Consider the following 72,089-nt stretch of genomic DNA (forward strand, 5'->3'; position numbering starts at 1 on the left):
CAAGTTAGAAAACAATGCACGAAGGAACGATGCATCATACTGAGGAGAACACTATAACTGATTCTACTGGTGAGACAGAGGGTAAAACTAAATTTAAGTAATGGAAATGATTGTTAAAATGACATAAAAATGTAGATAACCTGTAACTGGAAAATAATAGTATCCAATAATTGCAACATAAAAGTTTCCAGGACTTTAGTGAGTATAAGGTGATGCAAGATTAGTCCACAAACTTTGTTTTCTCCCACCAACTAACAAGCTCAATTAACAATATTCTGCGCTGACAACTAAATGTATATCGAAAGCTCATAACTCAATGATGACATGAATGGCATAGAATGCAAGACTGGTGTATCCCTAAACGGCTAACATACATCAAGATTCACCACAAATGACATTCTGTATACAAATGCTGAAAATTAAGATCAGAATATGATCAGGCATTCTAAAAAGAAAGGAAGACTGGGAGACACCATAAGGTACAGATACCTCACTTTATATACATCCAGAATTATGTGGCTATCCAGATAAATACAGATCCCCCATTAAAAATCATCAAAATAAACATTTATAGTGCCTACAGTCAAACAATCAACAAAATTTCTCAACACTTGAGTTATTTTTACATTTGTGTATTTTTTTTACATTACAAGCAGATGCACAATTGGTCTTGTAGACCTTACCATGGCGGTTGAGGCGATCATAGATTATGCCTCTGAAAACATGGGCCAATGAAGGAACATTTGCAAATGAATTGCTAGAGTTCACCCCATGATTGCATTACTTATACATTACATACACACAATCAAAAATGCCCTTTTTTGGAAAATATTTTTAAGTGACCTTCACAAAGTGCAGTATATCTAATTAGCTGCAGAAGCTTTTTATAATGAAATGTTTTACAAGGCCACGTAGCACAATACACAATGCAATTCACTCACTTTTATTTTTAGTTTAAATAACTGCTTTGCACTTTCCCTTTTTGCAAAAGGCAAACTCCTTCAGTGGCATTACATACTACAGTTCATTTACTAAATTATCATTGGCGACTTAGTTATTTACAAAAATCAAATAAATCACAATTACTGTCTTGAAAGTACCCAGAGTCATTGGCATTTTGATTTTCGGTGTTGGCGTAGATGTAGGCTCGATTAACTAAATTAATGCTAATCTTGAAAGTTATTCATTCATTTTGATGCAGGGATCCAGATGATCTTGAACATTGGCAAGAAAGAAAGATCAGAGCTTGAGTGGGAAAATTTCTCTATTTTTAACATTAATGTCAAACCTTTTGGTAGGTTGAATTTGAATTCATGTCCCAGAGTCTCTATAGTATATGCATTTTTAAATCTTCCCAGATCAAGCAGGTTTCCATTCCTGGGGTAAATATTGTTTAATTTTCCAATAATGCAATAGTAACTTTAAAAGTACCATATTTGTCACAAGGTGTTTTGGGGCATGATGGGAACAAGAACAAGTTTTCTCTTTCTATAACATGCAAGGTAGAAGCAACAAGGCCTTCTGTTCTCTACAGAACTAAAGAAATTTCTTTCTTTATTGATTGGATTTAAAGCCAAGTTAAATGCAAAGTATCGTCTCCATTGCCCAACCTTTTCATTCATCAATAGATGCTTAGATAGTTATCTTCCTGATGGTTCAGATATTAGTATAAATAGGAGCTAGACTGAGCACCACACTCATGTGATTTCCAACAGATATTGCCATAGGCTGTTCATTACATTTAACATTTTACAATGTATTTAAGATTTTGCGGGGCAATGTGCATAGGCTGTTCAATTTTGAAAAGTAAGCATCCACAACAAAATACATTTTTAACTAAATAAACGGTTAATATTCAATATAATTGGTAATGTTGACATTTTAAAACAGAATGAATACTTTGACCTTATGCGATGTGATTTTATTTTTCAAAAATATTGGGCAGATTGGATAATAAATTATACTTCTTACTCTTACCTCATGCTCTAGTTCTATGAAGACATATAATGTCTGGAAGAGTCAAGAGGAGAATGATCAGCGTAGTTATTTCTTCCTCACCAATGGACTGTAGTATAAAGAGATCAGTGACCAACTTTCAGGCTCCAAGACTTCATATTTCTGAAGTACGCAATTTATTTTTTCACAAAATCAACCAGTTTGGTTTAAATTATTTGGTTGGGAATTCCTCTATGTCTTCTCCATAAAACAGGCAGATTGTGATACATTCAAAATAGTGTTACTTGATTGCACCACTATGACCTATCTCATTAATGACTCTCCGTTTTAATTTCCTTTTCTAATTAAAGATAGCTTATAGTACAATCTAAATATCATTGTGTGGTGAACAGAAGTTTGTTGACATTGCATCTCTGAAAACATGTTATTCTGTATGTATTGGATTTCCTTTCCAAATATTGAAAGGTATGAAATTGTATATGGATAGGATCTTGCTCTTCTGCAAAGCATTGGAGAACATGCAAAATATCATGTTTGGAAAAATCTTTAAATTGCATTACTAGTGAACTCTGACTCAAGAGTAACAGATGGGAGTTAAATTTATATTTCCTTTAACAATGTAATTCAGTGGTCTATTGCTAAGGACTCTGAGTTCTTTGAATAATCTAGTGTTGAACATTCTACAGAACTGTGGCAATTACTGAGGAACAAAGAAATAGAAAAGACTTCTCACCATCTGGGTAAGGCAACACTGACTTAATACACAGCTCATCAACACAATAGACATGTATTTACATTTCAGAGACAACACTGGCTATTCCCCATTAATATTGTTTCCTAGGGATCAAGCTCACACCTCACTAATATTTTGAAAAATGTAAATAAAAATGATTATCTGTACAGAAAGTATTTTACAAATAACTTGTCAATAACTGATTCATATTTCTGTTACTGTGGTTACATACAGATGTGGTATTGTCACACCCTTCCTCCACCACAGATTGCCTTATTCACCAACGCCTAGCAATGAGTAGGAAAAGGATGTATTTGAAAGTTCAATGCTGTATTTTACTGTTTTGTTTGGACTTAAGTTTAGTGTCAGGTTAGGAGCAGTCACAGTCAGAAAAAATTTAACTGTATAACAAATAAACTTCTTCGCACGAGAGATAAGTTTAATGCCTTTTGGATATAGTGATGGTATTCTTATGGAGGTGATTATTTCTTCCCATTTCCTTTCTATCTGGTAGTCAATAAAACTGATGACTTGGGATTTTAGGATGTAATGTGTTATTAGAATTACTTTCAAAGGGCTCAGCATCCCAGTGCTCAGACAGTGAGTGTTAGGGATCTGAATTTATGTGCATCAATGAAAAAAATGTCAATGCTATAAATGAATGGCTATCCTTGCCCTGAATTTAATGTTGCTATTGAGCATTTTGGGGACAGGTACCACATTGAATAAATAGCAGCTAAAATACCATCTATCCTGCCTTCAGCATTGTGTCTCAAACTCACTTCACATCAAATACACCAGTCATTCTTATTAACCTCTTTGTGACACCTTTTGGTACATGATAAGTTCCCTGTAGTTATCAGAACAAAAAGAGAAGTCGAGCTATTTTTGTGTTTAGGAGAAAGAAAGAAAAGTGTTCCATTTCATTACTTTCATCCTCTCTTTGAAGGGGAATATCTTTTAAGATAAGTTTTAGTTGCTGATAAGAAAGTCCAGAAAGTCTAAGAGCAACTGATATTTGATCTTGGCAGATTTTGCTAAATTTTCACTAATGTAGTAAAACACTTTTCAGTTTGCCACTAGATACTGGTGTTAGTTCATTTAATAAATACCAGGCAATGTCTTTAAATCATGTTGGAGATATCTAATAGCATATAAATAAAAGAGCATTTAATTTGAAAAGCATTATACCAAGAAAATATTGCTTGCAATATGAGTATTTAATGACTGAAATTGTTTTTCCCACTATTTTAGCGTATACATTAATCTATGTATTTTAAATGGATTAATGCCACCACTAGGATAGCAGAGAGTGCCATAAAAATGTGCTAAGTACTTTTCCACTCATATCATTGTTTAAGAATTAATCTATTTACTCATTTTATAAAGAGTGAATTTAACCTAAATGACAGTAAAGACTGAAAATGGCATTTTTTGCATTTTACTGATTTAAATTAACTAAGAATGTTATGATTTTAGGGGCACTGGTGTTGCAGCTTATGCATGTGCCTCACTATGGCATGTCGGTGTTTAACTTTACAAGTTTGACATGGACAAGATCTTGTAACTTGCCTATCATTATTAATAATCTATTACACCAAGAATGATTTTTCCTTGGAGATGGTTGGATGGAAGTGAGACGTTGATGTTGACTGTGGGTTTGCAGGTTGCTTACAAGCCATATCTCATTCTTGCAGACTCTCCCACAGTGGGGTTTTCAGTTGCCACCTGGTAGAGTTGACTGCAGACTGTTGTTGTGTACAGCTATATTCTCTTCCGTGCCTCTTGCTGTTATCTCCCAGTTGCTTCACTTGTTGATCAAATGGTTCTGACATAATTTTGGCTAGATGGTCATTGGGAGGTGGGTATGCATAGTGAGGGGCATAGGAATTAGGTAGTGATCCACTGTTAGGCTGTGAATAACAGTTACACTTTAGCCAGGGATCAACATAAAGGAATGGGAAAATAAAAAAAAAGTGATAATATCAAGTCAAGATATTTTAGTGGGAAAAATAGTTAGAAAATAATGTGAAATTATAATTTATGTCATCTGCATTTTTGTGATACATAGATAAATTCTGAGAACTTTTATTTCAATGGAAGCAATGAATTTAAATAAGACATTAGAGGCAAATTTTTTTCATGCTATTTTACACTGAACTGATAAGTTTCTTTTGTTCATGGTGTGACTTATAGGTTTTTTATTTTGATGGTATTGCAGTTAAGCTCTGGTGTAATATTAGTTACCTTTGAACATGTAGTCATGGATCTATTAAAAATTATGAACAGTAATGGTGCTATTGATCAGACTGGTCTTTGACAAAAAAACATAAATAATGTGGCAGCTTAACAGACAGGTGATCTCAATGCCAAACCAGTTTTTATTTGTAAAGTGATTAACTACCAACCATCAAAATAATTGTTTCATGTGATTACTTTCAGATTGAAAATCGCTATGTATCAGGAAAAAAAAACTCTGATAATTGCAGTAGCCAACTAACCAAGATGACAGAAGGATCTTTTCTTGTCCAAGCCCTGGCCTGAGCCAGCTTGTTTCCAACCTCCCTGCCATAAATGACCCTGAGGTGACCTTCTCACAATATATCCTCTTCATCACCAAAACCACAAACTGTTGGCTCTGTATTATGTATATTCTGCATTCTCCTCTGCTGCTGAACCAGAGCTGTGCTTTCGTTTTTCTCTCTAGACTCAACTATACCAATGCAATGGATTGACATCTTACCCTCCATGTTTCGTAAACAGCTCATTCGTAACTGGTGTCTCTATTCTAACTTGCACCAAATCTGGGCCATCTATTGGCAACATACTTGCTAATATTCATTGGTGCTCTCTTCACTGAGCTTCATGACAAAGAAGGGCAGTGGAGGTGCCTTAAGGACATCCTCAAAGCATTTCTAAAAAGTACACGACATCCACACCAATTCATGGGAATCTTATGTTCAAGACTGCCCAAATTGGAGAAGAAATGTCCAAAGAGGAGCCAACCATTTCAATAGGGTAGCTGGTGGCCAGGTGCAAACAGGAGAAGGAGGATGTGAAAACCCAAACGTCTCACCAACACATCTCTTCAAAAAATGATCTGGCCCATGTGTAGCCATGCATGTAAACCCAGCATTGGATTGCCTAGTCACCTCAGGACCCACAAAACCTGAGTTGAAGAAATTTACTCTTAGCCTAGAGGGAATGCTTAAGAGAGAATAAGACTTTGTTTCTCAATCCACCAACATTTTAAGTTCATCTTTTGCATTTAAATCCCTCCAACCCCTGTTCCTCTTTAACTCTGTAATCTTGTATGAGAACAGGGCCAGGCCCCATAACTGAGCTCTTGTGCATTTCTAGCATCCTTTGTCCTACCAATGGTAACCAGGCTTTCAGCTTTCTGGGCCTTCCAATTCCTTCACTAAAAAGATCTGCCTCTCTAATTTTCTGTCCTACTTTGAAAACACTCCTTAAAACAACATCTTTGGCTAAGTTTATGAATAGCTCTTCTAATATCTTTATTCATTGGTTCAGTCAGATTATTTTGCTGCTTAATTCGAGAAATGGAAATTTCACTATGTCAAAGGCGTGACATAAATGCAAGCTATTAAGTTCAAGCCAAGTTGTACGATGTGATGCTTGTCACAATGTTTTTATTGATGAGATTGATAAGTAATGGGCATTATAGGCAAAGACTGGTGAAGTATCTAGTAATTTCCAGCTGCAGGTAACAGTTGCTGTTTCAGTCATTAAAAGTCCTATTAAAATTGTCTATTTGTGTGAAGCGAATTGAATTGAATGCGCAGGTGAAGGCAACAGAGAGTGTTATCAGCACTATTGAAATACGACGTCGCAAATACTTTGGAAACAATTGTTGTGTAAAATGTGGCCACAAGTTAAAGACTAAGCTGCCGGCTGGCCCTATCTTTATTATAAAATCTCACTTGCTGTCAAATTCTAAACAAGAAGCAGCGTTGTGTGCATTCAGGAAGAACATCTCCCTACTCTGATGGCAGAAAGGATGCGGGCACAAAAAATTCCAAGGAACCTTTCTGACTCTGAGGAATCTTCAGTTCCTGGATATCCAACTCAGAAAAGAGACGCTGTAATACGGCCAGCGTCTCGGTTACAAAGCAAAGAGACACTTATATATGTTGCACCACACATTTGCACTGTGCCTCCTTAAAGATAAACATTGCCATCAAGAAATTTAGAAACGTGCACCACTGTTTTTGCAAGTTGGCAAGAATGCCTCATTTTTGAAAAAAAAGGAAACTTTGGTTGAGAAGTTGGAAATTGTATTCGGCCTGGTGATATTAATTCGAGTGCCTGCAACCTTCAAATGTGAAGAGGTGGCTCCTAGTAAACAGGAGGTGCCTGTATTCATCCCTCTTCGCTTTGTAAATTCATCACTGAGTTAAACGAATCCACAGAAAATGAGCAAGCGCCCTGGCTCCTTGTTTGAAACACGTGGATGAAATTGGCATCAGCATTTTTTTGTGCGAATTGCAGAAGCCGTTTTGGGGTGTGACCTGAGTTTTGCGGTGTTGCTCCCCCTCTGCCAATACAACAAGCGCCGTGCACTGTGGCCGCGCTGGCTCGCAAACTAGTGCCGATTACTGACAGAGACGTTCCCGATCATTGGGCAACTCTGATTCAGCACAGTGCTGAACTTTTTCAAAACCTTAAGTTTCATTGTCAGAACGATGTTACCTTTCTTTTAACCATACGAATGGTTATTATGAGCTGGGCACATAACGTAAAGTCTAATGTGAAAATCTACAAGTGACACAACCCGTAAGATCTTCCAGTCAGTAAGATAATCCCCTAGCAATATAAGGGAAACTACTTCGGCTAACATCATTTGATGTGGTGTTAATATGCCTGTCCCTGACCCAAGCGGCCTGTGTTCAAATGTATCATAACAGGTTTATTTTTATTAAAAAATCTACAGATTAAAACCCATGGCTCGTCAGAATCTTAAAGATTCTATCTAGTACCAGCTTGTGTTTCTTTTTCCAAGAGAGAGAAAAAAAACGCAGGAAACGCGGTGCGAGGAAACTAGGTTTAGTTCTGGACTATGATATTTGAAAACGGTTGGAAACTCTGGACTGCAAGTTACACCCTTCCGTCTGTGCTGATCGTTCTAGAGGTGGCTAAAGTCCTAAACTGCATCGGCGCCATTTGTTATTACTACGTGTTTCTAAAATTGTAAAACGGCGTTTTGGGTCTTTCGGGAAGAGGTTTCAAGATCCTGGAATGCCAGAGAGCTGCCGCGGAACTCGAATGACATAATTCCAGCTCAGCAGGTCTGACAGCATCTGTGGAGAGAAAGTAGTGTTCATGCGTCGAATCTAATCAGAACTGTGAAGAACGTGATTGGACTGGAAAAGTTTTCAACTCTGCTTTTTCTCTCCACAGATGCTGCCAGACCTTCTGAGTTCCTCGAGCAATTTCTGTTTTTGTTTCAGATCCTCAGCATTCGCAGTTATTTGTTTTATTTTAGTCCAATTGTGCTAAGCCCTGCTGTTCAGTTTAGTCCTCCTGTTGTCATTGTTGGAGTAGGCGGAAACTGGGACGGCTCTCGCCATCTCCAGCAATTTCCGCCACAGTTTATTTGTACAAAGTGACCTGTTTTAACGCAGTTGTTAAGAACCGCACTGCCGGTGCCTTTAAAAAAAGTAACTTGGAAAAATAAGTAAGTTTCTTTTAACGGTTCGTTTTTTTTAGACATTAAACAAATACCCGGCGGGGCTGCTTCCAGGGTTGTCTTTTTAAGAAGCGCAGCTATGGGACCTTGTTTATTTTCTTTTAGATGCGCGGTTTGCAAAACTCAGCCTTTATTAGTTTTGAGCAGTTGGGGCATTGCATCTGTAAGTGCTGACTATCAACTGTTTACCAAAAGTTATACCTAGGCTATAAGGGATTGTTTTCGTTTCAGTTTGAAGCCGGACTGATGAGATATTAATTGGAAGATCTGGTTAATTTCAGTTTCCCTTGTGCAAGCGCAGTGTCTGGAAGTCCTCCTATTCATTACAGGAAATTGACTGGACAGTTCCCTTTTATGCACGTGACTTTAAAGCGCCTTGTCAAACCTAGCAACATCTAAATAGACTTAAAATGGTGTGTACGGTGTGTTTGTGTTTGCTTTCCAAACAAGCACGTCCTCTTTCTCCTGTTCCTGTCGAACCAATTGAGTCAGTTTGGTAGACTGTCCAGTCCCAGGGACGCTGCGTGCTGCTTGGCTCGGAGCCGGAGATTCTCGATGCTCGTCGTTTTGCTGTTGAGGTTGGGCAGGGCGCTCGAAGCCTGCAGGATCGGGCTCGACCACACTTGCTGCGCGTGCGATAGCGACTGGTAGTAGGACTGGCAGTGAAGGGAGCTGATGGGGGCTACATTCATATTCATGCCCAGGTATGGCATGGCTGCCGGGCTCCCCATGTCGAAGGAGGAGTAATGGACGAGGTTGTTGGTAGCTGCCATGTGCTGACGGAACTGCTCTTGCAGCCGGAACAGGCTGAGAGGAGAGGACGAGTAGGAGTGTGTTTGCACCATGTTACTCCCGCTGCTAGAGGCAGGCGTCCCGGTAGTGTTAATCGGCGAATCTGTTAGATGCATTGGGAGCGGGGATGTGTGGGGTGGGGGGGGGGGGGGGTGTTGGAAAAAAGAAAGGTGTATGTTTAGTCAGAATCTAGTTTTCCTTTTAAGTCGAAATCATGGAGGGCTTATGATTTTCTGATATAATTTAAACGATTACATTAAACAAACGCATGGCACATGGACTGCAGGGATGGTAAGAACTGCAGATGCTGGAGTCTGAGATAACACAGTGTAAAGCTGGAGGAACACAGTGGGCCAGGCAGCATCAGAGGAGCAGGAAAGTTGACGTTTCGGCTCGGAGCCCTTCTTCAGAAATGGGGGAGGGGGAAGGGAGCTCAGAAATTAGCTCATATGGACTGCAGCGGTTCAAGAGGGCAGCTCACTACTAACTTCTCAAAGACAACTAGAAACAGGCAAAAAATGCTGAAGATAATAAAATGTGAGGCTGGATGAACACAGCAGGCCAAGCAGCATCTCAGGAGCACAAAAGCTGACGTTTCGGGCCTAGACCCTTCATCAGAGAGGGGGATGGGGAGAGGGAACTGGAATAAATAGGGAGAGAGGGGGAGGCGGACCGAAGATGGAGAGTAAAGAAGATAGGTGGAGAGGGTGTAGGTGGGGAGGTAGGGAGGGGATAGGTCAGTCCAGGGAAGACGGACAGGTCAAGGAGGTGGGATGAGGTTAGTAGGTAGCTGGGGGTGCGGCTTGGGGTGGGAGGAAGGGATGGGTGAGAGGAAGAACCGGTTAGGGAGGCAGAGACAGGTTGGACTGGTTTTGGGATGCAGTGGGTGGGGGGGAAGAGCTGGGCTGGTTGTGTGGTGCAGTGGGGGGAGGGGACGATCTGGGCTGGTTTAGGGATGCAGTAGGGGAAGGGGAGATTTTGAAACTGGTGAAGTCCACATTGATACCATATGGCTGCAGGGTTCCCAGGCGGAATATGAGTTGCTGTTCCTGCAACCTTCGGGTGGCATCATTGTGGCACTGCAGGAGGCCCATGATGGACATGTCATCTAGAGAATGGGAGGGGGAGTGGAAATGGTTTGCGACTGGGAGGTGCAGTTGTTTGTTGCGAACTGAGCGGAGGTGTTCTGCAAAGCGGTCTCCAAGCCTCCGCTTGGTTTCCCCAATGTAGAGGAAGCCGCACCGGGTACAGTGGATGCAGTATACCACATTGGCAGATGTGCAGGTGAACCTCTGCTTAATGTGGAATGTCATCTTGGGGCCTGGGATAGGGGTGAGGGAGGAGGTGTGGGGACAAGTGTAGCATTTCCTGCGGTTGCAGGGGAAGTAGCCAGCAACTCGGGAGTGAACAAAAAAAACCTCAACTGCTTTGCATGATCGCATTCAAATCTGTGAAATATAAACTATACTGTTTGATGTGTCCATCAATTTCCCAACAAGCGTTGCCACATTTGCCAACTTGTTGACAGTATGACCAGATGTTCCAAGACAGACTTCCCTTCCTTCCTATCGGCAATTGAACTGAAAAAAGAACTCGTACATGCTTCACACCCAAATATTCTCTACAAGGCAGCGCAGGCAATTGCATGGACTGTCTCTTTTGGGGATCCCATTGGCCATATCCTGTAGGGGGTGGCCCAGTGAAGCATCCAATTACCCCCGTTCCCCTGGTTATAGGGTCCCCCTCATTGTTTCTTCATCCAGAGACTTTTAGGTTCTCCTCCCCGTTCAACTAAACTTCGTTCTGATTTTAAGAATGAACGGTCCTTCTCCGCCGCTTTGGAGTTGCCCTCTGTTTCCTCCTTACAATGAAGTCAGATCCTCCTCCCGGGTCACCCGAGTGGATTCGATCCTCATTCCCCAGCTCTGAACGGACTGCATGGTGCCATGGAGACCCGTAACGGCCTCTGGGGTTGGGAGGGAGTCTGTTATCCCATTGCATTTGTCAATTTACCGCTGAAGAACCACGTGGGTGTGTGGATTAGGGGAGCAATGTGGGTGCGTGGATTCGGGGAACAATGTGGGTGTGTGGGACTGGGGAACAATGTGGGTGTGTGGGATTGGGGAACAGTGTGGGTGTGTGGGTTTGGGGAACAATGTGGATGTGTGGGATTGGGGAACAATGTGAGTGTGTGGTACTGGAGAACAATGTGGGTGTGTGGGCCTAGGGAACAGTGTGGGTGTGTGGGATTGGGGAACAGTGTGGGTGTGTGGATTCGGGGAACAATGTGGGTGTGTGGGATTGGGGAACAGTGTGGGTGTGTGGATTCGGGGAACAATGTGGGTGTGTGGGATTGGGGAACAATGTGGGTGTGTGGATTCGGGGAACAATGTGGGTGTGTGGGACTGGGGAACAAAGTGGGTGTGTGGGACTGGGGAACAATGTGGGTGCGGGGGTTCGGAGGACAATGTGGGTGCGGGGTTCGGGAGACAGTGTGGGTGTGTGGGATCGGGGGACAATGTGGGTGTGTGGGGTCGGGGAACAGTGTGGGTGTGTGGGGTCGGAGAACGATGTGGGTGTGTGGGGTCGGGGGATGATGTGGGTGTGTGGGGTTGGGGAACGAAGTGGGTTTGTGGGGTTGGCGAATTAGGATCGAAAGAGTGGAGGCAGTGGTATTCAGGGCAGCTCATTAGCGTCGGTAGGTACACTGTTGTCAGGGCGGATTGTCACTGAGTCTAAATCAAAGTTTGTACAAGTGAAAGGGGCTTTAACTCGTTCCATTCTCAGCTCCGCGGTGATATGCAATTAATTCAAACACTACTCTGCTAAATCCACCTGGTAACCACAAAAATCACATCAGCTTGTAGTCAAACAATGAACTCATCATTCCTGACAGTCCCTGCTTTCATTCGTCTCCATTTGAAACCTGACGAGCTGTCAGAAAGCTAATCATTGGAAATATGAGCTTTGTCTGATCAAAACCAATGTGACACCGACGCCAGGAGATTGAGTGGAAAATCCCCATCCAAACTTCTTCCCCACGCCCGCCTGTTTCATTAGGAGGGGAATTTTGAACCATTAAAGTGCCGAGCTTTTCAAATCAGAGACAGCAAGGGACCAACAGAGACTGCCGAGCAGAGACTGCATGGGACCTATTGACTGGAACAAGGTTAAAGCGAGTCAGACAGTCCAGGACGTCAGTTATCAAAGAAAAATGTTTTCCCTTGTTACTAAGGCACATGCTCAGTCATCAATCCAAACATTAGTTTCAACCTGGTTTGCATATTCAGTTTCTTTTGTTATGTTTGGTTCCCCCCACCCATGTGTATGAACTTGTTTATCTCGTTTATTCTCTCCCTTCAGTATTCTATTAATTTAAACCAGGCACCAAAGCCTTTGATCTTTCCTGTATATATCATCGAATCATAAGACACAAAACGAGACTTCGGCCTATTGAGGCCGTGCTAACTTTCTGTATAGCAGTCTAACGAGTCTCGTTCCCCTGCTCTATCACGTGAGCCATCACTTTAAGTGGTTAACAAAGTGTGTAGCTGGATGAACACAACAGGCCAAGCAGCATTTTAGGAGCACAAAAGCTGATGTTTCGGGCCCAGACTCTTTCGTCAGCTTTTGTGCTCCTGAGATGCTGCTTGGCCTGCTGTGTTCATCCAGCTTCACACTTTGTTATCTTGGATTCTCCAGCATCTGCAGTTCCCATTATCTCTAACTTTGAAGTGGTTGATGATTTCCGCTTTTTGCAGACTGCTAGTCAATAAGTTTCAAGTCATTGTCACTGGAAGCGCTCTTCCCTACGCTGCTTTTCCTTAAAACCCCAAATCTCCGACCCCTTGTTCTGGTAGGATCAACGAATGGAACCAGCTTTTCCCTATCCGCCTTATACCTGTCATGATCCTGAACACCTTTATCAAATACGCATCAATCTACTCCGACTAGATCGATCCCAGCACCTGGAATCTTAGCTTGATGTCAAGAATTGTAGCTTCACTGGGTTTATATTAAATGTTTACGCAACAGGCAGGCCAGCATGCGGCTGGGTAAGTATGCCTGTTTCACAAGGGGAAATATGTCTTTTGCACGCGAATCTGAATTTGCTGGATAGATTGAGCAATGTTTAAAAAAAAGAAAGGGTTGCCATTCTGCAATGGCGAACAGCAGCATCTCCAGGCTGTTGCCTTGAGAACTCCTTAGTAAAGTTTTGCCACATCTGAGCAACTCCTCTCACATTTAAGATGACTGATTTCACCTGTGAGGAGGTTTTATGTTTCTACCGCCACAAAGCCTCATAGACCATTTTGAGCGATTTGGGAGGGAGCTGGAGCACTGTGAATATTTTGGGCCCCTTGTCTAGGGAAAGATATACTGTTATTGGAAACGGTCCAAAGAAGGTTGCATAATGCTGATACTGGATATGGAGGCCCAGTCTTATAAGGATGGGTTGGGCCTAAACCCATTGGAATTTAGAAGAGTGACAGGCAACCTTATTACAACATACAGAATTTGTACAGGACTTGACAGGGTAGCTAAGGACAGGTTGTTCCCCTCTTGTGGGAGAGCATAAAACCAGAAGGCAGAATCTCAGAGCATGAGGTGGCATATTTAAAACAGAGATGAGGATTTTCTTTTTCTCCAAGATAGGTGAATCTGTGGAATTATTTGTTGTGGACAGATTTTCTATCAGGGTTATCGGGGAAATGCAGGGAAGTGGAGACATGGAATACCATGTCAGTCGTGAACTCTTGAACGGTGGAGCAGACTGATTTACTTCTGCTCCTAGCTTTTACGGTCTGACAGGGGAGTGTTCAGAGGGCCGGTGTAGACTCGATGGGCCCCTGATCCGGACTCAGTTCGATTTTTGAGTTACAAATGACCGCAGCATCTGGAATCCGGATGTTTTTAATCATAGACAAAAGTTGAATCTGGAACTCTTACAGCCCTAAAGAGCCAGCAGCCTTAGGAATACAACGTGGATGATCCACCGTTAGACGACGCTGTGTTTGGAATCAAATGATGAAACTCCTGCACACCGCATTAGAGCAACTTTGAATGAGGTGGCTCTCGAAATTTGATACGCGTGCTTTGCAATTCCACATTATTTTCAAACAAATTAACTGGAACTGGGCAGTATTCCCGAGAATTTCTCTGAAAGCTATTTCTTCTCTGGGTCGGAGTAGGAGGCAGAGATCCTACCAAATGACAAACATTGCAAATACGCTTGAAACACAAAAGGTAACAGCTTTCAGTCTCCTCCTAATCGCTCAGCTTTCAAACAGAAAGCTCATCTTTACCTGATTTCGGGCTTGCCCGTTTGCAGGTTGTTGGTTTGCTGTCTGGGCTGCAGCTCTTATCTTGTTTAAACTCCTCTGCCGGTGATTTAAACTCTCGCTCCCTGTCTGTATGCTCCTCTGCTGATGATTCACTGTCTGACTGCTCGGCCGAGGTGACATTTAACTCGATGTTGATCGGCTCGCCGCCAGCACTCCGTGACTCGCTGACTTCTGAGCAGCCCTGAGTTTCTGTGACTGATTTCTCGGCTTTCGTCTCCTCCTGGCTCATTTCGGCTTCTTTTTGTTTCTGGAGCTGCTCTTTCTGCAGGCTGCGCTGCTTCTTTCGAAATTTTGCGCGGCGGTTTTTAAACCAGACCTGGAAACATTCAAGGAAGACATGGCAAAACCGTCACCATGGCGACAGCATTGTAGAGAGGGCGCTCGTTCAAAGGCTGCGGACCATACCGAAACAGACCCTTCGCTCCAACTTGTCCATACCAAGTTCCCCAGACTAAACTAGTCCTACTTGCCTGCGTTTGGCCCATATCCCTCTAAACGTTTCCTATTTAGGTACCTATCCAAATGTCTTTAAAATGTTGTAAATGTACCTGCCTTTACCACTTCCCCTGACAGTTCATTCCATGCAGGCACCACACTCTGTGTGGAAAAAGTTGCTCCTCAGGTCCCTTTTCAAGTCTTTCTGTTCTCACCTCAAAAATATATACCCCTTGTTTTGAGCCCACCCCATCCTAGGGAAAAGACCTTTGCTCTTCAACTTAGCTATGTCCCCCATGTCCCAAACCATCTTTATAACTCAAACCCTTTAGTCCTGATGCCATCCTGGTAAATATTTACTGAACCCTCTCCAATTTAATAATATCTTTCCTATTACAGGGTGACTAGGACTGTATTCCAAACATGTCCCCACCAATGCCCCGTCCAACCTTATCGACTATTCTGCTCAATGGTCAAGTCTGCTCGGTACCTTCTTAACCACCCTGTCTACCTGCAATGCAACTTTCAAAGAACAATGTCCCTGAACCCCTAGGTCTCTCTATTTGACAGCACTACCCAGAGGATAATATAGAAGCTCATAAGAATGTCAATAAGTTAGTGAGATGGGTGGACAGGTAGTAGATTAAATTTAATGCAGAGAAGCCTGAAATGATTCATTCTGGTAAGAAATGCACAGAGGGGATTTAATTTTTAAGAACTATTTTTAATTCTAATCATGGTGCAGGAACTGAGAAACCTGTAGGAGGAGGGGTATAGAGGTGTAAAAATCCTTGAAGGCTAGATTGAGAGAGTTGTTAACTAAGACAGATGTCAGAGGCAGGTTCTTTACCCAGACAGTGGTAAGGGCGTGGAACGGCCTGCCTGCCAATGTAGTTATCTCAGCCACATTAGGGGCATTTAAATAGTCCTTGGATAAGCATATGGATAATGATGGGATAGTGTAGGGGAGGGGCTTAGATTAGTTCACAGGTCGGCGCAATATCGAGGGCTGAAGGGCCTGTTCTGTACTGCATTGTTCTATGTTCTATGTTAAGCTGACAGCTGGTTAAATAGAGGCATAGAGTAAAAGGAAAGTCACCATAGTCTTCATATTTTCTAATAAAACTGTTCATAGATCTTACAACATACCTCTGGAGTAGGATTTGAAACCAGGTCTCCTGGCTCAGAGGTAGGGACACTATCACTGCATCATTAGAACCCAAGTTATGTTAAGCCATAAGGCTGTTTTCTCATTAGGCAGAGACCACTTTTGGTGGTTTGTAGTGAGAAACACCACACCTCAGGCTAATGAGAGATAAAAAGCAGAACCCTTCCTGGTAGCTTATCACAAACCAGCCATTCAGCCAATTGAGCTAACCAACCCCATTCGAACAGAGCATACAAAACCAATATGCTATATTAAACTTGTGGAACACAATGGCTTGGCTTCAGCAATGATATTGCATCCACATCAGGGAGCTACAATTAGGACAGATGACACGGCATCAAGGCGGTGCATAAAAGATGCAAAGGAATGGCTCCAGTTACCAGCAATTTCAGTTTGTGGACAATTTGGAAACTGTCTTTTATGACTCATTCATGGGAGCTGCATCTTGCTGGTTAGACCAACATGTTTTGCCCATTCCTTACTTTCCTGTAATAGGTAGTGATGAACTGCCTTTTTGAAATGCTGAAACTCTTGGGGATACCACAGTTTGGTGTTCCAGGTTTTTAACACAGTGATAGCCTAGGAATGACAATATAGTTTCAAGTCAGGATTGTGTGTGGCTTGAAGAGGAATTTACAGGTTCTCATGCATCTGCTCCCCTTGACCTTCTAATTTGGGGCTATTCTTCAAAAGGAAGGAATGAGAGGAGAATACATGGAGGTTTTCAAAATTGAGAGGGTCCTGGACTGAGTAGCTAGGGAGTCACCAATCCCATTGGTGGTGCAGGGTTGCTTTTTGGTCTGGAGACCTATTACCAGTACCATTCCACAGGGATCAGTGCTGGGTCCACATTTGTCCATCATTTATATAAATGATGTAGATGAGAGTACAGAAGGCATGGTTAGTAAGTTTTTGGATGACACCAGAATTGGTGGTAAGTGAACAGTGAAGAAGGTTGTCCAAAATTACAAAGTGATCTTGATCAATTGGGTCAATGGGCTAAGGAATGGTAGATGGAGTTTAATTTTGATAAATGAAATGTGCTGCATTTTGGTAAAATAAAGAAAGGCAGGACTAATGCAATTAAAAGTCAGGCCTTAGGTAATGTTGTAGAACAGAGAAACCTAGGGGTTCAGGTACATAATTCTCTGAAATTCATAGCACATGTTGACAGGGTGATTGAGAAGGCGTACAGCACACTTGCCTTCATTGCTCAGACCTTTCAGTATAGCAGTTGCGATGATATATTGAGGTTGTATGGTATGTCGATGAGGTCTCTTCTGGAATATTGTGTGCAGTTTTTGATCATGCTGTTACAGCAAGAAAATTATTAAGCTGGAGAGAGTTCAGGAAAGATTTACCAGGATGTTGCTGGGAATGGAGATTTTGAGTTTTAAGAATAGGCTGGGACATTATCCAGTTGACCATAGGAGGTTGACAATGCCCTTATTGACGTTATAAAATCATGAGGGCATAGATATGGTGAATGGCAGGTGTCTTTTCCCTAGGGTGGGCAATTTCAAAACTGGGGCACATTTTTAAGGTGAGAGGAGAAATATATAAAAAAGAGATGAGGGGTTCATGTGTGGAATGAACTTCCAGAGGAAGAGGTGACTGTGGAAACAGTTACAACATTTCAAACAAATGAATTAGAAATGTTTGGAGAGAAATGGGCCAAGTACAGGCAGGTGGGAATAGTTTAGTTTAGGCTTGTGGTTGGCATGGACATATTGGACTGCAGGATTTGTTTCCATGCCGTATGACTCCTTGACTTTATAAAAGCCTGAGGGCACAGATTTCAGGTAACCGTCAAAAGAAGCAATGGCAATGGGAGGAAAATTGTCATCTCATGGTGACTGGTTGAAAGCTGAGAGCATGTTGAAGGCAAGGACAATGGTAGAACTCAAAAGGAAATTGGAAAACATTCTGAAAACAAACAGGAAAGAGCAGAGGAGTAGTGCCTGGGAGACTTGGGTGAATTTCAATTTCTGAGGTCAGCACAGGCATAATGGCCTCCTGCTAGGATGTAAGCAGAATTTGTGTAACAATTCAACTTTGCCTAATGGTAGAAAAGTCCCTGGATGAGGAACAACACCATACAAGTGAAATGAAATTCATGAAATTTGAACATATGTCAATGAAAATTTTAATTACATTGGTTTCACTACCAAACACAAGAAGCATAGCTGCCAAATAAAGACCAACATCTAGGGGTTAATTGTGGGTAAAAAAAAGAACATATTAAATGATTTAAAACTATAAAGATTATAGGTAATGAATTGGATAACTGTACTAACTGACCAGTTACTAATACACCAGGTCATTTTGATAAATGGCTGATAAAGAAAGTTAAGGGAAAGATGTCTTGTACCTGCACTCTAGCTTCAGGCAAGTTGGTACACATGGCCAACCTCTCCCTCATCACTACATCAGGATAGTGTGTTTTCTGGAATGTCTTCTCCAGAGCCTCCAACTGTTGTGCAGTGAATGCTGTCCGACTCCGGCGTTGCTTACGGTGCTGGGACCCATACCTTGCCTCGAGGATAATATCTTGAAATGCACAGCCGTTGGAAAATAAAAACACATCTAGTTTAATTATTGGGAAAGGTACAGCATTCATAATCATTCTTTATTTCTTTATTTTTCTAATATTTTACCCTTAAAAATTTCTAAAGATTCTGTATTTAGGTATCTTTGTACCTAAGATCGCACTATAAGTGGCAACCTGTAAACTTTTCAATGTACTTATTTGAGTAGGTGACAATAAAGCTAATTATAATTGTAATTCTAATTCACCTGTCAAAAAAATCTATTCACATTCATGTGACGTTTAATTATGTTGCCCAACTGGCTCATCAGTTGCAATTACTTCCCATGGATGCACAGAAGTTGCTCTGCAGTTGACTTGTCCTCAACTTTCCCTTCTCATCTTGTTGGGTTCTTTTATCATTTGGTACCACCTTTTAGAGTCATACAGTCTATAGAGGTCTACAGCAGAGAAAAAGGTCCTTTGGCCCATTGAGTCTTTGCCAGTCAAAATTACCCACGTAACTACTCTAATGCTATTTTCCAGCGTATAGATTTGGTGTCATTGCATTGCTATTTTTCAAAGATTTATTTGGAAATATTTATTTATTTTATTTATTTTCCGCTGTGAACTCAATACTGTTGACGTTTTAAGACCAATGGCAGAAGATGCTTTTGTGGAACTCTTGAATCGTGACAGCAATACGTTAAATAATAATGTCTCAGAATAAATTATATTTGTGTCCAAGGAAATTTTATTATACCTGGTGATTATGCTTTGTTTATAATTCAGTCATGGTATGTGGCATCACTAGCTAGGTCAGTAATTATTGAACAAGGGAGTTGCCAGCACAGTTTTGCATGTGTTATTGAAATTAAATAGATCATTCGGTAAGGCAAAGGTACTTGTCAATTCCTTTCTCTACCAGCTATTCCGTGACTCCTCCACATTCACCTGTAATGATGTGTGAAAAGGTACATTTTTTATATGTAATCTATCTCTGCATTTCCCCACCCCTCTGTGCCATATCGGACCTCAGTTAACTCCTGCTTTCTTGGTGTCATTTGAATCACATACCATCAACCGTCTTTCCTTCCTTGACCTTTACAAACTGACATTGTAAATTGTCCTCTCTCCTCAGGCATTTTGTTCTCCCTTTGAAATACATTTGCCTCGTTGTACACTTTGACATATTTATCCTCACTAACTAACAAATTAATCCCCAACTGTCTGTCACCTCTAAAGCAATTCACTTTGCTATCACCTTCTGGATGCACACAAACTGCTTCTACAACTTTCCATTTCGATTCTCCCAAGTAATTTCCACCCCTTGCAGAAATCTGAATTGACTCTAATATAATTTAGAAATTTAAAATTCTGTGACTTTGATGCATTATTGCATTTCTTCTTCATTTTTAACCTCTCTTCAGTTTTCAGCAAGATCAGCCACATCATCTTCTGCTAATGCACCTTCTTTGCTCTCTACAACATTGTTTTTACCTATCTAGCCAGTATGACTCCATAAATGGCATGTCTTATTGGTCCCATCTCTGGAGTTATACTGGGATTAATACATGATATTTCCTTTCTGCTCTAAGTGGCAGTTCTTTGGCAATATCAAACACAACATTAGCTTTCACATCTAAGCTGCTGACATCCAATTGTTCTTTAACTGACTGGCAGTCCAACATCTGAGTCATCCAGTCCTCATCTTCAGCTTTGAAACAATCACCATTGTCTTGTCATCAACTCCAATCCTTTGTCCATGTCAGTCTGCCCAGACCATTTGCAACCTCACTGCCCTCTTCAATCCAGAGCAGAGCCTATGGTCCTGTACAATTTCCAACACAAAACAACCACATTTTTTCACCTTCATTAACATAGTCTGTCCCCATTCATACCTCAGCCCATTTGCCAACAAAAATTTCCTACTTGCCTTTCTCCTCACGAACTTGAGATGTTGAAAGGAAAATTACAAGGGCTATTTAATGTGCACCTGATCTTTTACTTCCCATTTGATGGCGCTTCAGGAAATTAAAATCTGCCTTACTGTTCACTGTCATAACTCAACTCAAATAGCAATTCATAAGTTTATTGTAGATAAATAAGACAATTTAGATTATTTAGTTCAACCAACCAAAGGGATCCTAGTCCCCCTATTGCATCATTGGCTTGTGTTTTGATTGATTAACTTCATGGAATACTGATCTTACTTTTTTCTTTATGAATGTATACAATTGAATAGGTAAGAGCAGATGGGTCCAGCAAATCTGTTTCAACAGTCATGGCCCATCTAAAAATCATGATGCCAAATGTGCCAACAGCCATGAAACTTCCTAGGAGGTGCAAATGAAACAGGTCAAAATTCCTACGCCAATACAGAGCAAACAAAATCTGAGAAATTCCTCGGACTCCTGAAGTCAATCTTAAAAGGTACCAGGAAACCAGAATGACTATGAGGCCAGATTCCACTTACGGTCTTTATGCAGTGAGGTCAACCACAGCCAGGAACATTCACAGTCCCTTTTAGAATACTGCAGCAAGTTCAGACTACATTAATTTACAATTTGTTCCAAACTGTGATGACACTTGGCAAGTGAAAAGCCTCCTATCGTCGTTCCTGGTTCTATGATATGCATTTAACTTGATTTTCCCTACACTTTCTAATTCAAATAATCAAGCTACATGGCGTCTGTTTGGAGTGAAATAATTCAAATTTCCTTAATTTCCATGCTTAGGTGATAGGATAAAGAGAGTTTTTTTTCCCTCAAAGGTTAGTGGATCTATGGACTTCTTAATGACTGTTGAAGTTGGGTTATTAAGTATACTCAAAGCTGGGACGGACAGATTTTTGATCAGTAAAGGAATCATAGATTATTATTATAAGGCAGGAAGATGGAGTTGAGGATTATCAGATCAGACATTGAATGGCAGAGTGGACTCATTGAACTGAATGGCCTAAAGTGCTCCGATGCATTATAGTCTGAAAATGCAGGGTCTTTTTATTTACTCATGTTATCTAACATTCTTTATCCCAGTGACTCCTTCTTGGCCTGTTGGCTTCTTTGGTCAGTCTTAGTCTTATTATACTTCTGTGAAATGCATTTGGGACATCGTCCTACTTTAATGTTGCTGTTGTTTGAAGCAGATGTTAATCTCATGATGTTCCTCTGAGCCTGTTACAGGCCATCAATGACATTTATCATATGAGGGAACCAAAACTGGGCACCAGCATAGATATCTTTTACACAAGGACGCTGCAGGCTTTTCGTTAAATATTTAAGCACTCTAACCATACATCCATACAAACTGTTTGGTTCCTGGCACTGTTATGAGTCTTTAGAAATTCATGGACTACAACATACAGACATTTTTCTGCCCTTGACAGACTTCAAATCAGAATTCTATCAGGCACACATATGATGCTGTGAATCTTATCCTTCTGAGGAACAATACTTTTATAAGTATTTAATAACATTTTCCAGACATGTGCCCGTTTCCCTATCACATCTATATCTAATTCTAATAACTTTGCCAACATTCTAAAACATTTTAAATACATGTATCATTTACAAACTTGTGGACAGTTCACCCAATGTCTGTGTTAAATTATTAATAATGATTATGAATATCAATATCAATATCCTAACACCAATCCATGTTGCTTTCCATACAGAACCACTGCCATTAAAACTTCGTGCCTTCAAGGATGCAATAAGTCCCTTATTTGACCCAGGTCCCCTTGTCAATCCCAGACTCTCTACTTCAGAGTAGCTTATTGTGTAGCACCTCATAGAAAGCTTGTTGGAAATCCAAGCGTATGGTATCAGCCAGACCTCCTCTTAATCCAATAACCTCCCAAAAGTAATCAAGTAAGTCAGAATCCCCAAGCCAGAAGCCATGTTGAAAATGTCCAAAGTTCTCTTGGCTTTTCAGGTGAGGATAAAATTCAACCTCAATGAAGGTACAAAATATGTAATTGTAAATCTGCTGTCCAACAGTCCAGTCAGTTTTGAGACCATGTTTCCTATTTAAGACTACATCTCTATGTATTTCAAGGATTTTCAACTTTAGAGTCAATTGTACATTGTGTTATAGGAGAATCATCTACTGAGGACTGGTGCAAAATCATAATTTATAAACTCAAGCCCACCCTGGAATTCCACCTTGGTTTGCCCTAACAAATGCTTCAATATTTTAAGCATTCCTTAATGGTATATGTGCAAAGTACTGTTAATTTTCTTAATTGCTGCTTTGTATTCATTGGGTCTGTTGAGCCTACACCTTTTAGAATTGTTCACATGCATTTCAACACTGCATATTCATCCGTGTTGGATTTAATCTGCCAATTTTGAAAACCTGTTAATGCCCACAGTTTGTCCAACTCAATCTGTAATTTCTGACTGCCTTCCCTGACTGTACTTCTACTTCTTGTTTGCAATCATATACAAGTTTCTGAATGTAGTAAGTGCAATAACAAAAAGAGAAAGTAAAAGCTCAGTTCTACCAGACAATGAAAACTGACATTAGTATCTTACCAGCCAGCCTCTCAGCCAGAGTCAGTGCATGGACAGATGGTCTATAGTCAGGAGCATGCTGGGCCTGTTGTGCTGCCTGCTGGTGGAGATTATACATTGCACTCAAAGAGTTCATGGCATGAAGAGAGTAACCATTGACCCCATAGTGCTGCATGGCTGTCAGTCTCTGGGAGAAATAACAAACATACAAAGACAGCAATAAATGGCTAGGATTTTAGTTCAGTTCATTAAATACCATTATGATCTATATAATGTTATTTCTTGGTTTTTATGCTATAACATTCAAGGAGAAGAAATGGTACCGCATGTGACTTCATCTTCTGTGAATAACTTTAGGGTTGATATCACACTGTAGAATATTAATAAAAATAGCAGATAAAGGAATTTCATACAAATGTATTAACACATTCTTATTAAGTTCCCTTACCTACTATTTTAATAGTTAGAAATCCATTAATATCAGTCAATACATCTTCAATTTGAATAACCTTATATCATCGTTCATTGCATTTTTGAAGAACTACCTTTTGCTGACAATTAAAATTCAAAGAGTTCAGTATTTGCTGATGACTATTAGACTGGAAATGCAATCAAAATTTGATAAGTGAGTGAACTTGTGTTTCAAATGACCCATGTCAAGTGCCATTCTTACTGTGTGACTTTAACAATGTGTGAAAATATTTTACTCAGGTCCCTTAACCAAATTTCAGATAAAAAGCTGAGAATTAAATTTCTCTGTATCACAGGAAGTAGGATTAAAACCTGGTGCAAATGAAGAAATTGCATTTCCACTTGAGTCAGTGTTTTGTTCCTTAATCGTTATGTGATAAGTAGGTCTGGTTTGTATAAAGCAACACCTGTAATGGGAATTAAAGGTCAGTTCTTTCCCTCTCATCTATAAGAAGTAAAGCAAGTGTCATTTAAATGTGGATACCACAATCTACAAAACAATTTCAGTTCAAACAGGCTATAACATTATATTTACAAAGTATGAAACAGTTGAACACAGCTTATTTTTCAGAGCGAATATGGAATTATACTTTCATACATCGTTGTTAATTGCACAATTTGTTCTTTTCAAATACATTTGTGTCCATCGAGATATGTATTGTTGGGATCAATCCTGGAACATTTCCATTTTTCTATGGCAAATACCAACATAAAATGTAGCCAGCAAAGTAATAAAGCAAACTACTCAATTTTGGCTCTAATAACATGCAATGATGCCCACTCTTTTCTCAAATAATGTTACATTTTATTTCTTACAAGGTCCACTTTGAAAACATCCTTGTGTTGAGGCTCTAAATTGATTTATATTGAATTGTGGCTAAGTATGACCAGATACGTCATGTCCACTTGAACTTGATTTGAGAATACCACAAAGTAATTTTGATTATAAAGCTTATAATTATTAGAGAGAGGAGAGTTTTAATTCATTAGTCTGCCTAATGTTATTTCAAGATCCAGAGACAATGTTCTAACTTACAGTACCAACCTGTAATTACCAAATTTGATATGAATCGATAATTCTGTGATAGCTAGTTTTTTAAAATAATTTTCATTAATGACATATAATCTACTTCATGCTAAATTTCAGACAAAGGATGCACTTATGCACTAATTCCCAAACTATTCAAACTTTTACTAGCTCCTCAATGTGATGTTTCAAATTAAGATCTTTACAGGCCAGGGAGTAACGACCTTTATGTCTTTTCAGGCCATCCTGGATAGGTTTTGCAGAGTCTTGAGGTCACCTATACAATCCCATTACAGTTTACGATAATAATAGTAAATGAGCACCAGTAACAGCCTTTTCAAATTAAAAACAAGACAACACAGAGAACTGTACATGTAAGCAGAAACAGGATTGGGTCAATGGAAGTTGAGCTAAACTGCCGGAGTTTCGAGGCTGTATATGGTCCAATGGTTGCAATTGGTATACCCTTGCTCTTTTAATTTTGGCCACAAACCTAATTTTGAAAAAAAAATCTCAGAACTACTTGTGTTTATAATCAATTCCAGCGAAGATGAAATCTGTCTCATTGATATCTATTGATAACAACTGCAACCTCTACTGACCCTGAGAGCAGAGTATGGTGTCTTCTTTCTTACAAGAGATCATCTCCTCATTACAATTCTTTTAAGTTCTACAATAGAGATGTGGTTGACTGGTTATGTCATGTTATGTAATTACATTGAAATCAAATGCTCGAATGGCAGTTCTAACTTTTTCCAAACTATTATGCAATTTGTCCTACCGGTAACATTGATTACTTGCTTTGATTAGCCACATTTTGCCTGTTACATGTTTGCAATATTTCTTGATGATAAACCATTGTTTCTTATTAGCATTCTTTTCTGTCTATTGCATTACACAGTATTTTGCCAAAGCCAGTGACACCACAAACATGCTCCTGGGAGTGTTTCTGAGTCATTAAAGAAGAGAAAAAGTCCAATGTTAGGGGATCTGCTTTTCTATTTGCATCTCTTCAAATTGGCCAGGGCCCTTTGGGCAGCTAAATATGATCACAGACATTAGAGATATTGCAAAGCACATCACCTCCCAGGCAGGTTTCCAATCCAGAAGCCTACATTTGTTTAGATTAATCAGGGCTTGCAATTTAAACATGTCAAACGTATATCCAAGTCTTGAGTTGCCCAACCATCTATAAAAGGACCATGGAAGGTTGTTCAAGAAAAGGCCATCGAACTGTTTTATTGTGGAAGCAGAAAGAACAGGGGAAGTCCTCTTTTATCTGCAACAACTGCAGACTCTGAGCTTTCCATCCTCTTGAATCTTCTTCTGATCTCAACTTGGCCAATTGAATAAATCCCAAAAGCTGGGTTGTATTGGAGTGCTTAGTTGTTACTTAAATTACGCCTCAGTTATGATGAGACAAGGATAAGCAGTGACAATTCTTGGTCCTTGCCTTTCTGGTGTGATGGTACACCATAATTTAGGCCCATAGAGTAACTAACAAGAGCAGCTTCTTTATCATTGCTATACAATAAAGAATATCATGCATGGGGGTGCCCAGCAAGACTGGGTATACAGGCACAATGATTTAAGATGGCATAGCAGGTCGAGAAGGCTGCTGAAAAGAAGCATATGGGATGTCTGTATCTATAAATAGACACAAAAATATAAATACAAGGAATTTGTGCTAAACCTTTATAGAACAATATTTTGGCTCAGCTGGAGCATTGCAGCTAATTCTGGGCTTCATGGGCAACATTAAAAAATAAAGACTTACATTTATTTAACACCTTTCATAATCTTAGAACATCACAAGCATTTTATAACAAGTGACAAAGTGTTTGAAGCTTGGAGGAAGTGTCAGCCTATTTGTGCACTGTATTATCCAACAAACAATAAAGTGATAATGACCAGATCATCATTTTGATGATAACAAAATGTGAGGCTGGATGAACACAGCAGGCCCAGCAGCATCTCAGGAGCACAAAAGCTGACGTTTCGGGCCTAGACCCTTCATCAGAGAGGGGGATGGGGAGAGGGAACTGGAATAAATAGGGGGAGAGGGGGAGGCGGACCGTAGATGGAGAGAAAAGAAGATAGGTGGAGAGGTGAGTATAGGTGGGGAGGTAGGGAGGGGATAGGTCAGTCCAGGGAAGACAGACAGGTCAAGGAGGTGGGATGAGGTTAGTAGGTAGGAGATGGAGGTGCGGCTTGGGGTGGGAGGAAGGGATGGGTGAGAGGAAGAACGGGGTAGGGAAGCAGAGACAGGCTGGACTGGTTTTGGGATGCAGTGGGTGGAGGGGAAGAGCTGGGCTGGTTGTGTGGTGCAGTGGGGGGAGGGGACGAACTGGGCTGGTTTTGGGATGCAGTGGCGGGACGGGAGATTTTGAAGCTGGTGAAGTTCACATTGGTACCATTGGGCTGCAGGGTTCCCAAGCGGAATATGAGTTGCTGTTCCTGCAACCTTCGGGTGGCATCATTGTGGCACTGCAGGAGGCCCATGATGGACATGTCGTCTAAAGAATGGGAGGGGGAGTGAAAATGGTTTGCGACTGGGAGGTGCAGTTGTTTATTGCGAACCGAGTGGACATGTTCTGCAAAGCAGTCCCCAAGCCTCCTCTTTGTTTCCCCAATCTTGATGATATTGGTTGAGGGATACGATTGACTCAGTAAGAGTTATTAATTAGTATGAGTTCCTCTAACGTTCTTTGAAATAGCATTAAAGAGTAGGCTGGGGATTGTTTTAATGCATCAACCAACAGACAGCATCTCCATCAGTGCAGCAGTCCTTCAGTACTGCAGTAGAACGTCAACCTGGTTCATTGTGCTCAGGCCTCTGGAGTAGAACTTGAACCTTTCGACTCAGCCAAGGATGCTACACTGTGTGCTACTGAGAGTGTGCAGAAGAGATTTGATAGTATGGTACCAGAAAACATGGAGATCTGAATTGTTCTGCTTAGGACAGAAAAGGATATTGGAAATTTGAGAAATATGTTTAAAATCATGAAGGAATTTGATACAAGAAAAAAAGATAAAAATGAAAGATCAGTTCCCAGAAGATGCAGATTGAAGGCAATTGACAAAAGAGCAAAAGGAAAATCATAAGCATTAAGTCGTTGCGATCTAGAATGAGTTGCCTAAAACAGTGGTGAAAACAAATTCAGTAGTGACTTTCGAACAGGAACTGAAATAAATACATGAATGATTATGGCAAAGGAGTAGAGATGTGGAGCTGATTATATAGCTCTATCAAACAGCTTGTACAGGCCTTCTTCTGTATGAATGTTTTTATAATTGATTTTGTAGAATGTTTTAATAAATGTTTCTGGTATAAATTTCCAATACAAATTTCTCCCTACATGTATAATTTATTGACAAACATAGGAACATATCTGAGTAAGACCTAGCAGTATTAATTTTGTCCAGCTATTGATTTCCACTGACTCAGTCAAGTACAAAACCATGCTAAAAGGTATTAGGGTGGACAAGTCCCCAAATGGGATCTATCCCAGGTTACTGAGGGAAGTGAGAGAGGAAATAGCTGGGGCCTTAACAGATATCTTTGCAGCATCCTTGAGCACGGGTGATGTCCTGGAGGACTGGACAATTGCTAATGTTGTCCCCTTGTTTAAGAAGGGTAGCAAGGATAATCCAGGTAATTATAGACTTGTGAGACTGACGTCAGTGGTGGGGAAGCTGCTGGAGAAGATACTGAGGGGTAGGATCTATTTTCATTTGGAAGAAAATGGGCTTATCAGTGATAGGCAACATGGTTTTGTGCAAGGAAGGTTATGTCTTACCAACTTAATAGAATTTTTTGAGGCAGTGACAAAGTTGATAGATGAGGGAAGGACTGTGGATGTCATCTACATGGACTTCAGTAAGGCGTTTGATAAGGCTCCCCATTGTAGGCTGATGGAGAAAGTGAAGTTGCATGGGGTCCAGGGTGTAATAGCTAGATGGATAGAGAACTGGCTGGGCAACAGGAGACAGAGCGTTGTAGTGGAAGGGAGTTTCTCAAAATGGAGAACTGTGACCAGTTCCATGGGCATCCGTGTTGGAACCACTGTTGTTTGTGATTATGCATAAATGATCTGGAGGAAGGTACAGATGGTCTGATTAGCAAGTTTGCAGATGACACTAAGATTGGTGGAGTAGCAGATAGTGAAGGGGGCTGTCGCAGAATGCAGCAGAATATAGATAGATTGGAGAGTTGGGCAGAGAAACAGCAGATGGAGTTCAATCCAGGCAAATGCGAGGTGATGCATTTTGGAAAATCCAACTCAAGAGTGAACTATACGGTAAATGGAAAAGCCCTGGGGAAAATTGATACACAGAGAGATCTGGGTGTTCAGGTCCATTGTGCTCTGAAGGTGGCAATGCAGATGGATAGAGTGGTCAAGAAGGCATATGGCATGCTTTCATTCATTGGATGGGGTATTGAGTACAAGAGTTGGCAGGTCATGTTACAGTTGTATGGGACTTTGGTTCGACCACATTTGGAATACTGCATACAATTCTAGTTGCCATATTACCAAAAGGATGTGGATGCTTTGGAGACGGTGCAGAGGAGGTTCACCAGGATGTGCCTGGTATGAAGGGCGCTGGCTATGAAGAGAGGTTGAGTAGATTAGGATTATTTACATTAGAAAGTCGGAGATTGAGGGGGGATCTGATTGAGGTCTACAAAATCATGACAGACATAGACAGTGTGGATATGTCTGAGTGGGGGACTCAATTTCTAGGGATCATGATTTGAAGGTGAGAGGAGGAAAGTTTAAGGGAGATATGCGTGGAAAGTTCTTTACGCAGAGGGTGGTGGGTGCCTGGAATGTGTTGCCAGCGGAGGTGGTAGAGGTGGGCACAATCGCGTCATTTAAGATGTATCTAGACAGATACAGGGGGGGATCAGACGGATACAGATCCTTGGCAAATAGGCAATAGGTTAAGATAGAGGATCTGGATCAGCGTAGGCTTGGAGAGCCGAAGGGCCTGTTCCTGTGCTGTAATTTTCTTCGTTCTTGTTTCTTTGTTGTAAAATGGCAGCCTACATTCCATATAGGAATATAACCATTATGGAACTAAAAAAGTCAAATAGAAAAAAAGGCACAAAATGACATATGACACTAACTGCTTCCTGGCAGCAGGAGAATATAAATTTCCCAAGAAGTATGTTTTTCTACCAGCCTACACATTTCCTGAAAATCATCATAGTCAGGTGTTTCATACTGCATTGCATCACCATAGTTTGAAGGCGGCTTAGGCCTCAATGCTGGATTTACAAGTTTAGTAGCAGTCTAAAGCAGAAGTATCCCATCAATGCTCAAATTCTTACAGAATCATAGAATGGATATTTGGTTTGTGAATGCATGAATCAGTCTCTAGGGAGCTCATTTCTAATTGATTTTTCCAGTGAAAGCCAGTGATGCTCCACAAATTTCTACTCATAACTTACAGCTGTAATTTCCTAAATTTGCTCTTTGACCTTGCTTTCAACCATTCCCAGTACGCTAATTTGTGAGCTGTCTATAGAAGAGGGCACATACACTTTCAACTTATAAAAAAAGTGTCCTCAGGACACAACTGATCATTTCAGTTATGGAGAAGAGTTTTGAGCCAGTTCAAGTGGAATGTTCTAACCATTTTGGTATTGTAGAGAAATCTTACTGCAAATCTTACAATGTACTTGGATTTCAGCTCAAGTGTCACTATTATGTACATTTGCTTCATATTAATGTCAAACTTAAAGTTGAAAAACAATCTGAATCCAGAGTCAAGTCTTGCCCAAATACTGAAGATAAGTGGAGTGTAATGCCCCAGCAATCTGCTTCATTTTGAAGTCAGTCTGAATATTGAAATCTTATTACTGCATCCTTGATTCAGGCCTCGAAGCTAGGTATACAAGTCTAGCACTGATATGAAGTAACATTCTACATCAATGCAAATTAGAAGGTTTGGATACTATAGTGTCAGTGACTCAGATATGCTTTGGTTTATTCTTTTGATTGAGAACATTTCTTGTGAGTTTTTTCACTTTTGGAAGCAACTTGATGTATAACATTTTTACCCTCTCAAAATTGTGGGTGAGATTTCTTCTGAGAATATTTTATGAATTATTTTTTATTGATGAGGCAAAATGAGAGAGTCCAAGGAACAATAAAATAATAGCACGACAAATCACACTTACATTCTGCGCTATAAAATGGTGAGATTCAGTTTTGGTTCTATCTGTTCCTGTAAACTGATTGTAGGATTTCAGCTGTGTTGACTAGCCAGCAAAACGCCCAGGAGCTCTCTCGTGCAGCTACTTGGGCCAATTAGAATACATGGTAGGCACTGAGCCTAGAGCAGATTTTCACCTTTGATTCCACATGTTGTCACATAAAAGAAACTTAGAAAGAGGAAGAAAGAAATTGAAAAAGTCAAACCATTATAGAAAATGACAACATTTCTGGTGCATTGCTAGGTGTCAGAGTGACAAAATACCTTCAGACTAATTTAGTTTACCCTGCCAGCATGCACAAAGTATGCAATACACAAATAGGACAACAAAATCTTTAATGGAACATAAAAATGGTTTTGTCAAACAAATATATTACAAAGTCAAACTAATACCACATACTAGTTGGGACAATAGAGCTCTCCTACTAAAATTGATTGGCTGCCTGCAACTTACAATAAATCTGGTGACGTGTTGGGAAATAAATCTCCTTGAAGAGAGTGATGCCATGCTGGACGTTAGAAAGCTTTGCTATAACTGTAGCTTCAGGCTTTAAGAATACTTGTTACAATGGCACTGATAATAATCAGTTCTTGCCCATGTTTTAAGATCCTTTTAAAAATACATAAATCAATTATAGAAAAGAACCTATACAGCATTTTTTAAATTACAAATGCATTTGTCAAGTGGAAGCTCTGTTTTTCAGGCTGTCAAATTCTGCTTACAGTGCTTAAAATAATCTTTATATTTCATTAAGCAGCCAAATAAGTTGCACTTGCCAGTGGCTGTATTGATGGGTTTCAGTTGAGGCCAGCAGGAAACATGACTCTCCTGTTGCTGTTCAGTTGCTCTAGCATAATATCCAATAGCACTCTGTGAGACAGGAGATCAGAAGGGATTTAATTGACTCACGCAGAAATAGTGCAGCATCGATCTTACGTGTAAGAAGTTGAGTTTGGAACTTTATTCTTTATATTATTGCTGCTCTCTTTAAATTGATTGTTTTTAGTTAGACACACTATAAGTTCCAATAATTTTATTTTTAACTATTCTTTATTGCAGTTTTGACATAACTAAATGAAAAGATGGAAAAGAATTGGCGTTAATCCTTAACATTTTAGCATTGATGGATTGAATAGTAAGTAGCATTATGTTACAGTCACAAGATAATAGATTACCAGTTTTAGTGCTAAATAGTATTAAATTATGGACAGTTTCTGATACGGATTCCTGACAGCTGGGAACTGCTGTGCACTCATTTTATTTAAGATTATTATAGTCATCCCATCAGTGCGAATTGGATTTAAACCCATGTATTACTGATGAAAAAGCAATTTTCTAACCGATCACAATTTAAGAACTCAGTTGAAAAGGCTCACACTAAGGCATAGGGCTGGATTTTACCAGAAATTGCTCTGCGTTTTGGTGAGTTTCACAGAGAATTTCTCTTAGTGAGTCCTAAGGTCTTTTCTCATGCAGTCTTCCCCAATGTGCTCTATTACCTATGCATCGCATCCTATGGCACCTGGCCTGTCATGTTTTCTCACTTGCCAAAGGCGGACTATTGGCCATTTCCAGGATTCCTGGGTTTCCGGGCACTCTGATACGGTTTCTGAATCCGTATCAGAAACTGTACATAATTTAATATTATTTGGCACTAAAACTGGTAATCTATTATCTTGTGACTGTAACATATGCTGGGGCAATACTATTCAATCCATCAATGCTAAAATGTTAAGGGTTAACGCCAATTCTTTTTCATCTTTTCATTTAGTTACGTCAAAACTGCAATAATGAATAGTTAAATATAAAATTATTGGAAATTATAGTGTGTCTAACTAAAAACAATCAAGTTAAAGCTCAGAGATAATGGGAACTGCAGATGCTGGAGAATCCAAGACAACAAAATGTGAGGCTGGATGAACACAGCAGGCCAAGCAGCATCTCAGGAGCACAAAAGCTTCAGAGATAATGGGAACTGCAAGTTAAAGCTCAGCTGTGCACCCAGTGAAGCACCATCAGTCAGCAGCTCTTTTGTACAGTTCCGGTCAATTGTCCCAGGCATGTTGGGCAGAGAGAAATTGGTACAGGACCTGGCCAATGGTGACCTTGAGATCGCGTTTTTGTGGCAACTGCCTATGGATCATGTCTTGAACAAAGACACATAATTGCTGGAAAAGCTCAGCAGGCCTGGCAGCATTTGTGAAGAAAAAAAATCAGAGTTACGTTGTGGGTCAAGTGACCCTTCCTCAGAACTGGTCCAACAAAATGTGGATGACTGCTGTCCAGGATAAGGGCCACAGGAGCTAGTGTTGTTCTGGAGTTGCAGGAAATTGTCACCATCTACTATCTATCCAGCAGATGGAAGAACGAGAATGTAAGATCAAGGACGCAAAAAAACTGACATTGAGGATGTTGGTACATGCCTATGCATGCAAATAGGCCTGTTATTGCTCACTAATGAGAATTTCATTTTGCTGTTCAACACTTGGTTGGAAATCAGATTTTTATCTCGCTATCTAGATGCTCCTTACTGCTCACCTCATGCAATTCTCGCAACTTTCTTACCATTGCCCACATCATTCTGGGGCTGGGAGTATTCCACCCATAAAGGTTCTTGATTTTGTAAACAGTAACAAAATAAAATGCACTTACCCTTTATAAAGCACTGGTGAGGCTGCTATTAAAGCATTTTGTCCAATTCTCCTAGTTACTTTCTGAAGGAAGTCAAAGCCTTACAGCAATTGCAGGGGGAATTATTAGAATGGTACTGGGGCGAAAGACTTCAGCCGCCAGGAGAACAGAAAAACTTGGGTCACTCTCATTGGAACACAGCAGGCTAAGTGGAGGTTTGATGAAGAATTTTAAAAGATTAAGTAAGAAAAATCTGTTTCCAATAGCAGAGGGTTGGGAATAAGAATATGTTGATTGATGTTAATGGGCAAAGAAGATGGCATGAGAGAAACAATATTATGCTATTATATGGAATACACTTCTTGAAGGGATAATGGTAGCCAATGCAATAATAACTTTCAAAAGAGAATTAGATTGAAGAATAAACATTTACATGTTGATACAAAATGATGAGGGGTGTGGGACTAATCAAATCACCTTTTCCGCTTCTTTTTTCCAGTGGCAACGAGATGTGCTTGTCCAAACAATCCTTGTAAAACAACCCATTAGTGTCATGTGTATGGGAATCTTTGGACATCTATATGTGGAATAATATAACCACATGCATATTAAAAACTAGAACTGGATCCAATATTGGTATTATCCCCATGACGTATGGCATAATCTGAACTATTTGATGAACAAAATTGAATAATTCTGGCCAATGAATTATAAGTAACTAATGTCTGCCCATCTCTGCATAAATACTTGTCTATCTAATGTGCTGTACATGGAGCATCAAAACTAAGTAGGGTCTTTAAGCTATTATCATTTGTAGTTAAATAATAAGATGTGGAGCTAATTAGGAAGCAGTGTAATACTATTGGTTGAAGAGTTTCAAGGCTAAGATACTGAAAAATGTAATTCTGAAGCATTACAACATCACCACTGGACAAGGGATAGAATCATTGCATGACAAATTTATCTCATCAGCTTTCATTATAAATGTGGGCATAGAAATAAAAATGAGTTAAAGAAAAGTCTGATAAAAATGAACTGACAGATGAATAAGGTGTTAAACAGCAAATGCATGAAGTTGGAAGATTTTTAATATATTGTCGCTAATGAACAATTTCTAAATTAATGTTTTGCCTTTATTTCCTATAACTGAAAAAGAAGTCACTTTTGCTTTTCAAAATATGATTTTTTTGACTGCTTCATCAAATAAAACATGAATTTTTGATAGCAATACCATTGACAACAAATGACCCCATGTCCTTCTCAATCCCAACTCTTTCAAATATGGTCAAATAGAACATCTTCTATTTCTTTCAATTTAATAGAAGCTCAATGGGGAAATAACTTCCAACTAATTTCTATCTTGGAGTGTTTTAGCTCGTTTCTCATGTCTAGTTACCACAAAAAGTGGTGAGTCTCTTTTTTGAATATCTGCAGACAATCTGGTGGAAGTATCCCAACAATGACAGTTCAATTTATTGCTTTTTGAGGAATTTCGGGGATCAGTCCATCTCCCATATATTTCCAAATTTCAATAGATTAAAAGATTTTCTTCTTCTAATCTTCTTACCATTCCAGTAGACAAAACCGTTCCATGATTTTTGATATTACTATAGATTGCACCATATTAGGCATGCCAACAAATGAGATGATCTTATTCACTTGGCCCTAAAAGTTATGCTTTTGCATATATTTAGCATACAGATTAATGTTCCTATTTCTGTGTCAGCAAGTTATGCTCACATTAGTTGTCAGGCTTAATTTTTCAACCCACAAAGTGATGACTGACTGAAAAGTACCTTTAATCGACTGCAAGGAATCAAGCAGGTCATATGGCCTACATTGTAAAGACAGGACACATTTAAGAAATGCCCACACTGAAAATACTTTATGTGATGAATGACGAAAGATGGTGACCACCCACAGCCACACATGCAAGGATTTTTCAATGCTTTTAAGGTCAATATATATCCTGGCATTTAAGAGTTTGTAGCATTCATCAGACAAAAATAGTATTTAAAGAAGTAAAAACTGTTTCCTTGAGATTCACTTTTGAACCCAACACACTAATTATAATTATTGTTGGTGAATTTCAGTCATATGAAGAAGTCTAGTATCCAATTTAGCCAATTTCATCGAAAATATATTCACAGGAATGCGTACCTAAGAACAAGCAACAAGTGACAATATAACTTAGGGACCGAGGTAGGTTACATATAAAATGATGGACACATGGGAATGATTGTGTCTGCAATCTAATTGATAATGTCTATATGGTTTATCATTAAAGTAACAAATAACAGCAAGGATTCTAAGGCTGTGATGTAATTATGAAGCCGAAGTGCCATTAGAAGAGAATAATGAGTGTTTAGGATTGATTACATGATAATAATCAGATGAAGATGTTTAACTTGTGTCATTTGCAGATTGAGTAATTGAAAACTGTTAGAAATATGAGAGCTTTGGGACAACTGCACACTTTCATTTATGGCAATGTTCATACTGTTGGTTATGTGAACTGTTTCATTTATTTATTTTTTATTTATTTTTCAATGGAAAGGGGTCAGGGTCATGTTAGTTGGTGTTCATGTGCCGACCTAAATTATTTATGAGGGCATCCACACAGAACAATTATTGACTGTAATGTAATCAATATGACTTGATTGGATGGGTTTAATCATGGATCTGTATGTGTCATAGACATTAGTTTAATTTAGGAACAAAACAGAAATTGCTGGTAAATCTCAGCAAGTCTGGTAGCATCTGTGAAGCGAAATCAGAGTTAACCTTTCAGGCACAGTGACCCTTCCTCAGAACTGAGTTTAATTTAAGAGTTTAGATGATATAATGAATTAGAATGGCACTCTGATAGCTTACAATTCCACTTTGTACTTTGAGACTAAATTACAGGAATATGAATTTTTGACTTCTTAAACATTGTAAAATATATATTATTTGCATACTTTCAGTTGCTGATCAGTTTTACTTTACTAAGATTTCCTAAGTACATTACTTGGACAGTTTTGATTATATTAATGGCTCATTACTAATGGAGAAAATAAGACATTGTCCCATTTTAGTGTTATATAAGAATTTTCACCTCTGGTTGACATCATTCGTTTCTAACAGCACACACATTGTTTTAATTTTGAGGTAAGTCTTTATTCAAGTTTGCTCTATTTTTATACTTTCATTACAAAGTCAACTGAAAGCATGTTCCACACCTTGAGGCATGTTGGCATTCATGCAAGAAGATTCTTCATTGTATTATCATTAATTCAATTACTTTAAAAGCACTACATTCTCTTCAGGCAGTATGCACAGTTATACAAAGGCTAAGAATGTGCAAAGGTACAGGGAGGTGGTACAATAGGAGTGATGTCCACTGGATTAGTAATCCAGAGCCCTGGCATAATGTTCTCGGTAAAAGGTTCCAATCCCACCTTGGAAAATGGTGAAAACTAAATTCATTGAAGTCTGGAATTCACAGCTAAATGAATGGTGAATATATAACTACTGTGGATTGTTGTAAAATCCTATCTGGTTCACTAATGTCCTTTGGGGAAGTAAATCTGCCATCCTCACTTGACTCCGGGCCCACAGCAATGTGCTTGACTCGTAAGTGCCCTCTAAAATTAACTAATGAGCCACTCAGATCAAAGACAATAAATGTTGGGCCTGTCAGTGACTCCACAACATTTAAATGAATATTAAAAAAAGGCAGTTCACAGTCAATGCATCTTTATTTCTAGCATAAAACATAGAACATAGAACAGTACAGCACAGTACAGGCCCTTCAGCTGGCAATGTTGTGCCAAACCTTTACCCTAAACCGAACGTCTATCTAGCCTCCACCCCTACCTTATACTATCATCCATATGCCTATCTAATGGCCGCTTAAATGCACCTAGTAAGGCTGACTCCACTACCCTCTCTGGCAATGCATTCCACACCCTTACCACTCTCTGAGTAAAGAGCCTACCTCTGACATCTCCTCTATATGTACCTCCACTCACTTTAAAACAATGTCCCCTCGTAATAGCTACCTCCACCCAAGGAAAAAGGCTCTGGCTGTCTACTCTATCTGTACCTTTGATCATTTTGTGTACCTCTATCAAATCACCTCTCATCCTTCCAAATTCCATTATAGCATGCTCCATGATATCATAAAAGGCAAGAATAAGCAGCTCCTCAAATTACATCAGCTGATATAGCTGACATAAGTACCATTCTCTAACTATTAGAGATGACCAGCTGTAAAAGCACTTCATTGGCAGTGAAGCTGCTTATAATGTCCTGAAGTCATGAAAGGCACTATGTGAATGGAAATCATTCTATTTTTCAAGCTGGTTGAGGATTAATATACTTACTTAATGAAACATGGCATGTGAAAGATATTATATATCCTTTAAGTTAAATGGCTAGGCTGTGACAGACAGGGCTACAACCCAATCAACTGTGTAGAGATCTTAGCTTTACAGCATATTGATCCCAGTGCCATTGGTGTAGGCATAACTAAGGTGACAAGATATTTGAGTTTAACCAAAAATCTGGTTTTGATCTGTCCTGCTGCTTGTAGTAACTATATTCTAACACTTTCTAATCTTGGCTGAATGACTTAGAGAAGAATTTGAAAACTATTTGTTTTTATTACTAATTAGAATGTTTACCTCGGATGTAATGTTGTTTGAATATAGACATTTGCAAGTCATGACAGAAACAGCTGATACTTTGTTGTACAATTTAATTGAACACATTTAATTGGAATGGAATTGGAGGAAACAATAGGCTGAGATGATCAAGTACTCTCGTCAGATTTCTCAGGCTGTTTCTGGGGATGATCCATTTCCCTTCACATGTTCTTATGCTGCGTTATTTGGTCAGTTCTATCTTTTCAAATCATTAACTTCTCATAAAGGCCTGTGACAACCACTATGAATACCATATATTTTATTGGAGACTTTTTTTCAATATTGGGTAATAAGCTTCTGACAAAAGTGTTCCTGATTTTAGATGAGAGCAAAGGTTGGGTCAGATTTGGCACTGAAGGCACTTTATGGATACACATTGCAGTGCATGGTACAGATCCTTTTACAAATAGGTTTTAAATAGAAATCCAAGATGTTAGAGTGGATGGTTCTTCAATTCATCTCTTTCCACACACCATGCAATACATGGGGTGAAATTTAACTCTCACAGATCTTTTCAGCAATATTCAAAATTGCACCTTTAGTAATAACCTATTCCTAACGGCTTTAATTTGCAGCATATTCATCATCTTAAACAGATGGAAGGATACTGACAATAGCTCAGAAATTCAGCCCACCTATTATTAACTGATAACCTGATTTGTGTGTGTGTGTTTCTATAAAGGTATGCATCTATATTATTGCAATAACAATCATATATAGTGAGTATGTGTGTATCAGACTTATTCTCCTGCTTGCCTCAGGAAGAGAGAAGTGTTTTATTGTTTTTAGCATCCTTTTCCTTTATTGGATTACGAGTGCACACATGTAATCTCTGTTTGGCAGCTATTGGCTGAACTTCTACCCATTTGAAATGTTATTATTTTACCTTGTGTAATCCAAGTGAACTTCAGAGATTGGCCTAGATGCTTTCACAGCTACTTACTCAAACTATTCATTCCTCTTTTCATTTGTGCCTTTGCAGTCTAGTTGTAAAACTACATATAGGATAAAATTCTGATAAATTGGAAGCCACCCAAAAAGATACATTTCCTAACAGGAGTCTGCAAAGAGTAAAATATAAAGCGTCGGACAAACTCAGTAGGCCTGTGGTATCTGTGAAGAAAGACAAAGTTAATCCTGTGAGTACAATTACCCTTCAGAACACAGGGTCTTGGGGTAGAATTTGCCTCTCATTGATCTATCTTTTTGCCATCAGCAAAGTTTACTGTAGGAGGCAACTTGATCCTTAACAGATTTAATTTACAGCTTGTTCATCATCTTAAATAGATGGAATGATACTGACAATAATGGTGGTTCTGAGTATCAGCTAAACAATTACTTGCCTCAAGGCAATACATATACACACATAACATTTATATATGCCTGAATTGTTGCAATAACAGGCAACCATAATTGATAAGTTTGTCAATATCAGACTTTCCTCCTTTCTTTTATTCTTTTGATAAGGGTCATTGAACTTGAAATGTTAACTTTGTCTCTCCATCGCTTCAGACACTGCCAGACCTGTTGAGTTTGTCCAGTATTTTCTGTTTTATTTCAGATAGCCAGCCTCAGCAGTATTTTGCTCTCATGTGATTCTCAAAAGGACCTTACTTTACTCAAATCAGATATCGGCTTCTTCCAACTTATTCAGTTGCACTCCAGCTGAATGATTTCATAATTAGATTCTGTAGCACCAAAATGAAGAGGTGAAATGAATTCAAGAAACTATTAGTTCATTATAATCCTTTCCTCACCTCTCCTCCCTCCTCACTTTGTTATAAATATTTTTAAAACAACTCTTGAAAGCTCCCTCACCCTTAAATGACCAGGACTGAAGTTACCGATTGCTAAGACTGGTTGATCACTTGGTGATCTCTGCGCACTTCTAACCAAACTGATTAAATTTAAAATTTAACGGAATTGAAATATAGTTTCGGAAACTGATCAAAAAACACCGGAATAAAAGTATAGTGTGACAAAATTGTGTTACAAAATGAATAGCAGTGGCAAGAGACATGTGTGGCATTAACACAAGTTGTGACCAGTTGGCTGGATGGCTTATTTCGGTATTTTACATTTTAAGTAAGAAGAATTACAGTGCCCAAGAGAAACAGGTTCAGGTCAGAACTGCTCCAGAGGTGTGTCATAACATATCTGGACAGGTTGTTTAAAATTATATACTTTTCTTCCAAATTTCAATACATATTTACATTAGTGTTAATTTTGCAGCCCATTCTGACTAGAAGCGGCTTAGAACGAGGGAACATGTCAAGTGTCTCATCTAATCCATGTATGTGTTGTTTCGATCATTTCAACAATTATGGGAATTCAATCATGAGACACCATAACATCGGAAAGAATACATTGCTGGTATTTCAATAGAAATTATTTTACACATAATATTAAAGCTATAACTAAAATATATTGACACAAAATATTGAAACATAAAACTCCACAACATCCAATGCACTAATCTACAACTACATAACAGAAAAATAACAGAGGATAATAAATATAGCAGAACTCAATATAAACATTTAAAACAATAATGTAAAAATGAAGCAAAACTACATTTCAATATACCAAAAGTAAGTGTTCCAGCACATTCTAACATTACATAATAATGGTACAGTTGTGCTATACCACATCAAAACATGAAGCAAGAACTCAGAATTACACAACATTCGTATAAACTACTATGTAAGACCAGAAAATAAAGTCCTGAAGTACAAGTTTGGTGTACTCCGACACAATATTTCAATACCACATTCCAATGTGCAGCCAACATATCACAGCATATCATTGCAATATATTACAGGACAACCTTTTCATTGATCTTACTGTAGGCAGTTTTCCTCTGACCTTTTTAGTTCCTTCTAAGCTGTAAGTACACACATCATATGTATTTTTCCTTCAGTCTACAGTATCACTCATTTGAAGCCATGACTCTTGCCATAATTTCAGACCTTAATTCATTTCTTATTCAAATTTATTTTGGGAACGCAAAATTGGAGAAAGCCCTGTTTCATGTAACACTTTTCAAACTTAAAATTAAAATGTAATTTATCTCCAACCTTTTTCTTTATCTTTAACCTTTGATGCATCTGAACATTGGGTCTTAGTTTCCCTTCTGTTTCTCAAGCATATTACACAGTATCAAAAGTCATAGCTGAATAACACTCCAACACAAATCAAATCTAGAATGATCTTAATATAATATTTGAAGATACCATTCGAATGTTATATGTTGGAATGCTATACAATTATCTAACAAGAATTATCGGGTCCCAAATTTGAAATTTCTTAGCTGAGTTGCTGTAAACTATTCCTGTACATTTCAATTTACAACTGTACAAGGCCCCATTACATAGCTACATTAATCCTCATTTTAAACTGTACTTAATTTACATGCTCTGAATGCACTTGGTCAATAAAAATCAGAGAGAGAAATGTTGCAAACAGTAATCAACCAGAGTTGGATAGTAACGTCCAATGTACTTCATAAACATGTAATCCACCAAAAAAATTACAAAATATCTGACTAAGTGACAGAATCTTGCAATGGTCTCTGGAAAAGTTTTGGCAATGGATTGAACCTTGGACAGGAATATGCCGTTCAGGCCCTTGAGCCTGTTCTGCCATTCAATGAGATCGTGAGATGACTGATCTGTGGCCTAACTCCCCATACTTGCCCTTGGCCCATATCCCTTAATACCTTTGCTAAAAATTAGTTATCTATCTCAGAACTAAATTAACAACTAACCTAGCATCAAATGACGTTTGTAGAAGAGAGTTCCAAACCACTACCACCCTTTGTATATGGAAGTGCTTCTCCACATCTCTCCTGTGTGGTCTGGACCTAATTTTTAGATTATGTTCCCTGGTTGTAGAATATCTGCCCAGTGGACATAGTTTATCTATTCTGTCTTTTCTGTTATCATCTTGAAGCCTTTGAGAAAGTCACCCCTTAACTTTCCAACTTTTCAAGAAAACAGGACTAACTTGTATATTCTCTCCTCAAGCCTTAACCTCTGAAATCCAGGTATCATTCTTGTGCATCTATGCTGCACTCCCTCCAAGGCCACAGTTATATCTGGCAGCAAGTATTTAGAATTATTTTGTGAATAGATCAGAATTTTGCATTTAATTATTTTATATAACACAACTTTTGTAATAGAGTTAAATAAAAGTTTGGGCTCATAATTTGAATTCTTTGCCTGCATTTGAATTATGAAAGGATGGAAAAAAGGCCAAAGTCTAGTTTAGACCAAGGATTGAAAAATGACCTTCTCCGAATGCCTGTATTTTCCAAAGAAATTAGTTTTCACAAAACTGCCCTGAATTTGGTGTGAATTGTCATTCTCACTTGGAGGGAAAATATAGGCGGCTGGTGTGGGTTGTCCTTAAGGACTGTGACATATTGGTACAACAGAGTAGATAGAGGGAGATTTTGCCTAAAACAATTTGTGCAATAGCTGACTTGAAAACATTTGACACTGATAGTTGGTGTCTGGAATGGGATAAGTTTCCATTCCTTAGCTGTAACATCCCTCACTGTTGATGCAAGAGAAAAACCAGAGCAAGACTCAACCTTTGATTAAGTGGTCAGTTATTTGGAGCTAACTGTGTGCTTCTGTGTAAAGAATTAATTGACTCTCATAGCATGCTTAGACAATGCTGTATACAAAGGCTTTGGTTCAATCGATGATAAATTGCATCTGTTGATATATATACATATATATATGGTCTCCAATTATTCCTGTAATGTTAAGTTTGTGCATTAGAGTTGGGATACAGCACTGATGAGAACTAGAACTTGTCACAGGCTGGCACGGAACTCATCTGTTCTTACAAGGTTTTGAATTAAATCTGTAGTCAAAAGATGCTCGCTGTGTATTGCAGTCAATTATATAAAAGTTGCAATTGATGAATATACAAACGCCAAACAGATTTGCATGGAAATGAAATGTTTTATAGGTAGATAAGCTCATGTGTAGTGTACAGTGTGTTTGTGTAAGTCTGTGAGTTTTCATGCATGCCATTTTAAGGAGAATTTGCTATAAATTTAGCATGAATGGAAGGGATTTCAGGTTTGTATCAATAGAAACTTAGCAGTTTAAGTCTAGTGAGAGGACCTGACCTGCCCTGGCATAAAGCAGATTGAAACTCCCTTGAGGAGCTGCCTCACATGGCTTACAATTTGACACAGTGTGAAGTTTAAATCCAGTGCAGTGTCAAACCTGGTTTACAAAGTACTCAGTGGGTCAGTGGTGCCCTATGGACACTTTGTAAGCCTAGTCAATCTTCACTTAAATGTTTACAGAGGTAGTATTGCCCTTTCCCCGTGCTCTAAACATTTCAATGTTTAACATTTCGGAGACAGCTCTGCTGCGGTTGCACTCAGGCATGTGCAAGGCTCCCTCCTAAAAAGGGCACTTAAAGTACTAGGTCGGCTTGAGCTGAGCACCATAAACAAGTTTACTGAGTGGACCTGCACTGTAGTATTCCATTTCAGACCAGTAGCTGAAGTGAATACATACAGTTATTGACAATCTATTTATCCTCAGCGTTTTATTAAATACCCTGGGCACAAGAATTGGAAGAAATATGGCAAGATTATTTTCTAATCCTAAAACGATTAAAATCTTAAAAGCTTTGAAACATTTTGATTTAGTGAAAATTATTGAGCATCGTCCAAAACTACATAAATTTTTTTAAAAATCATGATGTAACAAAAAGGAACAATAAAAAACTGGCAGAAGACATAATTTTTCAGGTGGTAATGATAATCAAGTTAACATTTACATTGTGCATTGTGATGTTCTTAATAGACATATAAATAATTTGTAAAACGTTAAAATTGCTTGTTTAAGTGGGTTTCTAAGACATTTGAAGAGTGGGAATGGGGAAGCAGTGGACTTGCTGTTTCTTTTTGAAATGTGCAACACTTCATGAATCTATGGTATAAAGGTAGACTGAAGAAACAACTATCAAAATATTTCCAACATTATTGATGGCAAATTCTTTTAATATGACATACTTAAGTTCCATTTGGTAATGTGTATATCACCTTAGAAAGACAAACTGTCCTGAAACTTGATAGTGTTTACCAGCCTGGCTCAGCACCACCTAAAGATATACATTTGAATAAAGGTAATTTGTTTAAAGTAGGAATCAAATACAGAAGCGATGCAGTATTCGATTGCACACTGAGCTACTTACCCACTTCTATATTCTATTTCTAATATTCTGTAGAAATTGCTATTAACATTATATCGAGAAGAACTGAACTCCTCTAACATTATTATTTTTCACCACAATCCTAGACAAATTAAAATCACATATTCCAAATGAGTGGACACACAGTAATAATATTCAAATTTGAACAAACTGAAACTAAGTTCACAATAATACTTAAGGGGTAACAAAATTGCCATCATGGAAATAGAAGGCTTGCTCTAGAACTTGGGCTGATGCCTGTAATTGAAGCAAAGTAGAAAGATTTACTGATCACCAACAATGCTAAAGCCAAGCTGGGATTACATGATGTTGCAGTTGGGTGACCAAAATGAAAAAGGTTTAATTTTAAAACACTGACGATCTTTATCAGAAAAAGAAAGCTGTCATGATCAGAGAAAATCCATTCCCTGCTTCCTGTGGATTTGCTGTTTTTCTCCATATTCAAACTGGGCTGTAATACTACTTCATTCCAGCACAACAAAGTGGTTGTAAATAAAAGTATACATTTTGCGAACAAATACATCTGGCACAGATCTTTACCTGCTGAGAATGCATATTGGACAACCACAGATACATACTTATGATTTCCCATTCAGGAAATATAGTGTATGGTCTTAAATAATAGCAGTCAAATTGACAGCTGTTATGCCGTATCTGATCATTTTGATGCAAACAGTGTACTGCAAACAATGCAAAAGCATTTCTAAGCTTTATTTATCTAACATCATTTGTAAATGCTTAACAGTTTCCCAGACTGTTCAGTAGATCACTCTTAATGTTAAGTTATTAGTAAAATAAATTAGTAGATCAGTTACATCTTTTCAAGTTAGTTTTTTTTCCATAGTTGACATTTACAAATAATATTTTTAGCTTAAATTGACAAATTAACTGAAATAACTTGGAAAGACGATCTTAGACTATTTTGGAGTATCACTCTGGAATTTTTGAGCTTCATTTCTAAACAGATCAATGTTCACAAAGTGTTGCTTGTCCTTTCAGTTTTAAAATTTGAGCTGTTGTTTGAACACTATTCAACAAAGCTCTGCACTCACATAATGTTGCTTGTAAGAAACTTGTGCGGGTCAGATAGAATAACTCAATAATGTGTACCATAACAGTGCCATTACTAACTATGAATATCTTGCTGGCACTCAAACAATAAGTGCATGTACATTTGCATGTATGTCTCCCATTTTCTTTGATTTTATACTGGCTTTATTTTACAGTTGCGGTATTGAGGATACATGTTCTATTTTTCCAATGTTAACACTATCATGTTAGCCTGAAACGGGAATAGTTCAATTCTGAAAAATTTGAAAATAAAATTCATGGTGGAGTGGTTTGTATTCTGTTTTATCTCAGAGTCAGGAGACACTTTGATTCTGATTGAGGAGACTGTTTCTTAGTGTTTTTATAAAGCCAAATTTTGCAAACTTACAGTAGTGCAAATTGACGACTATTATCCATGGGTATATTTCCAATGTTTGTAAGTTTTATTGTACAATGATAAATGTGGAAAATAACAGAAGATGTGTATATTAGTAACAAAAAGGACCAAACCATTACTGACAGTCCGAGGGTTCTGTTCCTGACGATGTTTGTAAGTCAATTGTATGCAAGTTTGAACACAATACAAAACAGCATAAGATATCTGTTTGGAAGTGTGATTGATCAGTCACAATTCAGATACTTAAAATTATTGGGATCTCATTCATTAGTACAAGCATTTGTAAGGTAGATGTTTGTAAGTTATGGTACACATTATTGAGTTATTCATGCATAGCCACTAGCAATGTACTATCAACATATTGCACCATAAAATATTCCTATTGTTTGTGTGTTTCTCTGTATTTGCTAACCTATAAAACCTAAACCCATGAAATGTAGATTAGGCAGTAGGCTGATCTATTTTACCTACACTTCTCTGCAAATGTAATTTGTTCTGAGGATTATTGAATGCACATGAGCAAATACAATTCAATAGTTCTATGAAATAATGAATCCATCTTTTCCATGAACTTTCCACCAGGTGTTTCTTTTTGACTCCAGTTGTATCATTGAATACTTTTTAGCTCAGAATGTAATATTCAAAGTAATAAACCTTAGTGCTGGTTTCAATTATATATGAAATTGAGTTCCTATTAAGAAGATTTTCATTCATTGCCCTCATTCTTTATCACTCAATTAGTTTAATTGAAGATAGTTGAAACCTAGAGGCCTAGCCTAATGCTTTGGGTTCAAATTTCGCCACAGCAGCTTCATTTAATTCTATTCAATTTATAAATCTGGACTTAGAAGCTAATGTCTGTAATGGTGGCCATGAAATGATTGTTGCAAAAACCTATCCTATTGACCAATCCTCTTTAGGTAAGAAAATCTTCATTCTTATCTGGATGAGCCTAAATATGACTCCTGATTCACCGCAGTGTGGTTGAACTTAACTGCCTCTGAAATAGCTTAACAATTAAATTAATTTGAGGACATTTATGATGGAACAACAAATGTTAGCAATGCCAACAACCATGAAAAATTTAAATATCAATATTTTCCTTAGTGATCTGTGAAAAGCACTTGCTAGTCTTTTTAGACACTCCCCTTTTCTGTAATTGAGAATAATAGCAACAGAAACTGATTAACTTCTTTCGAGTGTTGTTATTAGAAATAGGAAAAGACAGGTTAAAATTTTAGAAAACCCTATCCACAAAGACCAATTTAACAAACGGAACAGATTTGCTGCACATTTTGAGTGCATGAGATGACATTTCCATATTGTAGTCGTGTAAAACTGAAGGTTGAAACGCTGCATAACTGTGCCACTTTGATGTAGTATTTTCTTGGAAGAGTTGGTCTCCCACCATTTTAGTTGGTTACAATTGAATTAAAATCTGTGCAGAATCATATGCTGAAATGCTTTAGGTGGCCCGGTGAACTTTAAGGAATCAATTCCATTGTCTCTATTAGTTAAAATCACTACATGCTTGACTGCACACCAGTTGAGCTATACTGCCACTCAGCTCTGCTGCAGTTTTTCATTAGAATGGCTGTTATCTGAAAGGTCCTCATCCCATCATAACAATGCACAACATAGGGAATCTTATTCATTGTATATACTATATCATGAAAAAGTAGATTGAAAGTCAGTTTGAAATTGTATAACTACAAAGGTGTCTGTTCTCCTCAACATGATTCATTGAGGAGAAAATTACCTTTAACCTCTTTCCAGCACTTCTGGCAAAATCCAACTTTATGCTGCATAGCTGAACTCTACCAGGCCAGCAGTACTCTGTTGCTTGTCCATTGTAAAATAAACCCTCTCGGGAAGGGAATCTGTTTCTTCTGCCTTGATATGATCAGGAATCAGTATGCCAAGTTAATGCCTATTTTCTATTATAAATTTAATACATTTGTAAACTACTTGGCATCAATGAACTTTTAGTCACACAGCCAGCTCCAAGTCATTAATTGATATCAGGCTTCCCTGATTGAATGGTCTGTTGAGGCAAAATAATGTTGTGCTGTCTTCCATAATAATTCTTATTTTGCTTACTTCATTTTTCTCACTTTCTGGTTTGACAAATTGGAGACAGAAGATTTTAAATCATGCATACTATCCATCTCATACATCTCTTTTGTACACCTATTTTTCATGGGTCTCTCTGAACATTATGCAGGCTTGCAGCATTTTGGAATTATTTGGGGAAGAAGGGAGGAATGTGGGAGGGAGAGAGGATTACAGTTTAGCTTGCTCCATGCTTCACTGGGCAAACATAAATGTACATTTTGGAGAGGAGAAACCAGGCGCTAAAATTTTGGTTGATGTCTTTACTTTTCTTTAGTCCCAGGTTTCTGAGAACAATCTGCACAATTGTTGATTAACCATAGATTGAACTCAGGACCTTCCTGAGCTCCACAGCTTATATTCACGTTTAGTAGCAAATTTATATGACAGCTAGTTGGTTGGATAAAGTATGTGCAGTATAATGACAGCAGCTTGGATTCAAAGCCCCTCCAACGGTGGGGGTCATTCTTGTGGTCTCTTTGCTCCACAGATAGCAATGTTCAGACAATGAGGATGCTACAAAGGGAGAGCATATTTACAACCAAATGAATGCAGAATATCATCAGCATTATTACTTAGCTACATTGATTTTATAGTTACAGACGTTACATGAAAGATTGTGGTGCTGTGGTAATGTCACTGGCCCAGAAATTCTGGTACTCTGATCAAATTCCACAACAGCATCTGGAGGAACTTAAATTCTGTTGATAAATCTAGAATAACAAGCTAATCTAGAAATGGTGACCATGAAACCAACAGATTCCTGTATAAAAATGCTCTTTGTTCACGAATATCCTTTAGGGAATGAGCATTGCCATTGTTCTGTTCACTAGTAATTCACAAAAGATTCACAGCAGCATGATTGACTTTCAACTCTGCAAATGGCCCACACTGAAAGAATGACAACAAATGCTAGCCATGTGAGTATAATTCACATCCCATGGAAAAGGCAATGATGTAATGACAATTCAACATTTTCCAGGTTAACTGACAAAGTCTATCATCACAGTTAACAGGCCACAATATATGATCATTAATAGGCAGACATCATTATAAATTGATATTAGTTCAGGCTATTTCACCCTATTGCAGAAGAATATTTAATCATTACATTATATAAAGTCACTCAGGGTCAAAATGTTGATTGTGTACAGTCCTGTGTATAGACTGACCAGTAAGTATCACGTGTGAAGTAGCTGTGAAGTGGCATAACTCCAATTCACTAAAAATAGCACTAGACTGTCCTTAGTGAATGAGGGACTCTGCACAAAATGGCATTATAGGACAACAACAGCAACTGCATAGTGACAACAAGGAGCCATATGCAAAAGAATACTTGTCATAACCTCTGCTGCACTCTCATGGGCCTAGCCATAACGTGTACACTGAATTTGCAGCACAAAAACAGGCCATTCAGTCCAAAAGAGCAATACATTTCCCATGAGTCTTTTCTGACTCTGTTGGCCTTTACTACACTGTGCTTACATCTCTTTATTGCCTTCCACCTCAAATAAATGCTAAGACTCACTTTAAATGGATCGATATTCTGCTTCTACTGGTGGATGCAGCAGCAATTTCAAAGTTTGCGCCACTCGATGGAAATAAATTGTTCCCAAATGCTATATTTCATCTGGAGCAGCTACCTTATGTTTATGCTGCTTTGTTCTGGCCTCAAATACAGACAACACAGTTAGGAACATAAGAATGAGAGTAGGCCACTCACTGTATCCGATACGATCATGGTTAATTGAATGCTTTGATTCCTTTGACTCACCACATCCCCATAATCCTAATACTGGTAATCAGAAATCTATGCAATCGCTCTATCAAAGAAAGTGCCTCCACAGCTCATTGTTCACAAACTCCTGAGTAAAATAATTTTTTTCACTTCAGACTTTAGTGGCATGTCCTTTATTTTTTAAATTGTACCCCTGGTTTTAGACTCCCAAACCAACATTGACCCTGCCCATCCCTTTAAGTACTTTTTAGGTTTCAATCACCTCTCATTCTTTGAAACTTCAGAGAATACAGCCCCAGATTGCCATATTTCTCTTTATAGCAAATTCCTGCCTTTCCAGGGACAATTCTAGTGGACTTTTGTTGTACTCACTCTATAATAATATCTCTCCTGAGATGAGGAGTCTAAAACTGTACACAGTTCACCAGAGGCAGTCTAAACAAGATCTGATACAATTGAAGTAAGACTTCACTACTTCTGTACTTGAGTCCCTTGTAATAAAGGCTAACATTCCAATAGCCTCCTAGTAGCTTGCTACACCTGCATGTTAGTCTTTGGTGATTTATCAACAAGAATACCTAGGTACCTTTCTGCATCTACACTTTTGAACCTCTTAGTATATCAGAAATAATTTGAACATCTGTTTCTCCTACCAACATGGATAACCCCACATTTTTCCTCAATATATTTCATGTACTAAGTTCTTGCTCATGCTTGCACATTGGAAGGTCAAGTAGAGGTGGAAATTATATAGCGAATGGCAGAAGCCTTAGCAATATTGATATGCGGGTTGAGTGCCTGGGATGTGTTGCCAGAGGAGGTGGTGAAGGCAGACACAATAGCAGCGTTCATGAAGCACCTGGACAAAAACATGAATAGGAATATAGAGATACAGATCCTGTAAATGAAGACAATTTTAATATAGAAGAACAAAATGTGTTGATGCGGTCTTGGAGGGCTGAAGAGTCTGTTCCTTTGCTGAATTGTTCTTTGTTCTCGTTCTATTCACTAAGCCTAACAAATCCTTCTGAAGCCTCTGTACATCTTCCCGGCAACACAAATTCCCCCACTTAGTTTTGTATCAGCTGCAAATTTTGGGCCCCACCTCCAAATTATTGATAAATATTGTGCATGGATGGAGCCCAAGTAGTGATCCTTTCAGTGTCCCATTTGTTACAAGTAGCCAGTGCAAGACAGATCCCATTCCTACTTGTTGGCTGAGATAATAAAATGTGAGGCTGGATGAACACAGCAGGCCAAGCAGCATCTCAGGAGCACAAAAGCTGACGTTTCGGGCCTAGACCCTTCATCAGAGAAGGCTCTCTGATGAAGGGTCTAGGCCCGAAACGTCAGCTTTTGTGCTCCTGAGATGCTGCTTGGCCTGCTGTGTTCATCCAGCCTCACATTTTATTATCTTGGAATCTCCAGCATCTGCAGTTCCCATTATCTCTCTCCCTACTTGTTGGCTGTCTGTTTGCCAATCATTATCCCATTAACAGCAATCCCATATGAGTTAATCTTTCTAACCATTATCATTATCAATATTGTCAGTAACATCTTAAAATAAAACACTTCACCAAGCCCAACAAACCATTAATATTTGGGAATCTATGCTGATTATTCCAATCAGATAATCATGAACCAGGTTTCTTTTTAAATCCTTTATAACAGTTTCTACCCCATACTACTGGTGTAAAGCTAACAAGTCTGTATTGCCTTGGTCCTTTTTCTCCCCCCTTTCTTAAATTGTTGGGTGGCATTTGCTGCTTCCCAATCGAGAGCAATCATTCTAGAGTCAATAGAAATTTGCAAGATAATACCTATGCCTCAAGTGTAATTATGGCCAACTTCTTCAATATATTTGGATGAAGACCATCAGATCCTGGGAACTTGTCAACTTTCAGCTCCATTAATATCTTCAAAACGACCTTTTAACTAACACACATTTTGTTCAACTCCCTTCATTCTCCTTGGCCACTTGGATTTCCACTGCTGGGAGATTTCTAGTATCTTTCTCAGTCAAAACAGACATTTAGTTTCTCTACCATTTCTGTTGTCCCTATTATAAATTACGACACACCTCGCCAGCAGGTGGGACTTGAATCCATGCCTTCTCAGACGGGACAGTGCCTCCAGAACCTTCCATTACCACTTTATTAAGCAATTTTGTAGCTGTTCTCAAACTTCATTCAGCGCCCCTCTTAAACTCTCTCCTAGGATATCCTCTGAATTCTGGTAGCTCCGAATATTTTATGCATTTTCTCCAGTATTTCATTTTTTTTTGAAAAGGAGCAGAACTGTAGTTTGGTTCGTGCAAGGGTCTGTGTGGATTTATCTCTTGTTTCAAAATTCTATTCCTCTAGAGATCGTGTACAATTGTTTACATTATGTATGGCCTCATCAACTTACATTGTTACCTTTAACTATGTATTCTCAGCTCTCCACTTCACCCACTGTCATTTGTACAAAGTGGTCTAATTTGCATGTAGCGTCCAATGGGACCACCTGATTGTTGGATTTCTGCTATCATTATGCATAAGAGTGCATTAATGCTGTCACATTTGTGTTACACAGAAGAATGAGCATCAGGATATCAGCAACTGGCGAGCATATTGATGCCCTGATACGCGGGCGGTTTCACGCAGGTTTAAGCCTCCGAAAAGTGTAGAGCAATTCCTGTCTGATGTTATACAGGCTAAATACATGAGTCTGTTCAGCAACCCCTTGTCTCTCTATCCCTTGGTTCGAAGAGCAGTTCGCCAAGTGATATGGGAAACCGAATGCCGGAAAGCCCGTTCTTGCAAGAACCGTTCCGCCTGATACTCGGAGCAGCAAAACTTTCTCTGATCCAGTTTCTACCCCTTTCCCCCCTCGACATGAAACGTGACCTGCAGGTGACAAAGTGTTTCGGCAACAGTGTTATCTATTATTATCAAATTATCTGTTGGGAGGTGGGGGAGGGGGGAAGGCCATTAATTATGAACCACGCGATTACAAAGAGGTAATTGGTATAATTATCTCCATCCTCTTTAATGTAGTGTGACTGATGTGTTTTTTTGTCGAATTTAATCAGGCGATTTGTTTCGTGTTAAGAGACATAAATCCGGTTAAACTCAAACTTTAATTGCATAATTACTGAAGGATATCTCTATTTCACCCCATTGATATTGATTCATTCTGCCCATCCACCAGTAATCTGGTTCATGTAGTACTCATGCACCGATCCCATATATCAAACTGTTTCTTGTTCTATATTTATTCAGTATCGATGCGTGTATGTTTATTCCTTTATTTAAAGCGGAAATATGTATATCCATTTAAATTGTCTTTATGTATATACATATATTAAAAAACACCCCTACTGTGTATGTTTATGCCTTAAACTGCCTTTTATTGATTCAGTAAATCTGCATATAAATGGATGCCTTTCCTGTGTCTCCCGGGGGATTTTGGAGAATGAGCGTATTTGCTCTAATCTCGGGCAGTGTGAAATGCCGAACATCAGTGATGTCAAATAACCCTAATAGATTGTTAAAATGTCTCAGGACATGTCCCACAGATTTCAACTGAGGCAATCATTTTAGAAATTGCTCGTACTTAGTTTAAAATGCAATAACACTACAATAAATTAAAATAATATATATATTATCTCAGGAACAGAACTCTTCTGTGTTAAGAGTTGTACAAAGTTGGAACACTTAAAGGTGTATATATCGTTGTAAATGTGACTATATATTGGGGAGAAGGAAGCAGAATTGTTCCATAGAAACGGGCGAGTGGCAAAGGAATAAGCGCAGTTAACGTGGTAGAAGAAAGCATAGGTGTAAAAGGGGGAAAGTGATGTAAAATAGGGGAAAAGGTTATACTTGTTAACGTGTACAGGTATTGTTCTGACAACTGCTATCCCGGGAATTGGTTGATACACAAATTGCGCGTAGAGGGGGGCAGCGGCGAGCGCTGGCAGTGTCAGAACGCCAGCACTTTCGAGCTAGTATATAACGATCAGCATTGGAGGTAACCCAGAAAATCTACAGATAAAACATTGAATACCACAATGGGACATCGTGATCAGAGCCAAACTAAATAAAAGGCCCAGCATACTTAATTAAATACTAAATATTTGTTAAATAAATGTAACATTTTGGACCTATCTCAACCTGTAGTGAATCTGTTCTCTCCCGTACCCCACTCTTCGCTACCACCACTATCACCACCCCATATTCAGTATTGTGATGTGCTTGGGTTGTGAAAGTGGCATTGGCATTCGTACTCAACATCGCTTTATCTCCGTACAAACCTAATATCGACGATGCAATTATAGAATTGGGTAACGCGTCTATTTTAATAACAAATTAGTAAGAAAGAAAACTTTCTATTTGCTGCGTTTTCTTCTTGGAGCTGATCATCTCCTGGTTTATACAGTGTTAAAAGTTCGGCGTGGCGGAGCTGCCGTAAGGGATCCTTGCTGCGGGACATGATTATATATTTATTACTGTCATCTACATCTGCAAAGGCAAATCTAACGACAGCGACGATCTGGAACCAAATATACAGTAATCCTAATCGAACTGCATAAATCAAAGCGAGCGAGGGAGAAATGGAGAGTAAGAGGGTGAGAGAGGACAGCAAAGAGAGGAGAAATAGAGGTTCTTTTGTAAGGATAAGACTTTATACATCACTATACTTTAAACTACTAATAATGGTTTATTATTTGAGTACGCAATAGAATATAGATTAGATTGTACAATACTTTTCACGGAATTATTTGCAGCTTGGCGTCAAAAGATTATGTAACATGTTATTAGCGTGTTTATGTATACATGAATTATTTGCATAACAATATAAATTCCTTAATTACTAACAAATTAATCAGAATGTGTGTTCGCATTTTACATGGCAAAATAAATGCATCATATCAAAATCTGCAAATGCATTGAAACAGTTGTTATGCATTCCAAGGGGTTTGTACCTATAATTGGAACATTGGTAACTTTCCTTTAAATAATTACGTTGTGATAATTAAATATTTTTAGGGTGTAGCTTTAGGGCAAACGATATTCAAATGTACTAATTATAGTTAATTGAGATGTTTTCTCGCTGTCAAAGTGCGCTAAAGAGTATAGACTTGTTCACCGTCGCTCCAAGTGAAACTGAAAGCAATTATATTCATATTGTAAAATGAAAAACTCGCGCAAAAATTATTTCTTAATTGTTAATTATTGAACAGTCAGCTGGGTCTTGATTACATATTAGACAAGTGCAAGCAAAACGCGCAAGTTTTAAAATTGTGATTTATAGAAGTGCCATTATATTCGATTTAATTCAAAAGGCTCGGATTTACTATTTACATGGGTTTACTCTGTTCCTTAAGTCGCTGTACATGGGGAGGAAACTAATTATTTATGGACACTTGCTAAACAGTTTAAAAAATTCATCGAAATGAGATTTACAGCAGCGCCCAGGAATGTTGATTACTTCGACAGAGGCGATTTCTAAACATTTACTTTGCTACAAAGTAGGCCAGCATTCAGCAGTCACCTCTGCATCGGGATCATTGCCGTAGGGGCGAGTTTGGCAAGATTTATTAGATATTCCTTAAAATATGCATCCTGATCCCCATTTGGCTCAGGACCTAATAGAAGTGGAAATAGCTTTCGACTGCAGTGCGGTTCATTCATCATCCTCTCTGACACCAGGTTGGTTCTCTCCCCCACCCCCACCCCACATTCCCCCGCCCCATTTGCTGATCATATATATATGCATGCTTGGAAGACAAACCACAGAGTTTAGATACTTCTTGGGAAATCTGCTCCTTTCTCATCGTTATTTTGTTCTAAGGTCTTTTTTCCCAGGCCCAGTTTCAAGGTCCTCACTGTTATTTCATGCAGATATGCTCCCCTTTTATCTTCTGCGTTTATCTTATCCCATATTTTGATGGCGCACCTAACCAACCATTTCTATCCCCGTCATTGACCAACATTGTTGCTTTTACGCACGACAAATTAATTACATACAACTCACTCACCAGATGTGTTACATTGAACTATTTGCATCTGCCTACTTTGTAAATTAATTCATGTTTAATGCATTTATATCGGTATTCATTAAACATATTCGGAGTTTTTGTACATGCATGGATTTGATACAGTCTCGCTCTCAATCGTATTGCATTGTATGTACGGTTTTATGTTAAACTGTTTCTTTCGACTTAATTTTCTTTCCATATTTGGCAAAACTTCCTGCACAGCGCCATTGGTGAATCGTGTCTCTATTTTCGACTTGACATCTCGTTGTGTTCTCTAGATTCTCTTTACCTTGTTTCTCTGTTTTCCTCCTCACTTGTGACATGCATGTGCATTATCTAAGCACTGAACTAAAACAGCGTCCCTCCCTCCCATTTGTCCCCGCTTTGCGTGGTGGCCGAGAGGGTATTTGATATGAAAGTGAAGTGCCGGTCTCTGCTCAACCAAAGTAGATGTTTCCATATAAAGGAACAAGTCATTAAAAGCTGCTTTAGCAAAATAATTGTTTTAAATACGTAGGTGTTCTTTGAAGTGCACCATGACAATTTCGCCAAGTTATCACGGTCAAATCTGACTCATCAACACCTTTTCAGTTTTCCTCTAATGCCCGTATCTATTCTGCTATTTCCACTCGACCAAAGTAATACTGAAATAAATAATTCACCCAGCATAGAATTCGTGAACTTTTTCCTAAATTCTCGCAAAGCCTGGGATGGTCCTGTAAAGAAACTGAGAGAGATAGATAGGTGGAAGATTCTATTCCTGACCAATTATCAGAAAGGGATTATGGCAATTGGGAGATAAATGTTCCCATTGTGGAGACAACTTTAAAACTCCAGTTCAAGGACCCACACAGAAAGTTTGTTGGGAAATATCTCCTCATGGTTTGAGCTGGGCTAATCCGCTATGATCCGTCGCAACCCTCCTTAAACATTCTGAACCGAGTTAACGCATTTTGGGGAAAAAAGAACATTTTTTTAAAAGAAAGCTCTCCGCAGCGCCTGAAGAATCATTTAGGGAAATCGAGATACATCTGAATAACGAACCGAGTTGTGACTTTTCCTCTCTCAATCACTCCCTGCGCCCACGAAGGGACATCTGCACGCCTCGAGTCGCCTCCACTGCTGCCTGTCAGACACGGTTCAGTCAAACTCTAGAGTGGGACTTGGAGAGCATCCCCAGAAAACCAATTGTTCTGCACTGTTATACAACCTGGAGTGGGAAAATGACACGCAACTGCTACGCAGTAAAAGATGGGGATGCGCGATCAGAAAGTCTTTAAATCTTGATTGTTGCGACAAATTTCTGAAGGTATACGCCAATCCAATTCAATTTTTTCTATAAATTTTTTTTTCTTCCTTGCCAATTCTGATCAAGAATGGAGTTACCTTTATAGAGCAGTATAATTAATATGGACAATCAGGGCTGGGATTTAAGTTTTGTTGAAGCTGCTAAGAGAATGAGGTGGACTTTGAACAGAGATACACATTAACTGCCCCTCTAGAAAGATGCCACTTTAAGATACTTTGAAATAGTCAGTTGGTTCTGATAAATAGCCTATCTTTGTGAAAAATATCGATATTCATTGCGTGCATATTTTTATTTGATAACATATAGAATAAACAAGGAACAAAATGGAAGGAGGTCGGAGGCTGGAACCCACCAGCAAACTAACTTGTCATTAACAAACCAGCACAAATTAAACTTGGCAAGTAGGCAAACAGATTCAAGCAAGCAGCCTGTAAATACGCCAAACAGCGGGGGAAGTCATTAATTTGCATACATTTATATATACATAAATATACACGTTCATCTATCTAGTTACACACTCAAAGGCAGAAAGAAAGGAGAACAGCTGTGCTAAGTGCATGTGTTCAATTTACAAGACCATATTCTACACTTACCTTTCTACAGCTGAACCTTGCGGTCACCCACGGAGAATACGCTCCTAGGTAAAGAGGTCCGCGATGATAAGGCAGAACATATAACACTTAGGACTCTAAATTGATCAGTAGAATACTTCTGTCGTTTCAATTATGCTACAGATACCTCGTCTCTCTTTTTGTATTACTCTGCCCTTCGCTCTTTCGAAGTCTGTCTCGCACTTCGTTCTTGCAGATTACATTGGAAAGTTGCAGCCAATGACAGGGTATGTTGCCATCTGCTGGGAAGTAGGCTGATGCAGGATTTTAAAACAGAATCACTGGCGTGCTTCAGCAGCTAAGAGCAAGTCTGCAGGATTTCAATGGTCCCTCAATATGTCAATCAAAACATGGCCTCTCGCTCTCCCTCTCAGTTCTGCACAAACTTCTGGTAAAACAATCTGCGTCACATTCCCATCCAGACAGATCAAATCAGCTTCAAACATTAAAATACAATAAGGAACTTACAATGCATTATCGATAAGAAGGAACAACTGCCCCCCTCCCCACACAACGAGAAAAAGCACAGTATTTAAATGGGAAGCGCCTATTGTATATGGCTGACATTTTTTTCTGTTAGTGAGAACTGTACTTTTTTTTAGTGCAGAGTTGACGAACTCAACCGTTGATTTTATTTGCTTTTCAGATTTGTCATGCTTTCCGCAGCAGAATGGACGGCTCTAACCCTCTGGACATTGCTAATAGAGTCCCGGGTTCTTCCCATACAATCTCTCCCAGCCCTGACGGCTTAAACCGGGATTGGGGCAACACGACGCCATTCCACACACCAAACAAAACTGCCTTAAAATGACTACTGGTAAGAGGATTAAAGCAATAATGCCCGTCTCTCCTTGATGTGTGCTAGATAGCGTCTCCTTCCCGTAGTGCAACAGCAAACCTTGCTTTAATATAGGGGTGGTTGTACCTGTAAGGAGTAATGCTTCAGGCATTTATCGTAAATATTGCTCGGAGCGTTTTGTGTCTAGCTATCTAAACTATTTGTAAACACACCAGTTTCAATTACAAAACGTAGCTCTGCTTTGCTGCTCGTAACTACTCCGCTCTGCTTTCTTTTAAGCAAAACTTATTTAGCATGTTAGTCCAATCCTTCTTTCAACTCCTTGTTTTTTGCTTTCACACCTTTTTTTCCACAGAGTTCTCCCGTTTCCACGCTCCTGTTGCTGCTGTTGTTTGGAAGTGTCCGCTAAAACACTGGCTGCTTCTATGTTTAAGGTTCTGTCTAGCAGCCTCCCTTGTCTCATGCCAACTGCGGGTCTGCAGAATGAAAGGGGATTAACTTGTGAACTGCTGAAAGTAGGGACTTAAATGGGCGCAAAATCTCTCAAATGACTCATTGTGGGAGCCGTTCTAAAGCAATTAAAGCGAGAATAAATTCCTCTCAGCTTTTCCTTAAAGCCAGCTTTCAGTGGGGCTTAATGCAGACTAGCGTCCACTCCGTCAGAAGATTTAAAGTAAAATATTAAGAAGGTTGGTTTCTTTACAACATTCCCTCCATGCCTTTTACATATTTTATCTGGTGACCTCACAAAAAACCCTGCTTGCCTTGTTTTACAAACTTATCCTTTCCTTTATTCTTGGTCTCTACAATTTCCCATTTAGTACATTCACGCTGTTTTATTTCCCTTGCTTTCTTCGAGCACAGAAATGATGACATTATTACAAGGCCCTCGACGAGAACTGTGGTGCCAAAATGAGTATTTTGCTCATCGAGAGATTTTGTGTTTTTGCGGAGAATAAGAAACCAGCCCCCACCCCCCAAAAAAAGCTTCGGAATGACTCAAGAGACTCCTTAAAGTTGCTGAATAGCCAGTACCCTACCAGCCCCTTCCCCGGCACTGCTCCCTTCACCCCCACCCCGTTCCCCAACAATTGAACATCTGAAACTAAAAAAAGGAAGCTCTTGGCGGCTGTCAGCTAATTAATAGATCTAATCACTTTTACTTTATGAATACATTATATTTGCAGCCCCTTGCTCTTTTCTGCGTCTCCCCTTTGCATCCAACCCGTCCAAGGGTACCCAACAGCTGCTCATTTAAACGCAATTAATCATTTTGATGTATCGTTTAAAATTGACTGGTTCCTAGGGACCTCTTCTGACAAGAATAACAAAGCAATTTGCCAGCAGCCATCTCCACGACATGTTATTAGCGCCGGCTTCGTCTGAGCGGGGCTGTGGGAGAATTAGGCAGCGGGCTGTATGAATAGACCTACCTGTTAGCCAGGATCTCCACTCCTACACCTGTACTTCACACACCGACCAAAAGAAAATCGTTTTATTGATGACAAGAGCCGCCAATTCTCTTTCTAATCTCGCTTAAGAAAGTTTTAGGTGACGGGAATGTCATTTTCTTTCATTTCCCCCCCTCTCCTTTTCACAAGTGTCCAAATAAGGAATTTAAGGTGATTGGAATGTCACAGACACAGTGATGTTCTGTGTGACCGAGCTGCGCGACTTCAAGTACTCTGTTACCTTTTCAAGAAAATTAATATTTAAAAACAAATAATTTCCAACAACATCATCGACCTTAGGCTACATCAAAACTCAGCATCTTACACACTTGCGCCGTACAGTAGTAGCATTGACTTTTAAATTCCGGAAGTCCCCGTTGTTGCGGCGGATTGTATGCTTTTCGCCTCATTTGCAGGAAAACAGCGGGAAAAAAATGATTTCCGTCCGAAAAGGCTGGAGTGACAAAGAGTCCACTCACTGGTGTAGAAAGCTGAATATATTTGTTCAATCTCTAAATGAAGGAGTTGACGAGCAGTGGCACATTTGTGCCAATCGACACGTTATAACGTCGTGTTTTTTTGGCCCCACTTTATCACTATTTTAAGTGTAATACATTATTAGACATTGCATGAATCTCAGACGACCGGTAGTCGCTGAACCGTAAGGGCTTTCTTAACTGCACATTTGCAAAACAGTTTATTTCCTTTACCCTCCCTTCGTTTTTACCTCGACCTTCACGATCCCTCGTATCGATTTGTCATTCCTTGTGTGAGATAATAAGTGGCATTTTAGACTTCGTAGCTGTAGTTGGCAAACATAGCTTCTCACCAGCTTACCAACATTGATTACTTTCATTACCTCATCAGTCTACCAAAGCGTCTAACAATAATTAAACAACTTTCATCTCGCTTCTAGTTTATTGGACTGGATGAAAGCGCTGTAGAAGAGCAATCAATGTTTTCAAAAGTCCTCGCCCCTAATATTCAAATCAAAACGGGAGATTAGAATTTTGATTGACTCCTTTTTAGTGAAATAACCTGCCTGTTCTTACAGAACTTAGCTGATCTTTGGGGTAAAATATACCATCCACGTTCACATCTGACTTGAAACGTTAATGCACTGGCAATAAAATAAGTCCACACACTTGCCGCAACTATTCATAAACTGGCCATTCCCAACGGCGTTTTCTGTCCAATTATGAAAGTTGGATCTCTTAAGTACAATACTGAACATTTTCAAACATTTGTCTTGATGAATAGAAAGGGATGCACAAAAATGTAGATGATCGTCAGACCATAGGACCAAACTTGTATTTCTGATTGTTACCGATTACATTCTGGTCTTAATGTACAGGCGTTGCAGTAAGCTCGGTCGGTATACGCCTCATCCTGGTATGTACTGATATTTTCGGCACAATTCCTTTGCTCTGTCTCCAGCTTCCGTCTTTTGTATACTCAGTTTTGATGCAATAGATGATTCAACTAATTTCATTTGAACAGAAACTTCAATCGTTAGTAAACACCTGATCTATCGCTAAGGCCTTGATTGTAAAAGGCTGCAGGGCTAGAAAAGGGAAAACACCGCCAGATTTCTTCATTAGAATCCAGAAAACATTCTGCATTAATATTGCACCTACATGCAGTGAGGGGTCATTTAAATATTTTTGCTGGAAATCTGTTTAGAAATTTCTGAAAGTTTTTTTGAAGCCAGATCGAGAAGGACATGCAAAGTATGTATAGTTTGGTGTAGTCCTGTAAGTTGACGACTGCAGTCGGACATTCGAATGAAAGTTCCCCATTAATGTTAAGTGCAAAAGTTGAAGAACGAAGTACTTTGAGAGTTAAAATTGGGCCTCAAGAAAAGCGAATATCGATGTTGGTTACATATAGGAGCCAGTGTCCCTGAGAGAACTCCTGAGAGATACTTAATGTAGGCCAATTCCTGTGTGACTGGCCGTTTACTTCGAGTTGGCAACGGAAGTATTCCTGGAGATAAGGATTCTGGCCAGCTGATGATCTCAGAGGGCTACGCTCGGTTAGGACCTTCCACTGGCCAACTGCAGCCATCTCCCTCTATTCCAACACTCCCGCCCCCACCCCGCTGACTCCCGTTAGACACGCATTGTGTTCATAATTACAAAAAAACTAGTTTTTAAAAAACGAAATAAACCCGATAGAATTTGTAGACAGCCAAGGTAGACACTTTAAAGTCCTTCCTATTATCTGAAGCGCGATATTTATCTCGGCTGGAACTTAAAGAGTAAACAAGTGAATTTTTAAACACGTTCAGATGTTACTAAGTTAAATTTCCTCCACTGTCGCTACCGTGTTGAATCACTCATATGCGGTGCAACATCTCAGCATCACTAAACAACTGCAGAACTTTTTAACAAAAACCTGTCAAGATCGAAAATATTTGACTTTTTTTAGAGCATCCCACTCTTCACTAAAGTCAAAGTGTTTTCTTTCAAAGTCCCTGCGCACACGGAGCTGAACTGGCATCCTGCTTTCTATTAATAAAAGTCTACTAAAGTGCACACGCCACTTTTGAGTTGTTTAGCTCCCAGGAACGTTGGAAAAGAATTGCTTATAATTTTATAAAATAATTCGCACAATAAAAAACTCAGTCTGAGTCGAAGTCACAGAGACGAAGCAATCCTACATTTATTAGGGCCCTCCAGCAATGGAATAACTCGATTTATTGAGTATATTTGCAGTTGTGGAAAAGTGACTTTCAATATAATTTACCTCATATAAGGGAATTAATACCGCGACAGCATTATCAATGTGGAGAGCTTCTCTTGAGGTTGTGGCAGTGACGAGCAAGTTGTCAGCCCTACTGGCGGATTCTCTGGAGATGTTTTCTAACTTAAGTGAAAATTGTGGCGTTTTCAGCATCCTGAGGCTCCGCCAGCTTCTTTGATTTGGGTGTTCGCGTCAGTCAAGGTGTGCCTCAGTGCCTGTGTGTGTGTATGCAGTTGTTACTCAAAGTTTTATTTAGTGCATGCTTAAGGGTTACAGCGCCCCCCCCCCCCCGCTACCCCTCACCAGCCCACTGCAGCTTTGTTTACAAGAGCTTTTTTTAGTGCATCGAGTGCATTTTGAAACAACTGCGTTTGGATCTCATCAGCAGCCATAAGAAGGATTTAATGTTTAATTTGGGCGAGTTATTGTCAGCGACGGTATACTAAGAATCACAATAAAGCTTTAACAGTATTTCAGTGATAACCATTTCCTTTTGAGAGTAGGTGTAAAGCAAATCGTTTTCTCGGTTCTTGGACAATGTACCACCGATAGACACATACCTGCTTTCATGAAAGCTATCATATCCAGGCAAAATTTGGGACACACAGAAAGCTGGCCTTTGGAAAAGTTAGAAAAATTCTCAAACATGAATATGGTATATAGAGTATATTAGAGAATTATTGGTTAGATAGTGATTTAATATATGATTTGCTTAAAATATGGAGGGAAAGTTAAATATTTGTTGTTGTTAGCCTCAACTTAGATAACGGTTCTTTATACAGCCTTACAAAATACTGCTTTTGAAGGAAGCGACTTTAATTACATTTAAAAGCTCCCTCAATGCATATACCGTCTGCTCTAGATGAAAACCTTCATCACCAAGTGTAGTGGGAAGAAATAAAGGCCCTCTTCTCTTTGATAAAGCATTAGGGAGTTCTAACATTGACGTATTTTGATTTCGTACAAAATAATAAAAAAATGCTCAAGATCTTAGCAGCTTGCAGAACCATGTGAAAGGCCTCATCATATAACTTTTTTTCTTAACTTGACTGTGGAACAGAGAAAATCCATATTGCTAGCCACTCGATCTGGCGGCAGGAGAATTTACATGCGGATTTGTGGCCAAGAGCAACCTAGGCAAGCCTCCCATATCCGTGGATTTGCACCTATCTGCCTCAGAGCAGCACAAGGAAGGTCTTTGTAAAACCTTAATCCTGAAGCAACACAGCTTTACCAACACGAAGGGATAAAAGGACGATAAAACCACAACGTTATGGTGGCAAATCTTCTCTAATCCTTCGATTTAGCAAAACAAAGCCTCTTGCTATAATCCGGTATTGCTTTAAAAAGCTCAGATTTTGTTTTGGTAAGAAGATGATCCAAACGACTAATTTTCTGAGAGACTAACGTACTCTGACAGCCTTAAAAAGACAAAAGGGGGAAAAAATGCGAACCTCATTCTTATACTCGGCTTGAATTCAGCTTTTTGGAACAGGGCAGTAGGAAAATAACAACTTGTCAGCAGTTTGTGGTAACGGAGTTAAATACCGTCAGTAGGGAAAAAAGATCTCCGTCTTCCCCCAAGCCCCCAACACATGGCGCTGAGCGTCTCTAACCCTTTTTGATCAATTTTAAAGCATCTTAAAAACTGTAACAAATTGCTCCCACGAATTGCCAGTAAAAATCAATTATCCAAATGAAACGAGCTGAAGCTGAGGATAAAGACGTTTTACACAGTAGTTTGAACTTTCCCTTTCAAATGAAAAAGGTGCATATTTATGAACATGTATATAACTTTACGGATTGCGGCGCTTGCAGTACCTAGCAACATGAGGTACACTGTACGCGTCCATGTCCGCGCCTGCTGAATGAATGCATGCATGTTTCCTGTGTTCAGCACTGCAGTTGCGCAAGTTGTATTTGGCTACAGTGTATAAGGAGACCTTGAATGTATGCCGTGTCTGTTGTATACACGGCGTTCACTGTATTGCCAGCAGCATATGTGTACTTTGGCTGTATTGTATATATTTGGTACATCTACACTGTAGAAATACGCTACTTTATTATTTTGAATTATTTGCTTCTGTCTATTTTTGTGGATGTTCACCAACACGAATCACAAGCATAACCATGTTTCTGCATACTGTGTATATCTCTGTGTTGTCCAAGAAGATATTAGAAAACCAAATATCTAATGTTACAGCTTGGCGAAATCAACAATGTTGCTTCGTATAACAGCTTAGAATAGCTCCTAGCCCGATTGCCTGGAAGTGTGCGGTAAAGGAATTTAAATGGCACTTCCACGAGACAAGTTCCTGCTTCAGCTCAAGTCCAGGACGGCGTAGCTCTAAATTCTTTTGCCCATTTAAAAATTATCTGAGTAATTATTTAAAAGTTAACCCGCTTAACTACTGTCATCAAAACGTAGTAAAGGCGTGGCTCAGCGTATTTCTTAGGCGTTTACCCATCCATGAGCGCAAAGGGACCACGTACCGGAGGCACAATTGCACCAGCTCACAAACGCACGCATTATTGTAGATAGATAGGCCTACACACACACACACACACACACACACACACTCATCTCCAGCAACAATACACACGTAAGTAATTGCTGCACATCCGCGCAACACAGAGAAAGCCTTAGGTTCGGCATTTAGGGTAGACAAGACCAGTGCACAAACAACATAAGCATATGCAAAGAGAGCAGTTTCCAAAGGCGTGTAAGCGGACAGACATATATCTTATAGAGGAGCAAATGATCACGGTTTCTGGGAATCTGATATCTGAGCAGTAAATGATGGGACTACTCAGCACGTCTGGCAGCCTCTGTGGAGAGAGGAATAGAGTTCACCTTCCTGGTTGGCTACCCTTGTCCGAATGATCTGTCTGGGGGTCAAACTAACCGGCCTGACGCTCGAATTCGCTTCACAGAAGCAGCCAGGCCAGCTGAATATTTCGAAAGTACGTTGTGTTTAATATATTGCTGACCAGAGTGAATCTAAACTACAACACGCCTGTTTCTAAATTATGCCGAGCGTTATCAACAGTCAGTGAAGAAATAAAACGGTCGTCAATTTAAAGAGTCGTCAATAGAAATGTTAGTGCCAGTTATCCATATGTTTTAATTACAATGTTGATACATTGTGGTATATTATTTAAACTCTTTATTTTACTGATTGCATTTTCACAAGTTTGCAAATGTGTTAACCGAGCTTTAGCGTTTTGACATATTTATACTGGACGGTTTGTATGATTTTTGAAAGTGGTAACTTTGACTCATTACTCTCTGGGTTGTTGGGAACTTGATATTGTGGGCATTAACAATACCCGTGTCGTTTAACCATTTATCTCCATTGCCGCGCAAATCCAACCAAGCAAACCAGAACCATTACTCCTAGGTACAGAGTACGTCTTATTAGGCACACAGCATAGCTCTCGTTTGTCTAAATCGCGATTGTTCTTTTTGACAGTAGAGCCGTAAGTCGGATAAAGGTCCTGCGCTCTCAATATTGTCCGGTTGTCCTTTGCTCAGATGTTTTATATTTTTCCAACGTAAGGTATTGACACTCGGAATCAGCCTTCTTCTAACAGTCCAACCTTTTTTTGTTGCAATTGACCCCTAGTTTCACCCCCTCTTTTGTTCTGGCATCTCTATCTCCTTCTCGGTTTCTGTTTGTTTATCTATTGCTTTCTAACAATCTCTGTCAACTTTTTACTTATTCTTCCTGTTAATTTTACTTTTCCATTTCGTTTTCAAACGGCGTTGCTAATTGTCTCACTGGTGGACACTCGAGTGTGGTAAAATGATCTTACATGCCTCTTTATCTTTTAACAGCGAGTATTTAAACTTCAGCGTAGCTCTCAGTAAGATGCAGCAACAAACCAGTTTCTGGAATGCCGGACGCGCCGCTTGAGCTCTCCGAATTTAAGCATAATTTTCAAGAGGCGACAAAAGAAAGTTAAAACCTTCTGTTTCCGGCAAACCTATACATAAGCCTCAATAATTTTAGAATTTAGCTTGTGCTCTCCTTACTTATCCACACGGCACCCCAGAGAATTTACTTCATTGCCTTAAAACTCTGATTCGACAAAGTCTTGTTAATTGTGGCGAGTTTGCACTTTTCGAGACTTTTTAGCGCAATGAGCAATGCCCGGCTTTCAGGGCGGAAATAGTTCGTGTATAAAACAAGGGCCCTCCCAAATAACAACATGCTAGCAGCCAAAAGTAGAGATCCGGGGTGGCAGAAGAAATAGATATTTTAAAAAAGAGGATTACGTAACGTAGAACCCAGAGTCAGACTTTGTGTCGGGGAAAAAGACATCAGAAGGACAAAGAGAAAGTGTGAGCATAGATTAAGCGCATAAAGGGCGAAAAAAATCTCTTATGAAGTTTATAGTTAAAAGAATGGTGGGGTTGATTTCAGCAACCTTCTTACGGAGCTAACATGGCGAAATCAGACGGGCAATAAATACTCCTCTCAGAAGGAGAGGATGAAGTTAATGAAAGTGGGGTGGGGGTGAACAAGTAGCTCGTGTGAACAGATTATAAATATTGAGAGAGATACCGCATTCGCTTGCATCTATCAAAGTAAACATGTCACCTGGCTCAGACGGGATACATTTTAGGTTACTGAGGGAAGACAGGTTGAATTAGCAGAAGTTATGGCTAAAACTTCCCAACTTCCTTTTGTACGAAGGAACTGAAAATGTTACAGGCTTCCTGAAAATGGTGGGAAAGGAGGGATAAACCTGTTAATTCCAGACCAACGAGTCAAATGTCAGTTGTGGAAAAAGTGCTGGACACCATTGTCAAAAGAACAATTGATTCTTTTTTGGATAATTGTGCTCAATTGAGGGAACCAACACAGATTTAGTAAAAATGAATTGTGTCTGTATAATCATCAATATGACTTATTTAATTAAGTATCAGTTCATTGACAAAGGTAGCATAGTACACGCCAAATGTTTGGACTCCTATTAGTCACTTAATGAAGTCCCATACAACAAACCTATTCAGAAAAGGAATTGTGCACTATCAGAGGGACTGTGATAACTTTAAGATGGTGGTCCACCACTATCTGTTCAAGGACAATGAGGAATGGTCAATCAATGTTGACCTTGCCATTGGATTCCACAGTCTTTGAAAAAAACAACATTTTGAGTACATAGAACATAGAACAGTACAGCACAGAACAGGCCCTTCAGCCCACGATGTCGTGCCGACCATTGATCCTCATGTATGCACCCTCAAATTTCTGTGGCCATATGCATGTCCAGCAGTCTCTTAAATGTCCCCAATGACCTTGCTTCCACAACTGCTGCTGGCAACGCATTCCATGCTCTCACAACTCTCTGTGTAAAGAACCCGCCTCTGACATCCCCTCTATACTTCCCTCCAACCAGCTTAAAACTATGACCCCTCGTGTTAGCCATTTCTGCCCTGGGAAATAGTCTCTGGCTATCAACTCTATCTATGGCCTCTCATTATCTTGTATACCTCAATTAGGTCCCCTCTCCTCCTCCTTTTCTCCAATGAAAAAAGTCCGAGCTCAGTCAACCTCTCTTCATAAGATAAGCCCTCCAGCCCAGGCAGCATCCTGGTAAACCTCCTCTGAACCCTCTCCAAAGCATCCACATCTTTCCTATAATAGGGCGACCAGAACTAGACGCAGTATTCCAAGTGCGGTCTAACCAAAGTTTTATAGATCTGCAACAAGATCTCACGACTTTTAAACTCAATCCCCCTGCTAATGAAAGTCAAAACACCATATGCTTTCTTAACAACCCTGTCCACTTGGGTGGCCATTTTAAGGGATCTATGTATCTGCACACCAAGATCCCTCTGTTCCTCCACACTGCCAAGAATCCTATCCTTCATCCTGTACTGAGCTTTCAAATTCGACCTTCCAAAATGCATCACCTCGCATTTATCCAGGTTGAACTCCATCTGCCACCTCTCAGCCCATCTCTGCATCCTGTCAATGTCCCGCTGCAGCCTACAACAGCCCTCTATACTGTCAACGACACCTCCAACCTTCGTGTCATCTGCAAACTTGCTGACCCATCCTTCAATCCCCTCATCCAAGTCATTAATAAAAATTACAAACAGTAGAGGCCCAAGGACGGAGCCCTGTGGAACACCACTCACCACTGACTTCCAGGCAGAATATTTTCCTTCTACTACCACTCGCTGCCTTCTGTTGGCCAGCCAATTCTGTACCCAGACAGCTAAGTTCCCCTGTATCCCATTCCTCCTGACCTTCTGAATGAGCCTACCATGGGGAACCTTATCAAATGCCTTGCTGAAGTCTATATACACCACATCCACAGCTCGACCGTCATCAACTTTTCTAGTCACATCCTCAAAGAAATAGCTGTATGGTCTTTCAGAACTTAAATATTGCACTCAAGAAAACTGATTTTGTTGAGTGTTTCTGTCTTGTACTTGTGAAGGCAGTTCACAAGAGTATGAAATTAAGGGGGAAGCCAACATTTGTACTGCATGAGTTGAAAAGGTTGATTGATTGGCAAGTAGACTCTGTTTTGTAGTGGCAGTGCTGTGGATAATGCACCAAGCATTGATGATTGATAGTTAACTACCAGGTTTTGTTTGCATTTTAAACGAAGCAAGGTGACAGTTCAGTGGCATTACCCTGAGAAATGAATTGATGAACAGCTGTCCAGTGTTATCATCACCCTTGAATTTGTTTTCTTGAGAATTGTCCTGATGAGTGCAAGATGCAAAACTTTGATGAAGTATGTCTTTTTCAGCAATAGTCAAGTACTTCAGGACGTTATTGGCTGAGGAATAGAAAACAGAGGGTAAAGGAAAGCTAATTCTTTTGCTACTGGAAAGAAGTATGCAATGGGATGTCTATAGGTTATTCCCTTTCATGTTTTATATAAATAACGTTGCATTGGGTATCGGGATAATAAATTCAAATTATTGGGTAGCCCTCACACAGTTTATTTTATGTAATTTTAGCCTATAACAAAATCGCCTTTGGCTTGGAGATGCAACAAAGGACTACATCACGGATCAGGAATATTAATAAAGTGGAGAGTTTGGAGCAGCTGAGATTGTTCACTTTTGAAAAAAAAGTTAAGGGGAAACTAATAGAGGCATTCAAAATTATGGACACTTTTGATAGTGCCATTAGGGAACATTTATTTACTTTAACAAATTGGTCAGTGCAATGGGTCATGGATATAACATAGTTGTTAAAAAAAAGGGAAACGAAAATATTTAATTGAATATCATTAAGATCTGGATATCACTTTGGAAAAGATGGTGGGATAAGATTCCATTGAAAAGCTCTCAGGCAATTAGACCTACCTCGATGTAGACTAATTTGTGGGCTTATGAAAAAAGCTGCTGTGAAGGAAAGAATTGGGCAGACCTTTTGAAGAGCCATCACAAGTGCAATCGACCAAATGGCTTCATTCTGTGTTGTAAATTTCTTTAATTCAATCACAAGAAAGACATTAATTTTATAGGGCGGTGGTTGAAGTCGCCTTTCTCTCGTGAATCCTTGCAGGTTCTTCAGTTATAACGGAAAAGCTATTCATCTGTTGCGTGACTTGCAAAATTTCAAATACATCCTTGTTGATTGAGTGGATCTGACATTAACGGACCTCACCATCTAATCATTTTGCCATATCCTTTGGGCATCCGCACATGTGGACAGGTGTGTACACAGGTACTTTGTGTGCGTGTTATTGTGATAGACACTCAATGCTAACTCACCTAAGCTGTTTTTATACTTAGATATATACTAAGATAGATAGCTATTAGATGCGTAGGAACTACTGCGGAGAGTTTTGTTTCACTGGCCTATTTTTCTGACGCAGAGTTTTGCGTCTCATGCTTGAAACTTGGTAATCGAAGCACAGTAAGTCGAACAGGGGAGATTAGAATGAGCAGGTAGATTGAAATTCTGGGGCGCTAATGTGAACTTCCTGTATCAATAATAAACTTACTTGCTGCAATCTAAAGTGGAAAAGAAACAAGTTCCTTATGAAAAATGGGAGGTGAAGTTGGTGAGAATATGAGAAGTACAATATGGGTGGAATCACAAAGCGAAAAACGTCAAAGTATACGACTTGCCTCGTTCTCAGAGTCTGGTTATTTATGTATATATTTCCTATCGGTATATATTTACATATAGTTTAGAGATTTCTAATCCTGATCTGCCTCATTTCCATGCTCCTGCTTCACAATATGATTCGGGTCCGAAAAACGTTAGAATAATCTCCTAGGTTTCTACACACCAGGAAAGTCAATGCTTGTTGAGCAGTTCCCCCCGAGCAAGTTGGCCAAGTTTTAATTAGATTTCAAAGTGTCTTTACTCAACATGAACTAGTGCAATAGACCACAACGGTAATGTTCAAACATGTGGAATCTTGTCTAAACTTATGTTAACGGTGCGACTGCGATCTTCAAGCTAGAATAGGTTTTGAACATTGTGTTAATTGCAACAAATGCAGAATAATAAATGATCTCAGCCTTTTACTAGTCTACAACCCACAGCAATTTTCTGCAGTTCCAACATAACGCTGTTCGGTGCAGCGTCCTAGAGAAAAGACAATCCTAGCAACAGTCGTCTTTCGTGCAGCAAGCGACATCGACTCACCAGAGATCGGCATCTAAACAACATTTTCAGTGTCTTATATTAGGAATATTTAACTCTAACATACACTATTAGCCTTCTGAAAATTATCCTGGAAAGCATAGCTGCTATATTAAATCAAATGATCTTGAAAATTACTTTTCGGGATGAATTACGTTCAACGAGAAATAATTATAATTGTAAATTTAAAGGGAAGTGAAACTAAGGAGTGAGTAACGAACAGCAGACCCATTGAAATATATTGAACGGCGCAACATTAAACGAACCGAAGGCGAAGTGGTAGTGTCTCTAACTTTGGGCCGAGAGGCCTGGTTTCAATTCCCACCGGCTTCGGGGGTGTGTTTATAACATTTTTGAACTAGTTGATTAGAAATATTTACATGAGCTAATATGAATCTACTTTGGACAATCTAAACTGGACTCTCCTCTTAGGACTCTTGTGGCATAGTGGCTAAGTCCATGCCTCTGAGCCAGAAGACGTAAGCTACTGCCCACTCTTTCAGAGGTATTCCAGATCATCTCTGAAAAAGTTAATTTGAAATATCTTAAACGAATGGAACTCAGGGCTGTCAGCATTTAAAAGTTTGCTGTACGTTTGCAATTACAAAAGCTGGCTCGTAGCGCAGCTCAGTCGATGGAACAGATGGTCTTCGCTGTGAGAAATAAACCCTGACATTGTTGGTTATATTATCCAGTGATCTGTTTCCCGCTAACCTCTTGACTTGGTCATCCTGAGTTATACAAGAATTGCAA

At 39.3% G+C, this 72,089-nt stretch overlaps 1 protein-coding gene across 2 annotated transcripts; it reads right to left on the reverse strand.

The window, feature by feature from the left end:
• Nucleotides 1-528: 528 nt before the first annotated feature.
• Nucleotides 529-57,930, reverse strand: dmbx1b (diencephalon/mesencephalon homeobox 1b). Of its 2 annotated transcripts, none has more exons than XM_048538728.2 (5): nt 57,691-57,930; nt 23,205-23,370; nt 18,511-18,689; nt 14,498-14,852; nt 529-9,294 (listed from the first exon to the last, which is right to left on the reverse strand). In XM_048538728.2, exons 2-5 carry the CDS (start codon nt 23,356-23,358, stop codon nt 8,888-8,890), a joined length of 1,095 nt encoding a protein of 364 aa, XP_048394685.1. In that variant the 5' UTR covers nt 23,359-23,370; nt 57,691-57,930; the 3' UTR covers nt 529-8,887. The 2 variants fall into 2 exon arrangements, with proteins under 2 accessions (XP_048394685.1, XP_048394686.1); XM_048538729.2 differs by lacking the exon at nt 57,691-57,930 and adding an exon at nt 30,869-30,947.
• Nucleotides 57,931-72,089: the final 14,159 nt, after the last annotated feature.

This window comes from Stegostoma tigrinum, chromosome 8, assembly GCF_030684315.1.
Source record: "Stegostoma tigrinum isolate sSteTig4 chromosome 8, sSteTig4.hap1, whole genome shotgun sequence".
In the NCBI taxonomy this organism is placed as follows: domain Eukaryota; kingdom Metazoa; phylum Chordata; class Chondrichthyes; order Orectolobiformes; family Stegostomatidae; genus Stegostoma; species Stegostoma tigrinum.

Bases quoted from the DNA above. Each gene is read 5' to 3' on its own strand.
- dmbx1b (XM_048538728.2), bottom strand. From the start codon at position 23,358: ATGCAGCACTATGGGGTCAATGGTTACTCTCTTCATGCCATGAACTCT. The intron at 18,690-23,204 runs GTAAGATACTAA...GTGCATTTCAAG, and splicing joins TCTGGCTGAGAGGCTGGCTG to ATATTATCCTCGAGGCAAGG. The intron at 14,853-18,510 runs GTACAAGACATC...GAATGTTTCCAG, and splicing joins TGCCTGAAGCTAGAGTGCAG to GTCTGGTTTAAAAACCGCCG.